The sequence below is a fragment of the Anas acuta genome, chromosome 15 (genome assembly GCF_963932015.1).
Source record: "Anas acuta chromosome 15, bAnaAcu1.1, whole genome shotgun sequence".
In the NCBI taxonomy this organism is placed as follows: domain Eukaryota; kingdom Metazoa; phylum Chordata; class Aves; order Anseriformes; family Anatidae; genus Anas; species Anas acuta.
Genome location: NC_088993.1, coordinates 13932445 through 14004533, shown reverse-complemented (window position 1 = coordinate 14004533; position 72089 = coordinate 13932445). Strand labels below are relative to the sequence as shown.

General features: G+C 38.3%; 1 protein-coding gene across 3 annotated transcripts; it reads left to right on the top strand.

Annotated features, from left to right (window-relative positions):
• Window positions 1–27050: 27050 nt before the first annotated feature.
• Window positions 27051–71803, top strand: CARD11 (caspase recruitment domain family member 11). 3 transcript variants are annotated; one of them, XM_068699215.1, is made up of 24 exons: window positions 27051–27491; window positions 48773–48985; window positions 49622–49759; window positions 50386–50711; window positions 51982–52161; window positions 53923–54075; window positions 54172–54297; window positions 54773–54970; window positions 55450–55629; window positions 56652–56706; window positions 57922–58025; window positions 59216–59319; window positions 60578–60630; window positions 61315–61447; window positions 61973–62174; window positions 63023–63149; window positions 64267–64507; window positions 64921–65017; window positions 66027–66122; window positions 66628–66760; window positions 67304–67483; window positions 68628–68752; window positions 69587–69702; window positions 70269–71803. In XM_068699215.1, the coding sequence occupies exons 1-24, from the start codon at window positions 27479–27481 to the stop codon at window positions 70471–70473; spliced, it is 3498 nt and encodes a 1165-aa protein (XP_068555316.1). In that variant the 5' UTR covers window positions 27051–27478; the 3' UTR covers window positions 70474–71803. The 3 variants fall into 3 exon arrangements, with proteins under 3 accessions (XP_068555316.1, XP_068555317.1, XP_068555315.1); XM_068699216.1 differs by lacking the exon at window positions 27051–27491 and adding an exon at window positions 39438–39584; XM_068699214.1 differs by lacking the exon at window positions 27051–27491 and adding an exon at window positions 48234–48375.
• The last annotated feature ends 286 nt before the right edge of the window (window positions 71804–72089 follow it).

Sequence of the window (72089 nt, the reverse complement as noted above, 5' to 3'; positions counted from 1 at the left end):
GCTCTCTCTTTGGCAGCCTGTCATAGAAATGCAGCCTTGGGGGGACCTGGGTTTGATGGCTCCATGTGGAATTGTCCGAGTATGAATGTGGGAACAGAGGTAAAAGTCCAGTTATCAACTCCCTGCTGTCATCTACCCTGACTCACCTCATTCTTGCCTCCTCTTTCTACTCCTGTTGGGTTAGGCAACATACAGAGTGTTAGGTCAGCTTCATCATTATGGCAAAAGAAATCAGAATTTATAGGAAAAGCAAAATCTTTTCTGTGATGTGTTTTTCCATCTCTTACTGTGTTAGCAAATTGAGAATTCTGTGGTTAAGCTGAAAAAGTATGTCTTGACAGAGGAATGTCTTCAAGCCCTTTCTTAGGAAGACAAATGTATGAGCAGCTCTTCTTCGCACAATGCCCCTCTCTTGCTTTGAGGAACAAGTTCAGTTCTGTCCTGCGCAGGTAATGCCTGGAAGGCTCCTGGAGATAAGATCTGGAGCAGAGTGGCTTCCTTGTCAGTGGGGGAGTTAGAGTTTTGAGCTTGCTTGAATATTTGGTATGAGGTGCCTTCAGGAACAGCACACTTGGATATAAGCGTGGCCTAAAATCATGTTTTTGGTGGTTTTCCATTTATATTCCCATAGTAGCATTTTCCACTGGAGTTTTGAATTTCAGCATGAAGTGACATAGCTTACCAGCTGGTAAGCTGAGCAGGCATCCATAAGCAAGTGCCTGATTAACAGTGTAAATTTAGCTGTGTATTGTGGGGTGTCTAAATACCCCCGTAAGTATGATGCTACTTTTCTTTCAGGCTCAAGCTCTCTGAAACCTCTGATCAAATGGTACCATTGCTTTACAGATCTTCAAAATAAGCAGAGTATCTAAAGTTCAAGCATTTTTCCCTACTGGGATTTAAAAATATATGGAAGGAAGAGACCTGATTTACACACACACTCACACCAAATGACAGAGCTCCAAAGTATGAAAAAGAAGGTTGCTAGATTTGAAATTTACATGTATACATTGTCACATACAGAATGTAAAATATATGTGTTAAAATGCATGGGATTTTGAATGATTTTACTGAACGTATCGGTTCAGTGAATGAAGTTCGTGTGCATCTCAGCTCATGGTAAACTGTTGGAAGCACACCGTTTGCATAGGCACTTCTTTATTGCTGTACTTGTGTCACTGATATAGTCAAGACATTTTCTCAGTAATGGCTCCTCCTAAAGTGCCATAGTTACGAATCCTGGAGATATTCAGTAATGTTACAGCTCCATAAAACCGATATAATTGTTCTGTTACTACTGTTAACGTTACTACTGTTAACATTACCACAAGATTGCTTTCTCTTTATCTACTCATGAATTTGTCAGAATCAAAAAGAGTATATAATTCATCCTGCCTAAATTAAGTATGATGGTGGAGTATATTGTGGCAAGAAGGGCACAGAAATCAGGCATGGTTGGAAGTAAAAAGAGAATTACTGTAAGTTATTTCAAAATAAATAATGTAAACAGCGTCTTGACATAAAGTTTTGTATCTGATAAATATTTAGATTAGGATTTTGCATTATCAGTTAAAGATAATGAAGAGGAAGCACTAAGTACGTATGAAAAAAAATGTTAATGTTACAGAGTATTTCCCATCCCTTGTTCACATGCTGGCATACTGAATCTTCCTTTCAAGTGATAGAAAACAGTGATTGACATTAAGCTATTCTAAGTCTCAATATAAATCCCAAACTCTTTTCCAAGTGTTCAGTTTCTTAAGTACTCAAATTAATTTCCTTAACCTATAACCCCTGCACCACATCTGTAATATGGTTACTTTTCTAAGTGATTATTAATTAGCTGTGTTTCCCAGTAAGACATGTTTTATAAAATAAATTGCATCTGTATTTTACCTTTTTTTTTTTTTGGCCTTTCTAGTATTTTTGGATTTTTATTTTTTTTAGAACTTTTTTGACAGCTAAGTTCATTAGCGTGTGTTACTCTTATATTTAATTAATAATGTAATTATATTCTCTTAGAGTTCATATCTATTACGTCTCATGTTACTCTACAAGTCATCTATGTTGTTGTGTTTGTTTTTTTCCTGATGCCTCTTAAGGCACATGTCTATCTTGGTGATAGGACTGCAGTGTTAAACAAATGATACCAGCTGCAATGCACTTTTACTTGCCTTCTGTAAGTACTTAAATAGATAAAAGAAATAACAATTTCGTTTAGCAGGGTGGATCTATTGCTGCTACTCACTACATGCTCATTTCATTTGAAATTTCAGTCATTTCATAGTTAGATTAGGAGTAAATAAAGGGAACTAGGACATGAGAGTTTTGGGGCAATTTTTAAATTTTCCAAGTATTAAGTATTTTTGCATAGCTTTAACCTCATAGTCACGTGCTTATCTAAAAATTCTCAGGTGTCTGCAAAGAATAATTTTCATCTGACCTTCAGAATTACTAGTGAAATTTAGTGGGTTGGTCGTTCAGAAAATCAATAATAAAACTTTCCTTCCATCTCAACAAATAAAGCTATGCTTTCTTTAGATTTTTGTTTGATGAATTAGTGCAAATGTATTCTTGACTCCAGGGCCATTAGGTGGCACACTTGGGCTATGGGTTTGGCAGGGCATGCCATGAAATTGTTTGTGGAACCCAAATGACAACTGATTAATTACACATCTTTTAATTCATATGGAGTGAAGCAGGGAGAATGCAATAAAATGATGTTTAGATATGAGGCAGTGTAAATATTTGGTCAACTGGAAACCAGTGAGCCTTCTGCATCTTTTGTTTTAGGGCATTAGCAAAGTGATGTCACCAGGAACCTTAAAATACTTTTACAGACTTTGTTACTACATTAGTTGAATTCACAGATGTACTCAAGTGTTCAACTTGCAGTGAAATCAATGCAAGTTACATAGCTATATACTTGTGAGGATCTCCAAATGCTTAGAAAAGTGCTGTTGGTTTTGTTGTTTAAAAATCAAGTAGACCAACAAGAACTTAATTATTTAAATCTTTGGTTATAAAGTTATATATAAACCATATAGAAACACATCCTTAGGATTAGGAAGGATTGTTACACAGGATTTAGTATTTCTATAGTGCACGCAGTTTGAGTAGGATTCTTTCTGATGTGAAGAAATTGAAATTAATACAGAATAATGCTTTACATGTGTCTGAGACCTTTGGCCAATCCACTCCTAAATGCTAATGATTTCCAGAGATCCAGCTCATGTTAAATTTCTATTTCCCGTTCTCATAAGCTTCTTTCAGTTGACTTGACAGTTTCTTTATTCTAATGGGATACAGCCAGCTTATGAAGTCATAATTATGGGTAAATTTAGTGTCATTATTTCATATTCATCTCAGGTGAAGAATGTGTGAGGAGACAGTTTCTACCTGCTAGCTCTCAGATAGCTGAGAGAAAACTAGTAGAGAACCATTCTGAACACTAGGACAGACACCTGGCATTTCACAAGGGCCCTTATTTTTGATTTTCAAAGCAATGTGGCACCAGTCTGAACAGCAGAAACATGGGAAGACATTTTCATGGTCTCTTGTATTTTCTGGGTTATGATACTTTTCCCTAGTTGGAATTTGTTCCTAGTTTTCATTAATTACAAAATTTGCTGCAGAAACAACACCTGAAGGAGCCAATATGTAGCTGACTTGGCCAGTGAGTGATTCCTAAAGCAATCAAGGAAGTGTTTGTATTTGAGGAATGTCTACTGGCGCATCCATTTTTATTGGACAGAGAATTCAAAATTATTAATAATTAATAATTTATTAGTTATTTTGTATTGTGTGGCTGTACAGTACCTAGGACAATGGGGTCACACCTAGATGTGACTCTAGTGCTACTATATAAAAATAATAAGACTGTTAATATTATGTGCATGACTATGACTTGGAGATTCCATTTCCTCTGGAGAGAGAAGCTTGAGTTACTGTTATTCCTGCATTTGGCCAGAGCTTTTCATTTAAGGTTTTTACATCTAAAATTCCTTTTGGATATGATTGCACACACACATTCTCTCCTATCTGCATTCTGATGTGAAAATTAGGTGCTCTGCTTATGTGGACTCTAGAATATTTATTTATGTTTAAAATGTCATGGTTTGTGGATGTCTGTGCATGACGAGAAATGATTTGGTGTTGCAGTTACCTGATAAAGGTATAGTACAAGATTAGTCAGGATGAAAGTTGTATTATGATTTCAAATTCTTTCTGGAAATAAGAATCAGTTTTCAGAGAATACCCTGATGGGGAATGTGAATAAACAGTAAGCATACAAGTAATATCACATTGCTTTTCATTGATAAGAGAATATTTTTAATTTGTGTTCAGTTTAAGACTATTAATTTAAAGCTCTAGATACATTTAGGACTCTTCCTTTGAAATATTAAAATACTGAAAAGAAATATACTCAGAAGGAGGTGGTTTTCCTAACTCACCATTAGTCTCATAGTCTCTCTGATGCTTTTGCCCTCGTTAGAAATAAGTAGTGTTATTGTAGCTAAGGGGGCACAGACTGAACTAAGGCAAGGATCAATAAGGACAAGAACAGTGTCCAAATGATAAAAGTTTCCATCTAGCCGCTCCACTCTTCAATTTCCTTACCACAAGTAGTCTCTCTAAGAGAAGGTAATGGTCTAGCAGTGAAGTGTACTATAAACTTGAGAAAGATGGATGATTCTTGTAATTTCTACCATAAATCTGCCATGCACAGAAACAGGATGGAATTCAAACGCTGTTTTAATGATGACCGAGAAGGAAATCGAGAGGAGTGCCACAAGTTCAGATTTTGGTGTATTGACAAAGGGCATATTGCTTGAAAAGGAGAGAAGTTACAACTGTCAGTCCCAAAATATATTGAAAAATGTAAGAGTTAAGAGGAAATACTTTGGGACTGAAAAAGGAGTGAGTGCTCTCTAGTTAGAATTAAACACATTATTAAGCACATGGGTTTACCAAAGGTGAGTAGTATTGCTTAAGATCCATTTGCAGAGTTGATGAAGCTGGGGCTTAGACAACTTTCACGTCATGATTAAGGTATTTAGGCAGAGCTCCTGAGGACAACGCATTTTCTAAAAATACTACATAAGCCATTGTGTGAAAGACATTTGAAGCTTTTTATTCTAAAAGTGAAAAATGTTACTTTTTCCAGTATTTGTATGAGAAGAGGGAGAATATTAACTAATTGGTATGCGAATAGTGATTGATCGTGACCCAGTTCTTAGCTGTCACTTGTCATCCTTCCAGACAATCGAGCCATTATTCCAGTTTACATAGCTAATATTTGCACAACCTGAGATGACAGCAGGAGGGAAGTTCACGTAATGAGCTCTTGACCTCCCCAGTCCCCTTGCATTTTAGTTAAATGCCTCTTTAAACTTCTGCACCTTTTGCTTCCAAAACTTTTCCTCTGGGCCTTTGTCCTTATATGTGACCAGCAGGAGACCTGATTTAATACGGACTCAGCAGCCCCTGTGCTAAAAAAGAAAATAAATGCTGAATGTCCTAGCCACAGAGAAGTTACTAGTGAATTATCACAAAGTAAGTTTTGTCTTCTGTTGTGTTACAGGATGGCACGGCTGAGAGCATTGGATCTAATTTCTCTCTGAATATAAGATCTCAAAGACACAGATATTAGGGAGAAGAAGACTTGTGCTGTATGAGTTTCATTCCTTGAGACTATGCTAATTACTTTGATCACCACCTGAAAATTCTATGACACTATGAGGGTACTTCAGTGCCAAAAGAAATGTGACAGCCTTTTTTCTTTGAGATCTGCCAGTGGCTGTTTTAGTGGATATTGTGGAGAAAGATGTTACATGGACAGAACCAACTCTATTTCTGATGCGAGTGCTCTTCAATCAGTGGATTGAGAGCAGGGCTTTATTTTGCCTGCTCTTTCAAAGAGGTTAAATCCCCTTCGCGTTCAATGTGTGTGCAGAGGATTGGGGCTTAGGCACCAGGGGGCCACGCAGATGAACTGCGGCACGAACACTGCAGCAGCTCTGCAACAGCGCAGGCAGCTCCTGCTCTGCCTCAGAATTGAGTTGAAAACTGCCTGGTTTGAACATGCACATTTCTGAATGTAAAATGTATGTGTGTCACGTTTATTCTTTCAGCATGGAAAGAAGTAGGTTTTATTTCAGTGATATATTTCTGTGGCATATGCTGTAGCATTGTTCCACAGATGCTATCACCACCCAGATGTTATGAAATTACTGTTCCAGAGCTCTGATTGCTCACAAGAAGGCCAGACCTATCAAAACTATTCAAAGACATTTCTAGAGGAAAACTATACTCCTGCGCTATCTTTAGAAGAAGTTAGCATTTTGCTACTCATATTCTGTGTGTTTGTTTCAACTTGTAGTAGTTTGCTGCAAAAATACCTTCTGGTGGTGTTGGTTCTGGACATAGTATTGCTGCGTTACTGAACTATTCTGCAGGTCTGCTTACTAATAGTACAGCATCATCTTGTCCTGTGTTATAACACAATAAGTCCTTCACAGGACAAGTTTGTAAAACTGCTTTCTTATTTGAGGTTTGTTCTTGTGTCTATACACACATGTGCAAACAAACACTGTGCAGTTTCTGTATGTTTTGTATTTTATGTGTTGTGCATCTTGGAGAATTATTAACTATAGCTTTTTAAAAAATAATACATGGAGATGACAATTGTATTTGCAAGAACAAATATGTGCAGCAGTTACATACATAATGCTCAAATAATGAGCAAAAATGCCTGTGGTGATATTCAATAGTGGAACAGTTGTTGCTTTTTCTGTAGCGTGTTGAAGTAGAAGAGGGGAAATGGTGTTGAAGATAAGGATAAAGACTAGTGGCTGTGTGGCATTCCTGATGCAATGCTTGAGGGCTGATAACAGGCTTGGGTTTAGAATTTGTAGAGAGGGTCTATAAATCAGACAAGTGCTTGAAAATTCTGATCTTATATGCTTGGCCTCTGGGGCTTATTTTTGTTTGGTTGGTTTTTATTGATTTACACACAGTTAATGGCTTGTTGGAATTTACTCTTAGTCTGATGTGGGATGTAGGGATATAGTATAAGGGAGATACCTCATCCTTTCAAATCCCAGGACTGTTGAAGGTTAAGACCTTGTAAAAAATGTGCAACTAAGGAGTGTTAGGAACAAATTGTCCTCTATTTTCTGATCCCAGTCACCTGATGTAGGTCGAGGTTACAAAAATTGAATGCCTCCTGTCACATGGGTAGATTATTATCCATGGACTGGAATGGTTTCTGTCTCAGTGATTTCTTTTTCCAAATTCCAATCCCTTTGCTTTTGCAAATGAAAAGTGTTTATACTAAGCACAAGCATTTCTGTGGTATAGTCCATATAGTTAAGAGAAAACTTTAGTCCCACATTTGCAATATCTTACCTTCATTCTTTCTGCCATTGCTCATGATTTGTGTTCTTAAGGAACACAAGTTTCTGGCTTCCTGTTCTTTACCCTTTGAGTCCTCTTGCAATTCAGAAGTACTTAGATATGAGATGTTTTTCTCTTCTTTTCTGCCTTCATCTATCCCTGTGTACAAGGAACAATACACACATTCAAATAAATTAAGGATGCAAGGGCAACCTCAGCTGTGTCTTTCTTGGCCTCTAAAGTGATTAGTTTTACAGCTCTGTTTTTCTTATGCTAGCTTGTGGAATGGAGCAATGTTCACTGCAATGTTGTGCATATTACAGTTCCAGAAAAAAGCCCTCAGAATTCCTGTGTATGCCATTATACACCTAAATCAACATTCATCCTGAAATTGTGCTCATTGATTGCGAAACGTCACATACAAGAATATCGGAAGTTTCCAGAAATGCTTGAAGAGAAGCAAGGAGCAGTAAAGGTCAACAGACTTGGGTATGTCTAGGGCATGGTACTGAGGAAGAAGAGTAAACAGTTTTAGTAGCATTAAGAAGCTGGTAATGGCACAGCTGGAGGCAGCGAACAAGGTTCTGGTCCTAACCAGCATGTATCCAGACTGTAGTTCTTAATCACAGGGAGCTTTCTTACACTTCAGTTGGTATAGAGGTAATAATGTTACCTCTATAACCTCTAAAATCAGTGGAGGTAATAATGTGGGACAGTAAACTTGGATGTTGTTTTTCTGATTTTTTTTTTATTTTATTTTTTTAATAAAAACAAAGGATTAGATTAGGGTGCTGCTATGATTTTTTTATTATTATTATTTTATTTTTTTAACAAGGAGTTATTAGGTTATTAGGTAGGAAGAAGCACCCAAAACTCTTTGAAGGATGTTTTATGGTGTTATTGGCTTCAACAGGAGTTGGCAAAGAGATAGGGACCAAGGAGGTGGAATCTCTTTGTAGGAGAGAGAAGGACCCTGGAACCTGCATGAATATTTTGTCTGAGATACAAAGCAGGTTTCAGGCTTGAATTACAGAGCTATAATTTGTGCTTTGGGCTCTGTTGATTACACAATCCACTGGAGCTTCTCTCCCATAGTTTATGGTGTCTTTAGAAGCCCCAGTGGAATTAAAGCCCTGTAATTCAGTGCCTCTTATTATTGTATGTACACATACACAGGCGCTTGCACATTTTTTATATTTAGTATAAAATTCTGAGTGAAATTAAGGCCCAATCTGAAACAGAATTAAATTCCTTTGGAAATAATGGGTCATATAAACAATATGTTACCAGAGTTGAATCGTTTGGTGTCTGTAGATGCAGACATGCAGTTGAGAACAGTGGTAGCTATGAACAATTTTCATGGTTTTTCATGGCTTGCAACCTAAAAAGAAACCAAAAATCCACATAAACATCCCCCTTGAAGCAAGTGCTTAGAAGTGGAATTTAGATAGGGAAGGGTGAGATGAAACCTTGTAGGTTTTGAGTGCATCACCTTGTGGCGGAACTGCCCATCCACCTGTGGACTAGAATTACCCAAACATATTAACGTGATGTGTGTCAGTCCTGGCATCTAGGTAAGTGTGGATCCAAAGAACAGATTGTGGTTGTCCAACTTATTAGTAGAGGAAACCAGTGTGAGTTTTGCAGTTCTTTCCATATAAATGATAACCAGTCACACTATCTTACATTCAGTCTACACCATAGTATTGTTTTGTACATACTTTGCAAAGCAATATATTTTAAATCTGTCAGTGGTTCAGCATTAAGTTAACCGCTACAGACATTTAAATACTGTCATCTGGTTAAGAAATTCACTATATACTGGGGGCAAAAAAAAGATTTTTTGCTGGGCATTTTTGATTAAATAAAATAGCAGCAGTGTGGAACCACGTGATGCCTTAGCAGATCGTAAGTGGTTGTTTATTGTTGTTGGTAACTAGATAATTGCAAGAATGAAGTCTACATAATAGTTTGCTTGGTCATATGATGGCAGAAGTATGAACATGTATGTGTCGATCATCAGGTGTACAAGCAAAACTGCCAGCGGTCAGCATTAACTTTGATTTTCACAGCTTCTGTCAGCTTAAGTTACATTTATAATGACGTTCTAACATGGTTTTCCAAAAGTAATAGAATCATGGAGGAGAAATGATACCCTATGTCACATAAACCTGGATGTAAGAGGTATAATACTGCAGTAATGGGGCTTCCAACCTGCCAGGGTACCTTTTGTAAATGGAAATTGATTTTTCTCAAGGATTCTTTACTGGGTGAAATAAATTAAGTATACTTTTAGTTTTTCTTGTTTAAAAATCTCTTTGTTAAAATAAGAACCAGTGATACAGACACAGATTCTAATAAATTAGAGCAAGATAAATTATATCAAGCAGTTTGCCGAATACCTCAACTTAAAAGGTTTTTTTACATCTGAAGAATGCTATAGGGGCTTCATAGCAAGACAGCCTGTGGACGTTACTGAAACACTTGGACTAGCTATAGATTATTTTAGCTTTGATTATGTAGTTATATGTCTAGGCTCTTTTTCCCTCTTTTGCGTTAGGATTTTAATTTGATAGGATTTTTCTTGTGAATATTTGAGTCAGAAAGTCAGTTTGGTTTAGGTCAACAGGCCCCAGTTTGACCTTAGACATAAGATAGTCAGCCTCAAAATGCTACACAATTTATATTCAGACACTTAAAATGTTAATAGGTTTTTAGGGCACAGATGAAGCTTTTGTACTCATTTTGCTGGCATAATTTACTACATTAATGATCAAAAAAAAGAGTGAAAAAAAACGGAGTAAAAATGTTAATTTCAAGCACCATTACAGAAATACAATACAATAAAATAAAAAATCAGATAAATGTTCATTTGCTGCAAACTGATGATTGTTAAGAGTCCATTGCCCTAAAGCAAGTTATGCTTGTAGCACTAGAAGACCTAGGTCAATATAATTTGTGAAATGCAGATTACTTAATGGGGATTTTTGTAAATGTTTTAATAGAAAAATAGTGATTTAAACAGTGTTTCTTCAATAATGAAAAGTCAGCATTGTTATGGTGATTGTGTTAATACACAGCTGCCTGTTGCTTTAGCAGCTAAGGCATTCTTGAATAAATAGACTAAAAAGTCTCAGTGTAACTCATTAGTCAGCATCTTGTGCATTCCAGCCAGGTGCTGGGTAGCTAGCTCTTCACCTCCTGTTGCTCTTGCTCATGGTCCTAGGTATGGAGATCTCACTTTCAGCCTCTAAACACTGCTGGGGCTGAGTTTAGAGTGGATGTGTAAGCCTTGGTATAACATGTGCATTGCCTCTCTCCTGGCCTCTTTGCTGGCAGGCCTGATTCTCTAGCTAAAGATGGTGAGTCATGTATTCTGCTTCCCTTGTTACTGGCTCAAACATTGTTGTCATTTAACTATCACAGTAGTCATTTAACTATCACAGTAGTGTATGTCTCCCCAAGCCTAAAATTAGATTCCAGTTTCTGACAAAGCCTATATGTATAGGAGATTTATGGTGCTCAGGTGACTGCTGTAGATCTTTGAGCTGCTGCTTCTCTCCGATGAAAATTACGTACAAAGCAGAAAGTAAGGGATACCAAATACAAGGGGCATTCAGAGTTAAAACAGAGTAACATCTATGGGGAAAATGGGTCCTTAGAGAAGTGTGAGATTTCAGGGTCTGCAGCATTTGTTGACTCAAATAAGAGATGTTTCCCTCATAAGAATTGGAAGGCACCTTAACTTTTCATATTTGTTTACAAACTCAAGTATGATAGGTTTCCTCAGTTTAAAGCTGTTGTGCCTATATATATATCAGTCTAGATCCAAGTCTTGTTAATTGTTAGGTGTGCATTACTTAAAACTATCTAAAAATCAGTATGGATTTTTTTTTTTTTTAAAAAAGCTATTGAGTGCTGAAGATATAGCAGGAGAAATGTAGTTTGGAGTAAATGTATTTTTAAAATAAAAACTTCTTTAGTGTGTTTTTGCATACCAAAAAGGCCCAATGACGCTTCTGATATACTTCATGCATTCTGACATTTTTGCATTTTCAGCCAGATAAACATGCAGTACACAGCAGAAGGGATTGTATTAGTTTCTTCGTTTCTTCACTGTCTATTGTATTAAATAATGGCTTAGAAAAATAAAATAGACCCAGGTCATACATAAAGATGATTAGAATAGAATAATAATTATGTGCATAAGTTCAGACCTTGAGTGGTGCCTTCTGGGAGAAGCCAGACTCCATGTTGAGTGAAGGCATACAAGGGAAATGGATTTCTGGCATCTGAGAGAGCTGTATCAAATCCTGTCTGCAGAGGTGGGGACATAGGCACTTCTTCTCAAGGGATTCTAGTGAGCTCAGCTTCTTTTCCACACAGACTTTCACAATGGACACTATAAAGACATTCCATCTCACCATGAATTAGGCAGATGATCTGCTTTCTCCCATCTCCATACATCTTAACTCACTAAATACTCATTGCTTCGGCTCTCCTTGTATTGAATAGCAGAAAAGCCCCTCGTGTTGTGGAGCATTTGTACTCATGTCAGCAATGAATACATTTTTCTCAAAGTCCTTTTTATCCAAGATGGAGCTCACTTTGCAGATTGTAGGTCTGTGCTTGCAAATATCCACTCTGGGTAGCAGTGCACTTAAAACTGGTAATTTGCCCAGGTATCAAGGAGCAATTTGTGCGGGGAAACATCATGCATGACAGCAAGTTGTTTTCTGAATTAGAGGGTCTGATGCCTAATTCTGCATTCCATTCATTTTAATTGGTATTTTTTCTGCAATAAAGTGGCAAGAATAAATCCATTAATTTCAACAGTGCACTTAGAATATAGGTAAGGGTATACCACTGGTTCATGAATAGCAAAACTAGCAGAAAAGTGGTCTGATTAGAGTTTACAAAACACTACAATTTCAGTGTTGTGAAAAGCAAAGGAACTGAACAGAACAATGTTAGAGTAGTGTAGAACAGAGTACAACAGATTAGAAGCTAAGCCTTAGCTTTACTACTTTTCACATCCATTTTAACTTCTGAGAATATACTTCTTCTTTTATGCCAAGAAAAAATAGCCCAGAGAAGCTCATAGAAATCTTAGGAAAGATTTAAAATATTCCATCTCTGAAGCTGTTTGCAATTAAAATATTGACACACAATCAATAAACCCAAGAAATTTTACCAAATATAACTCTGCAGTAGCTGCAAAAGTGTTGTAGGATAATTAATATTGGAATAGTATGAATTAATTTAGTCAGAAGTATTAAAAGTACATGCAGAGAGTTTGATTTTTTTTTTTTTTTTGGTGGAATAATAAGAAAAGACACTTAAGAGAGATGAGCATTATGCTTTCTCATGATTCTCACATATGTTTGTGCTTTCCAAATTTCTTGGGCATTTGTCCAGTAAAGAAACACCGATAGGCTCTTTCTGTTACAGGAGTCATTGCTGTCAGAGGCTGAGCTGTAAAGACAAACCTGGCTTTGAAGTGAAATGAATGATATTGGAATGGTCCAAGGTTATTCCAGGATTTTATTTTGCCATGGGTGCCTGTATATTCATTCTAAAACAGTTTCAATCATTGTTTTTAACCTCATTGTGATTTCATTAATTTTAAGGAACTGTTTTGCTGTTCAATATAAGAATTTGGCTATAGGTTTGCATGTGCTTCAACACAGGATATGTTTTTTGAAAATGTGATGGAGTAAGAAAGCAGTAGTTTTTTGACAGTATGACTTTATATTTCAAACAGTAGTTCTGAGACAATATGCTTATTTATCCTCTCCTATGTTTGATACCAGCTGTCTTGTGAAATATAACAGTGACACAGATAATGACAATAGCAACAGCAATAATGGAAGAATGTCTGATCACTACTATCATAACCTATAGCCCCAAAAGAAATCATCACCCAGTGAAACTGAACCTTTAAAAAGAAGCAGTGTTATTTATAATGCTCAAAACAAGCATACTGAAAGTCATAGAGCAACTAGGATAATATCAGTCTCTCAAGGTGTAGATATTAGCCATATCTGTATTTAAAATTATTTCTGGTTAGAATGTGATTCTGCATATTTTGTACCCCTGTGCAAATGCAAAATGCATAAAAGGTTCTTAAAAAGAGGCACGCAAAATAGTATACACTTGGAAAACACAGAATGTGAAACCAAGAAGCAGTTGGTTGTTAATTTTGTGTATTCTGTATGGTCTTTTATTGACCCAAAGAGATCTGTTTTTTTATGAGCCTGAAGAGAAGAGACAACCTCACTAACGTTGTGGAGACCCACTCTGTGTGGGCTGCTGGGTTTTGTGAATTAACAAATGCTCTAAACGAATGCTATAAAAATAAATCAGGGATGCTGCATTGCAAAATGGGCTTTGTTCATTTATTTCTGACACGAATGGTTTAGTTTTAATTATTTATAGTACTTCACAGTGCATTGGTAAGTGTGCTGCAAGATATTTTGTAAAAGTAATGAAGTTTTTGAAACAGCAGACCACAGTACATCTGTCACACCCATTTGGTACAGTGGGAAGTGACCACATTGGGGGGAAGAGAGCAAGAGAGGTGCTACTTGCTTTATTTTGCTTGTGGTATGGAAACAGCTGCAGTCACAGGCTTTGCGATCTGGGCTTTTTGTTCCATTCACGCTGGTTGGTAGAACTGGCACATCAAGTGTACGAGCTGAGGGCCTTGTGCTGGGGATTTATGCACGTATTTTGTTTGGGAAAGGAGAGCTGCTGCTAGCCCTTCTAGCCAACACTGTGACACTCAGTGGCTAAATAAATCGGTGACACGTGCAGATGGCAGAAAGAAGCAAGTAATACCAAGACACATGAAGCAATTCTACTGCTGGTTCTGGGGAAGACTACACAAAGAGAGCACACAGCACAAGAGACTGGGCATATATGGGAAGAACTTTGAAACTGCAAACTGTATATACCCTCTGATTTCCTCTTTTCAGGTCATTGCTTGCTCTTTGAGGTCAGCAACGGGAAACAAGGGCCTAGTTTTGGAGGTGAAGTTACCTTAAATAATCCCAAATCTCTTTCATATGATTTTTCACGAGAATTAGGGGATGGAATCACCTCCTTTCATGAAGAACAAGGAGAAAGAATGGGGTAGTTGGAGAGAAGGGGAAAAGAAAAAAAAATAAAAGAGAGAGAAAGAAAGAAATGAACAGAGTATAATCCATCTTTCAATTTATCCAGAGCCTGAAATTTCTCTTTTAGTTTTGACTGTGCTAACTTATGAGTTTGTTAACTCTAAAAACATTCCATTTAAATTTTCTGATTTTATTCTATTTTTAGCATTTACTGTTTCCTTGAAGTCATTAACTATCTGGATAAAAAGCTGATGTATGAAATGACCTGCTCTGCATCCATGTGGAGGTAATGGAAGATACTGGGGGGAGGGGATTGATAGTTTGTTTGAGGCAGTGAAAACACTTGTATAAGTGCACCATGGAAAGGACCTATTTTTACCTTTCTTGTGGGATTAAAAAAAAAAAAAGAAAAAAAAAAATGAAACAAACCAAACAAACAAAAATCCTAAACCCTCACCTTTTCTCTGCATCTGTTGTTGCATCGATAATAAACATCTTCCCCTTGATTGAATGAAATGCTGGATCTGCACAGCTATTTATAATGCATGTTCTTGCTCCTTCTTTCTCTCCTGCTTTTATCTTGCTGTTTCACACTATTGATATATTCAACATTGGAAATAACCCAGAGAATTAGCATCTTCTTTTTACCACTTTATGATGTCAGATATATCAATATAAGTATGGAGATGCAACACAAAGGCAATCAAATTTGGTCTGGATTTATATGTATGTAAACGTTTTACTTCTCAATAGTATTTGCAGCCCTTTGTAGCTGCAATCATGTTAATCTCTGATGACTGGGGAATAGCAGCAATTTTAATGAATAGACCAGCTTGTATATGCTCTAAGATCGTAGGATTCTGGGAATATACGTTGCAGGCTATTTTATTCCAATGTCTTCTTCATGAAGCCACCTTCATGGAGTAACATGGGATTTAAAATACAAATCTTGATGCTGATCTTGCAGAGACTTATTAATAACCTTAATTTTATGCGCTCATACTTCAATAGGACTGCTTACAGTATGGAAGGTTAAGAACCAACATGAGTCTGCAGAATCAAGATATAGAATACTGTATCTTGTTTTAGGCTGTTTTTCCTCAATTATAGTAGTGTGCTATTATCAGGGACAATTGCCAGCTACCTCAGCTATAGACAGCTGCAGAGCAGCAGGTTGCATTCATGCATCGATCCTATAATCTTTGACTTTACAACCCTGGTATCATCCAGCCAGTGAACTACAGACAATACGTATCCTTATTTTCCCTTGCTCTCTTTTGCACCATGACAGAATTAATTACCCTTTGCTTCTGACTGTTCTAGCGGCATAGCTGGGTGCTTCCTCCTCCCTTCCAAAGGAGTGCTGGGTATTCATTAGAAAAAAAAAGAAAAAGAGAATGGCTGACATACCCAAAGGCATCTTCTCCATCAAAAATCTCAGTGGGTTAATCTAAGTTCTGTAATCAAAAAGATGCAGTTTGCCTTTGTAGTGCCCCTTTCTCTCCTCTCAGAGTCATGCCAGAAAGAATCCTTCCTTACTGCATTATCTTCACCCCCCACAGCACACAGAGACACTCTGAACTGTTAAGCAGTATGTGTATGCCTCATCCCAGAAAAAGATATGTCTAGCGTATATACCATGTACACGCTCCACAATACATCCTGATGCTTCTCCTTGTCATCCCTCCTCTCTTCAAGGATGCAGGGTTCCTGTGAAGTCTCCTGTGATGATCACGGTTTCCTCTAGACTTGTAATAGTAGACATTGTGTCCCTGCTTCTCTGTTGTAAAATTGTCGAAATTCATACAAACAAAAGTAGCTGTCCCTGGTACACTGATTCATCCCAGCTGATGTAAAGCTAAAACGTTACAGATAAGCCTGCAGTAGTTTTGTAGGATACCATGTAATGGGCCGATAAACCACACAGTTACTGCATTCTCAGATGTCATTTACTTTCTCCAGGGCAGAGAAAGCCAATATGGGGTGAGCAGTAATGGTCTCCAGCAACTATAAAAGCAAAATGAAAAGTGACACTTTTCAACCCAGCAAAAAATAAAAGTGAGCTCCCCTTCTCCATTCCTTGGAACACTTGAGTTTTAGCTTCCAGCCAAGGCTGTCACTTTTGACTAGGCTCAGCAAAGTGAAAGCCTCTGCTGGAAGCATTATATCATCACTGTAATCTTTCTTTTCACTTTTTCTTTCTTGCTAATTCATCTTTATTGACTTTATTTACTTTACTAGTCCTTTATGTACTTACTATCATATTTGTTTTCTTTCTAATACATTGGGCACCCACAATGGTTTCCCATATTGTTTAAAGGTTGGCCACTAAAGATAGCCCATACTTCAGGTATTGTTGAATTTGACAATGGTGCCGTGTAGCTTTCATCACTCCAATGGATATCCCTGGGAATCTAAGACACAATATATTTTTATTTTTTAGTTTACTTAATGAAAATATCCTGATGAATCTTAATAATTCCCTAAAGATCTCCTCCATTTCATCATTTTTCCCTAGGGCAAGAGATCTCATACAGGTACATTTTTTGACTCTGATAGTTCAACTTACTTGTGACATCCATTTGCTGCTACCTATTCTGATCACTAATTCTACCTCGATTTTGTCTATGTCACCACTGAATGCTATTACCATATAGGTTTTTTTAGATAGAGATCTGTAAATGTTTATTTTAGTTACATAAATTAGGGCATTAAATATATCTGTAAGATATCTGTCTTGAAGATATATTGTGCAAATGAGGATTGGTATATTTCATGCGTTGAACAGAAGCCAGGCATCAGAATTCATGATTTCTGTATTGCTTTCATGGTTTCCTGTTCATGTTAGGCAAATTGCTCAGAATTCACCAAAAACAAAAACAAAAAAAAAGTTCCAGAATGCTCAAACACTTTATTTTTTTTCTGGCCTTCTGAATTCGGTTTCCTTAACTTCTGTGTCTCACTTGATCCACTTACAAAATCAGGCATTGTCTGTCTTCCAACTTCCTATGTTGTATGACGCTTAGGTATAGAGATCCTCAGATGAAGGACTCATAAAAATGCACAGTACTATTTATAGCAAATTTCTATTTCTTAGTTTTGCTGAAAGCAAAACGCTACCATTTTCATTAGAAATGTAAGCTAATGCCTTGCCTGTTTCAAGAAATCAGTACAAAATCTCCCTGATTGTGTACATATTTTCAGTTTCATCATTACCGATTCTTTTACGCCTGCTCAACAGTCCTTTACACCAATGCTTTGTGTCCAAGATTTGGTTTTGCATTCTGCCCTTTCATCATCTCAAATGCAATATTCATGAATTATTTTTTGACTTCCTGCAGATTCTGTATTCAGAGCTTTCTCTTCTTCCTTGCGGTCATATTTTCTCTTTTTTCTTCTCTATGAAGCCTTCAAATACCAGAGTATTTCTTATGCAGGTCTTAGTCCAGTGACTGCTGTAGTTTCAGCAGAATAATATTCTTTATGTATGAAATAGTTACAAGACAATTTTAATATCTTTCCTTTTGCATTACTTTATTACTATTATTTTTTTTTTTTGCTTCCTTGTCTATACAGAAGTATAGAGAGCTATAGCTTCTGGCCAGCAGATCTTCATTTGCTGGCCATTAATATCTTCTACATTTGTCTTCATAAAGATTTAAATCTTCTGAAACTTAATTTATGTACCTATCTTCATTATGTCTCTTTTTGCTCCAAATCCTGTTTTGTAAGATATTACCTAGTTTGCTTGTATTTACATACATAGACTTTGTTCAAATGTGAAGTATTTTCTTGACTTTCTATTTTAAAGAATAAATGAGATTATACCCCAGTGGAAAAGCTTCACCCTCTTTCAGATCCTACATTAGATTCCAGAAATTTGTGGTTTTCCTCTTTGTTACTGTCACATTTTGGTTAATTCTCTGTGCATGGAATATTTTATGTATGCTCACTATTTTAGAAGGATCTTATTTATCAAAATTGTACTCAATGATCCTCATGGGTCTCTTCCAACTCAGGTTACTCTGTGATTCTCTGATTCTATAATTCTGTAAAAGTTAATTTTAATTGTACCACAGCACACTTGACAGTAAAAATGCAACTTTTAAAACTGTGTAGTAGTCTTCCAGTGAGTAGCAATTTTAAATTACAAATGTTGAAGAAGTCCAGTCACACATTGAGGGAGACGATTAGAAATGGCTTGCTGGACAGAGCTAAACTCAGATGCAGCCATATACTGAGACACTGTTCTAGGGGTCCCGTGAGAGGGCATCCTGCTGATGCCTGTACGGGGTTTGTGTAGTAGTTTGTTTCAGTTTCAAAAGCTGGTCACAGTTCTGCCATCTGTCTCATTCGCATCTCTGGCAGGCAAAACTAAAGATAGCATTAATGTAATGGTTTCCAGCCTGCTAGAAATGCAAGCCTTTTTGTTTCCTTCACATTTCACTCTTCCTACTCATCTTGCCCGCACATGGTCAAAAAGCCAGGAGAGGACTTCTTGTTTTTCTGTCACATTGTGCTTCCTTAAGATGCACCCTCAGACATTTGTATTCTGCTGGACTCAAATCCCTAATCACATGCATAAAACCAGTTTAGTTTAATTGTCTCAGGCAACCACCTGTTTTTCCTTTAAATATACTTTTGAATTCTTTCCCGTATTAGTAATAATATGTGATTAAGAATGTACTGTTACTGAAATCACTTTTGATATAAAAATACAATTTCTAAAACTAAAAACCAGAGAAAGATTAGATTCTGTTTCAAGTCTTTTTTCCTACATCTTATGAGCATCTTGCATCTAACAGTTACCAGATCTGGGCTCTGTAAGAATAAAATAGGGCACAGATTTTGGAACACTTGCTAGAAACCCAATTCCCTAATATGTTAGTATAAGACTAATAGTTTTCAGAATACCTTAGGTCTCATCCTCCATGACCACCTAGCATCAATTTTTTGGTCTCTCAAGACCCAAACCATAGTATGGTTCAAACACTTGGCTTTTTCCTTGGGAAGATAACACACCTAGAAGTGGATTACTAACCATTTTTCTCAACGGTGGTTTTCGGCTTTATTTAAATGGATGAGGCTAAGTAAAACATGAATCACCTGTTAGTGATCTGTTAAATAGAGTGCATAGCAAATATACTCTCCCCACACACACATTCATTTTTCATGATACAATAACCTGCAGTATAACATGTGCATGGCTTCTATTCAGAAGGGAAAAAAAGCAACTCTCTAACAATGGGTATGTAATTAGTAAAAGACGATGGTGATATGTTCTGAGAAAGAACTGTTTCACAGTGGATAAATCTCAGGATTAGTGTGAGTAACAGTTAAATTCCTCAATTATACTGGAGTAAAGAAAGAGCTCAATAGATCAATGGTTATAACATACAGTATAGTTTGTTTCATCATGTAAGGATAAGAATTTGATGCAGCAGTTGCAAGGGGAATATATAATTCCCTGAAGCTTAATGTAAAATGGGAGCTCCCTCTTTCTGTCAATACTCTTAAGATCATTGCTGCTGCTTCTCACCAAAAGTCCAATTTTGGAGTCACTGCAGTTTTTTTTAAGTACACTGTTTTTACTGTTTTCCTAAAATACACTGTTTTTACTCACTGGCAGTTTAAGCCTAAAAATTTCTGAGCACTTCTTTATATTTCAGTGAGCTATAAAAGGATAAATGCATAAATTGATGTCTTTTCAGTAATAGACACTACAGTTTTTTTGTTTTATCCAAAACTTTTTAGACTCTTAAAGTGCGGTGCTGTAAATTTAAGACAAATGTATTTTTTCAGGTTTAATTCTTAAAGGAATGTGTTCGTCTCTGTGCTATTTCCCTCTACGTGGAAAAAGGACTGTAGGCATACTTCTCTGAGTGAATGTGGGTCAGTAAGCAAAGCAGTCTCTGTGTTTTTCATTATTGAATCAGGTAATTAGTATAATGTCTCAAAATCAGAGTTGAGTTTTGTTAAAGATCATTAGCTATTAATAAAATTAAGAAATTATTACAATCATATCTAACAAGATCTACAATTTGGATCTATAGACAAAAAGCTGGACTCAGTCTACATATGCTTAAAGCTGTTTCATTTCCATTACTTATTTTGATATGTGATATCTGCATTCTATTACATCAGATGAATCAGAAATAACTCTATGAATGACAAGTGAATTACTGTTTATTACAAAGTTTATGGCCTGTAATTTGTGTGGGTTATGAGTATTGGAATGGAGTGAAATGGAAGTCCTATATATAGATGTAAAAGTATTTAATATTCTAACACCGAGTTGTCGTGTAGTGAGAAGGCATAGCTTTCAGAAATCTATACCATTGTTTCGAAGAGAAGTATAAAAAATTCAAAACCAGGTATTCATTTATGGTTCAATAAATAGCAGTCATATAGTTTTATGGCTATGTTTAATCTCACATATGTAAAAACTTCAGTGATATATGAGTACTATTTATATGCAGTTTAAGAGCTCTTCTACAAGCATGCTTAGCCTCCTTCCCTTGGGAGCTACACAGTTAAAAGGGAGACGAACATCAGTGTTTGGAAGAACAAATACAGTCAATGATGAAAAAGTCATTTCATAAGTAACAAGTCATAGAGGGATCAGACATACTGATCAAATATAACACCAAGATTTTTATAAACTCAGGGCAGTGCTGCAAGCAGTGAAGGGCAGTTCAGTCTAACAAGGTGTTAAAAAGCACAAGTATTCTCCATTCCCTACTGCTTCTACTTTTTTTTTTTTTTTTTTTTTTTTTTTTTTTTTTTTTTTTTTCCCAAAGCTACCCTTCTCCTCTTTCAGTAGGCATCTCTTGCTTGGAGCACATTATGTCTTTACAGCCTCCCTCTGAAACCTCTGCTTTTGCAAGTCATTATTACTGTTTAGGCAGAATACTCATGCATATGTGGCTGACTACATCTTGATCTATTTTAAAGCAAACAATAAGGAGAAATAACATGGGAATATCTCATTCTGACCTCTGGTATCTGATAACTTTTATATCAAACTACTGACCCAACCCAAGCTGCTTTTGGCAAATTCCTGTTTCATAATCTCTGTGTCTCCTCCATAGTGAGCCAGCTCATGTTCCTGCAGTGGTTTCTTTGCAGGAGAGTAGGTGTGTTTCCTTAAGGATGGGTTCAACTTCCACTTTGGGGAAGACACAGTTTCTGTTTTCTGGCAGAGGTGAGTCTTTGGTAGACTCAATATAGTCATTCTTGTTTTTATAACAGTTACTTATCATATGCTCACATGGCATTCCAAGTTCTGGTTTTGGCGCATCTCATTTATATAACAGTTTCAAGTTCAAGCCTTTTCATGGTTCTCTTAACATCTGAGGAAACTGAAGCACACTTAGATTATAGGAGCCACAGAAGATGTCTATATAACACCTGTAATGAAAACTAAGAAGTCTTTAACTTTTGGGTCTGTGCTGCAATCACTGGACAGTTAAACTATGGAAAATGTTGTTACCACTCAAACTATATGGATTAATATGTAATTATTGTTTTAGACATTGTCTCACGTTATTAATTAATCCTAATATTATTTCTGTGAGGTAAATTGTCACTTTGAGCACAGCACTCAGCAGAAGTTTTCTTCCTTCTGACTTTTTATGGAAGCTGTACAGAATAAAGAGCAAAGAGGGAGAAAATGCAAAACCATTAAAACTCTGTAGTTGTTTTCAATTTGTCTCTGTTAAAAAATATGCATGATTCTTTAATTAGAATAAATGTTGACCTATAAATAAGACAAGAAACCTTCTAATTTAAAACAAACAAGCAAGAATAAGTAACTTGCTTCTCCTTACTTCTCCTAACTTTCAGGTTTGATAGATTATCCTTCAGATTCCAGATATGTTAAGTCCTTCACAGTCTAATCCTCATAATACATATTGATAATGCTGTTATTTTATAAGTGGAGAAAGATGACCTTGTGTTTTAAGCAAAAGATGAGGTATGAAAGTGATTATTTGAAAATATATTTTAAATAAAATTTGATGAACTAAAATTATTTTTCCAGCCTATTTTCCAGTGAGAATGATCTGAACTCTGTTCAGTTTCTTTCAATAATATTGAGTAGATGCCCTCCTTTTCCTCTTCATAGGAAACGTTAATTTATAAGTGCTTGCCTTGAGTTTCTAACTTTTGCCAGGTTTTATAAAATAGTCCATGAGATATTTTTTTTTAAATAAACTATGTAAAAAAAGCTCTTTTATTACTCTTAAGAGGTAGTAAATATTCTTTTATCTCCCCAAAATTTAGTTTCATCATCTATTTATTATAGATATCGATGTCTAACTCATTGGTTGCTGTGAAACTTAAGTATTTGTCTGGAAAGTTTAAAGTTTCTTGGATTTCAAGCACTATGGATATATAATTAAGAGCATAAGGAACACCATAAGGACCTGTGCTATGGCTCATACCCAGTTGTGATGAATAATGTATGTGTAATGAAAAGGAAATGGTTGGAGGAATCACAAAATTAACTCTGCCTTTTCTGGAAGAAGTGTCACAGAGCCTGGGCCTTTTCTCCATTTGGCCCCAAGAAGTGGCAGAATAGGTCTGACTTCTTTGCTTCAGCAGAGGGCAGATCTTTCAGCAAGGCACTGGCTGCTGTGCTGTGGGATGTCAACCCAACTCCTGGAATAGATTTGAACCTAACTTTGTCATAAAAAGGAGAGCGGATATGCTCACGACTTACGCAGACAGATAAATTGTCAAAGTCGACAGAGACAGAACATTTTGTGCAAAAATATGTAAGCCCCAACACTGTCAAATGAAGAGAGAATTTTATACTGTCTGTTTCCCACTGATATATGTTTGGCTGTCATCTTATTTCATAGTTCAGGCAATTGAAACACTGTTTAAATGTGTATCATAAACCTATAGATGGGAGCATTTCCCTACTGGATTTAAAACATTACCCCAAAGGTGCTGAAGAAACCCTGCTGTGTGTCACTTTTTAAGATCAAGGGGCATTTTTGATGTTAATGTCTAGAAAAGGCAGATGAACACTAACAGCTGCTTATCCACAGGCTGGTGAATTGAATAGGGAAATACTTCTGTTCTGGAAGTCAGATCTCCAGAGAGAAGTGATAAATTATGAGCATCTCTAAGTAAGAGTGATAGTCTCTAAGGACAGTTGAGCAAGGCTGATAATATAAAATATGTAAAATGTGGAAAATATTTAATACTTCTGTTTCTTTGCTCTAAAGAGTTGGAGGGGTTGTGTTAACAATATATACGGTGCTACTGAGCTAAGACATGCAGGAGAAATGCAATATATTAATTCTCAGATCACTAGTTTGTAAAATGCTTTTCTGGTACCCAGGGATTTTCAGGACTATTACGCTGATAAGGAGTCAAGGGCAGTCTCCTCATGGGCTGGGATGGCTCTCTTGGGAGACGAAAGGAATAGAAGAAGAACAGCAGATTAAGAGGTGGACAGTTTAGTATTTTTCTGCTTCCAAATGCTGATTTTTTTAAAAAATTTATTTATTTTTAGCTTTCCATTCTGCAACTACTTAAAGATATCCAGCAGCTTTCTTTCTGAGTTACGGCCTGCCCTCCTGAGTGCTGATGAATCAACTCAGTAAAAAGGCATTCTGTAGGAAGTCAAGCTGCATGCAGAGAATCTTCCCCTGGATAAACACATTTTGCACAATTCCTGTGGCACAGACAGAAGGAGAAGCTTTCCCTGCAGGCTCTGACAACAGCGTTATCATGTGAAAGTTTCTATGAGCAAAATACTTTGGAGGCTGGCAACAATGTAGAGAAACCTCTCAGATGCCAAGTCATCTTCACTGTCTGATGGCACTAATAGAAGGCATAGGATAACCTTGAAATGTTGCTGGTTTTATGCAAGGACACTAAAGTAAAAGCCTGGAGGAAGGGAAGGTACAGTATTATCAAAAAGCTTAAGATCCTCATTATTCAGGTTTACCATTAAGGGTCAGATCATGCAGAATTAGATATACCTGTATCTTAGGTGGAACATCAGCATTTTCTTGAATTTTCTAGTTGCCTAACAGACTATAATTATTTTCTGCACTTGCATTGTGTGAAATATATCACCTCAGTCTACTAGTTTTTCAAAGAACTGTAACCTCAGTCATAATATATTTATAGTTAGAGAATATTTTTTTAAAAACTGAAAACTGGAATTAAGATTTGAAATTCTTATGAGAGACGGTTCATACTCAGTTATGGGTAGTTTTATGATTGATAACTGGATCCTACTTGACTAATCTCAATTTACCAGAAAAGCCTTTATGATTAGGAGAATTTTGCATTCTTCAGATTTCAGTGATAGACTCCTTTAAGCTGCTCAGGCTTTACTGGGTAATTGCTTCATCTCTAGGGCTTCACTTTAGGCCCAGGGAAATGTGGGATCTTTAAAACAATTACTGTACCTTTTGAAAGCTGTTTGTAGTCTACAACATTAAGCAGAACAGAAGCAGGAACAGGAACAAATGGTATCTAACACTGCTTTACTCAGGAGGGCACTTTTGTAGTCTACTGTCTGATACCCAATTTGCTGAAGAAATCAAGGACAGGAGGAGAAACCTGTAACAAGACTTGGTAAGTTTTAACAAGAATTCTGTCAAGTTTTTATTTTCAGGTTAGGAACTGCATGTGGAAGACCTGTGTTTTTTAAATTGAAGTGAAGCCACAAAGCCTGCTTGTCAGCAGAGTTAATTTCTCTGGTTGTGCTGAAAATGGTTCCTCTGTTGCATGCACAAATCGGCTTCCTCTATGAAAGCAGTCGAAAGTTTGGATCAGAAGTAACTTATTAGTCTTTTGATAGAATAATGGTAGGCCACAATTTGTATAGCAGTATTTCTCCAAAGTATCTATGGCTTTCTCCTAGTTGTGCTGGTCATGTAAAAAACTACAGAACATCGTCCATGCAGTTGTCACATGGATAGATTTTGGTTGCTCAAAGCACAAAGCTTTCCTGCACCTTGTCACATGCAGCTTGCTATTTATTTAAAGGTGAATTTTGATAAAGTTGCACAAGAACATCAGTAACACATTACAGTATAGTCCTCAATGGAAAATATATATATATATATTAAGGGAGATACCATGTTCTACTGTTGCCCAGTGAGGGAGAAAAATTCCTGCCTTCCTCAGTCTTTGAGTTCTTGATTTAGAGAACTGGAATCTCTTCCAGAATCCCTTTCATCCTTATGGCTAAACTTAGGCTCCTATTGGTCTGGCTACAAACACATGAAATCAGAAGGATGATAAGGCAGAATTAGAGCAGAGCTGCCCCACGCATTTTGCTGTCTAGAATATATTTTGCTCCCTCCCAGCTTTCACAGGGCTGAGGTTTTCAGTTTGATAAGAACACTTTTGAGTGTTACTGTAATGACACTTTGAGCCATATATTGTCTCCCTTACATTTCTTCTTTTCAGTTTATCATCTCACTTCCTTCATTCTGTTTTCTTTGTCACTGCTGTATCCTTTGACGCTGTTATATCATTTGATAGTTTTTTTCCACTGTACTTTCTTTCCATTCATTGTTTTCCTTTAGTCTAACAACTACTTTTCCTTTCTCTGTCTCTCACTCCATTACTTTCCTATTGCTGACTCCAATGAGTCTTCACTTATTGCTGACTTCCAATGAGTGCATCCATCCAGTACAAAGGGCAAAGCCTAGGTAACGGCTGGGAGTAGAGCATTATTTGTGCCCTGTTTTACCCCTGGAGGTTGAATAGGCAATTGCAGAACAAGAGTCAGCAAGAGTGGCAGGCACATCATGCGAGTGATGCAGGCTAAGGATCCCTGAAGAACATAGCAGCATTGAAGGACGGTTACTTGCAGCAGTGGTGTGTCCTGGTCCCCCAGGACTAGAACAGGACTGGTTTGCTTTGTTCTTGTTGGCTTGACTGTGGAAGAAACCTCCCAGCCCATAAATGTCCTCAGTGAGACCCACCAGTTGTTAAATTTGCCCATGTGTGGCCTTGAGCCCGGAGTCCAACATTAAAGCTATTCAAGGTCCTGCAGCTTATTTATGTCAGCAGAGACTTCCTTTGGAAAATATGTTGTTTTTAAGTACCATTCAACTCTACAATATTCTAATACTTGCATGAAATTTCATTGACTACCCTTTTAGTGACAGTAGCTGTTAATTAAATAGATGTTTTCCTGAAAACCCTTTGAAACCTTGGGAAACCACTGAACTTCTGCATGGAACTGTTTTTCTTGAAACTCTCTTCTGTTCAGTCCTTCCTTTCTCTTTTTCTTTCTTGCCTGCTTTCTAGCCAGCGTGTGTACTGAGAAGCAAAAGCTGCTGCTTTGTGCTCAGAGAGGCACAGCACCAGTAAGGCTGGCATTCAGTATGTCCCCTTTTGCACGGGGAAACATGCCCTAAAAGTCCAGGAAACTAGAAGTGAGGCAGCAAAGACAATCTGCTTTTTCTATCTGAGCCAGTTGTTTGTGATTGCGCTGCTGCCTGCTCTGCCCACTGCTCTTCCTGGGGAAGGGGCAGAGTGTCTCTGTATTTGCTTACAGTGGTACTTCAGGGCTCTGCTGTCACCTGTGTGCAGACTCATTTGCAAACAGGCTGTATCACTGGGGAGCAGAAATATGTTTTTTTTAAACCCTAGGCAGATTTATAGTCTAGTTTCCTGTCAGATCTTTGCATTTTCCTCCTCCGCCCCTCCCAGCCTCTGACACACTTTTTCTCACTTTCTGTGTCGCTCTTTGCTCATTCTGACACCGGTGCACTTGCTTCCTTTATTCCTGATTCTCCATAAACTTTCGGCACATTTGGGGCCAGGGAGTGTTTTGCTCCTTGTGTTTCCTTTACTTTTTAACAGCTGCAGAGCACAAATAACCTCTCCAGGACTCCTGGAGAGACGGTGGCAATTGCATGGAGGCAACATAGGGACTCTCAGCCTGCGGCAGCTGCAGCAAGACAGCCTGGTCACTCATGAGCACCCAAGGTAAGGAAAGCAGCTGTCAGATCAGCTCCACCTCACTGCTGGCTAGGACGGCGTTTGACTCTAATCACTACAAGTTCCACTTTCACCTTTCACCTCTTTTTTGTGTTCATTTTCAAGAGCGTGTTTCTTTGAGAATGATTGCATTCGTGCCTTCCTTGCCCTCAGCAGGTCTAACTGTACTCTGCATGCACGGGTACACAGAGCTGAGGTTTCTGCGAGGTAAACAGGTGGTAGCTGGAGGTGAAAACATCTTCTTCAAGAAGGGTGCGCTGGGAAGGAGGATTGAAATGGAGGCCTAGCGGGGGGAGATGAAAGGACTGATTGTCAGCACTGGTCTCCAGGGAATTTCTGCTTCTATTTGTAGTATGTTGAGCCCTAGTTTTTTTTTTTTAAAATCCTTTCATTGGGGATTTATGCTTTCTATTAACTAATAAAATCATAAAATCTTTTTTTTTTAATTAGTTCTTCTCACTTCCTTTATTTACTCAACACTAGTGGATCTCTTACTATCTTTTTCACCATCTTCTTATGCCTGTTTTTCATCAAGCATATTTTTTGTGTGTGACAAATGTTCCCCTTGTTCCTTTCTTTCTCTTCCCTCCACGTTCTTTTTCTTGTCTGTGCAACAGACTGTACATCCTCCCCCATGTTTTCAGTCTTTCTCTCCTTCCCCTCTGTGATTTCCTTCTCTGTCTTGTGTTCCCCTTTCCTGTTGCTTCTCACATGCACTCCTCCTTCCTGCTCCATCCTCTTTCTCATGCACACATACACTGCAGCCCTGCAAAGTTGATTTTGCACACACCATGGTGTTGCTTCTCCACTGGACTGTCCTTGTACACATATGCTGCTTTTATATCTGCCCCTTTGCTCACATACATATTCACGATTTGCATATTTGCAGTTTTGGAGATGCATCCCAAAGTAGCAGACTTTTATTCTTAAGTAGCTTCCCTCCAATTCTCAGACTCATACTTAGAGATTCACAACAAATAACCACTGTCATCCTGTCTCTGTTTCCTTCTCTCTCACAACAGAATTTTCTAACGCCTATAACACACCATAGCTTCCTTTCTACTCACAAATACAGCCTTCCCTGACGTTGTTTTTTCTATCCCTGCTCTTTATATCATCCCACTCTTTTTACCCCAACCCTCCATTAGATTTCTCTATCTGTTTTAATCTCGATGTTACATTTATGATGGGAGGAGCCACTGAAGCAGATGGTCTTACTCTGCTGCCTTGGCATCTCCCCACATACTTGTAGAGGAACTGGAGGACTTTTTGCAGTTTCTCAACTCCTCTTTCCTTTACAGCATATGCAGGCTAGAGCAGAGCAAGAGCTTTGTAAAGCTCTTAGATACAGAACTCCTGATCTGACACTAAGGTAGTTTATGCCCCATTGAATCCCACAGGATTTCAAATCTCAGGGGTAGAGAGAGGTTCCTTGCTGTAATGCTGTAGTGGGAGTAACTTTGCTCCAAGGATTTCGAGACAGCTCATTTTTTAAATACCAGAAGTTGCCAGGATCAGATATGGTTAAAACTGCATCCAAGGGTAGTATCTGCTATTATTGTGTATTTAAGTTTATAAGCTTTGAACCAGATATGACAAAGCAGTAATTTTTTTGATGAAGCTTTTTAGCCTCACCTTCTTAAGCAGGGCTATTGAGACTGGAGATTTATTTCTAGGGATGTTCTGGTTTGGGCTTTTGGGGACTGAATAAGGATCACATATTAAACTCAGCTGAATTAATAAGAGAATTATTATGTGAGAGAATTCTCTTAACAATCTACCCTTCTCTCTCAAATTGTCTATCTCCTTATGAGTGAAAGAAGCTTAAACTATGTTTGCAATTATAATATATCCTTTTTGATTCAGAGCTAGCAAACTGTGGCCTTTGAGCTGTGAGCATTCTCTTCTGAATACTGAAGCAGGTACATTAAAATATCTTTGTCTTTTGGATCTGATGAGAAGTCCAAAAGCCTAGAACAATAAAATAAGAGATGTTAGTTTTATTCGTACAATTTTAATATGACTCCTTACTCTGTTACAACTTGTCTTGTGACATGAAATGTTCTGGTGTTCCTTTTAGTCATTCTGCAAAACTTGCATGATGATTTTGTGCTTTATGTTTTTGGTATCCTATGCCCCCAGTACTAATTCTTCTTGTGACGCCTTGATATCTCCCAGAAATAAATTGCCTGAGACAACATTTCGCCCCTTATCCCTTCCCTCTCACCATCGTCCCTCATCATCGTGGTTTGCTGTGGGTTGAATTTAAATGGACATTGTCAAAATTGGGTTGACAGATACAAGGGAATGTGGAGCTAGAATTCAATATTTTTTTCTAGTTTCTTTAGTCATATACCTGGCAGGAGTGAAATTTCAGCTGGAAAGAGCATGGAATCTTTCCACCCACCCAGCAAATTGCTGTATTGGGAGGGGCACCTATGGAACAGACATTCAGAATCACATGTTGGACTCCTCATTCTTACGCAAATAGTTACTTCCATTTATATTTAACTCTGAACTAAGAGTAAAGTAAAATTTCAGCATGAGTGAGAAGAGAACCATTTGAATGTAGTTTTACCTCTTAAAATTAAAAGGAACTTGAACCTTCTCTAAAAGGATGCATCCCAAATTACTGGGATATGCGAAAGAAATCTGAATGTAGTATACCAAATGATTTAGTTTTATACTGTCACTTAGTCAAATTTTTAATGAGTTATGTGGCATGATGACTCACAGAGGATGAAGCGTATAAAGAGCTTTATTTCTCCCAATATTATGTCTATATTATTGAAAGAGAACAAGCTATCCACTTATCAGGTGTCTCAATTCTCTTTGGTACTGAAGTGCATGTTTCATGAGAAACAAAAGTTTCACTTAGATGTGGTCATTAAGGTTGTGTAACAGGTGATGGAATTTGACCTGTGATAGCTTTCTTTGTAAGTAACCCCCACAGTGATCTAAACCATAAAAGAGTAAGGGTTCAGGTCTTGTGGCTTTCAGACTGGAGGGTAAAACTCTAGCCCTCACCAAGTTTAGTGGAGTTTTGCCACTGGTATCAGTGAGATATGATTTTTGCTTTGGCTGTTTATCACTGCTGTCTGTAGGATTTGCATTCTCAGAATGCTGTCCGCTTTGCTGAGAATAGAGTATCTGCAGTGAATTTGCAATTCCCTTTTCAGAACAAATGATGGGGTTTTCTCAGGTGTATGTATAATAAGATTCTCCATCTCCTCTCTTCCCCCAAACTCTCACTTAAGTGCTGCCTTCACCCTCTAGTCAGGGTCAGTTATTTAATGGCAATGAACATTTTCAGGAAGGTAACCTTTCTGCTTGTGATTTGTTCAAGGACTCTGGAATTATAATGGTTGATGTCAAAAGTATATAATTGGTCTCTGTGGCACACATCCAACAAGTAATAAAAGGCTCTTTCTCTCTACTTCTTCAGTCAGTATTCTCTCCCTATATTACCCTCTCACTTTTGCTCCTCTCAGGCAAAAGGAGAATACAGTGCTAATCTGTTTAAAGTGCGATTTGACAGAATGGCCAATCTGCCATACACCCAGACATGCTGTGTCCCAGCTGTGGGCAGCAGTGGATTGCTCTCTGCCTGAAGGTTTGCACACTGACTTTAAACATAAATGTCTTCTCTGAACTTTATTTTGGGTACCTTTCTTCCTTCATACTCTTCCGCCAAGTAGTTGGGCTCTAGTTTGCGAGTATCATGAATTCTCACATGCTCATTGATGTACAGGAGGGGTGTTTAAAAATTTACCAGTCGGTAAGGCCTTTGTGCTCTTTTATACAAAAGGCAAACACAAGGTTTTTTTCACAGCTCATGGAAATGTATTACCAACAGCACCAGAAGCTGATCATGTGTTGTACATAGTCTGCTATCACTGGTGAATGTGTAGTGAAGAGAATATTCTTGTTACATTAGTCCCACAAAACCTATTTGATCTTCAGTGCTGGATGGAGCTTTACTTTCTAATGCTGTTTACTTCAGTGAATCTGTTTAGCAACTCAACAGGAAAGAAGAATTTGTCAAATCTCACTGGAAATCTATCAGAAATGTCAAAGTAAATGCTGTAACATTCTGGTTTCGTCAAAAGGGTAAATGTATATACAGCTGTGTATGTGATATTATTGCTAGTAATTGTTGCCTTGGTGAATCTGTCTGTATAAAGTAGCACTGGTGTGGTATTAACAGATATTTTTGTTCTGGTCCCTGAGGCCAGTTTGGCCTTACACAAAGATACTTGTTGTTTGCTCAAGCCTGATAAGTCTGCCCTGTTCATTGTAGTTCAGGGGAGGAATACATCTTCATTGCAACCCGTGAAAGGATCCCCGCCAGCCCCCTCAGTGCTGGATGTCTGCTGGCAAATTTTCAGCAGGTTGTAACTGAGGCACTGAAACTTTAATGTAGGCTTTCTGTCTAAAATGAGATCCTTTTTTTTTTTTCCATATGAATGCAGACAACACTGTATGCAAGCAGGACATATATGGTTGTCAATAGCAGTTAATAGGTTGTTTCCACTTCATTTCTTATGGCTCTGTATGTGTATAAACATTTCTAAGCTACCTACTTGAAATCAGTGAGCATGCTTAATAGGTTGTTACACACATTTAATATATTTGAGCACAAAACCAAGTTCCTCCAAAGTTTTAAACACCATTAAAAGGCAAAAGATTTTTCCCTTCAGATGTTTTCCTCTATGAATTCTGAATCCTGAGAGAACTGGGAAAACACCTGAAAGTTGTTTCAATTCTTTTTCTAAAGCTAGCACTAAATACACCTAATTTCCAAACTGCAGTGCAAATGGTGATTGAGTCTTTTCTTCTTAATCATCAACTGAGAATATGACATAAGATCAGTCTGAGGCTTTTGGCTTTTAACATCTCAGTTAAACTAGCAGGGATGTTTAGAATTCACTAACCATACTGGCCTGTTGAATGAAGCCATGGCGGTTTTGCATGGATCATCTCCATGCAAAGACTGGTGCCTACAGTCTTTTACAAGAACAAGGTGTGGGGTCTATCCAGTAGCTACTGCCTGCATCTCTATTTCTTGGCTTTTTGTGAAGATAGTTGCAATTCTGTACATTTTTCGTAGTTTATAATGAAGTAGTTGGTGAGATCATTAAACTCATTTCACTAATACCTTGTACTGAAGGAAAATAGAAAATTTCATAAACTTTCTTGTCTTCTTTACTATTGCAGAGCTGATTTTCTCGGGTCGGGGGGGGGGGGGGGGGGGGGGAAGAGGAGGTTAAATAATCTCTGCTACTGCTCTGGTAGTTTCCCTTCACAGTTCCTGCCAAAACAGGACAGAATAAGTCTCAATATTGATTAGTTTAAGAATATTTTTGACATGTTGCATCCTTCCAGTATTTTCAGTTATGTATTTTTCAGGAAGATCCAAGACTAACATGTTTTATTGTAGAAGGTTTAATTTCCTTCTGTCTTTTATTCGCTCATTTTTGCAATTTAAGCCATGAAAGCTATGAATGCAGTATGAAAAAAATATATACCTAAACTTCTGTCTTAGGTCAGAAAGGAGTGTGTTTTTCTTCTGCTTTATTTTTTAGAAAAAAAGAAAAAAAAGTGAAGGAGTATTACATTTCCTGTAAGGCTGGAAACACTGAGTCAGTTTCTTTTTAATCTGAAATTCAATGGTTTGAAGGAAAAATGATACTTGGGCATTTTCTTATGGAGTGTTACAAAACAGAATGATGTTTTTGTGACTTGCCCGTATCCATAGTGAGAGCAATATCAGTCTGCTTTGCTGGAGTAAGTGCTATTGACAGTAACACCTTCACTGAATCACTGAACAACTGGGGTTGCACACCTGGGAGAGTAGTGTCTGGCTCAATAGTTACTTTAGAAGCTGTATGAGAATACAGTATCAGGACGGAATGAACTTTTTCACCTACAGAGAACAATTGGAAAATGCTAGGTGTAAGGCAGAGATGGTCAGGATTTGAATGCCACTTTTTGAAGGCTGAGAGTTTAATGACAAGCTCTGATACCTTTTAGAACTTCTACAATGTGGAAAAATGCAAACTCATTGCAATTGCATCATTATAAGATAATGGTGCATAAATCCAAAACTATTTTACCAGGATAGTATTAGAAATATTGGATGCAAACCCATTAAACAGCTAATGTGATCATCCCATATCTAAGTGCAGTCTCTGTATAAAGGGATAAGTATAGTAAAGGTCCTTTGAACATTCAAAACTTTGAAGGAAGAACATGCAAAAAGGTGGAGGGCGGTTAGTTGCTGTTATCTTGGTCTTCATTGGACATCCCAAGTCCTCTCTACCTTCAGTCTGATGCTTTTGTCTGACTTGCCTCACTTATGTTGTTTTATATGTCCTTTCCTCTTCCTCTCTGATTCTCGTTATCATCCATATACGGTAGTTTCATCAGGTGAGTGAAAACAGCTAACAAACTTCTCCCTGCACAGCACACCTCAGAGCTGAGGATATCTGTCACCTCTGGTTTGCTACTGATCCTGAAGGAAATGAAGCAATACATAAAGCATAGCAAATGAAAAAATCAAAAATCAGAGGGAAGGCATAGATGGGCTGTGGTGCTTTAATAAGTCTTCTGTACCTCACCGTGGAAGTCGTATTTTCATCTGGGGGATTCTAGTGCATTATTTTCTTTCACTCTCATGGAGAATGCTTAATGCATACAACTGTAGTGGGGGGAGGTGGTTGTGCTGTGTTTCAAACATGGTCTAATATTGGTTCTCTGTGGTCCTGCATTTAACATGTATAAAAAGCCACACGAGATCATCAGACCCTGTGGGCTGCGAAATGCCACATCCTGGCATTCTGTGTTACGTTCTGCATGTCTAGAAGTGGTTTCTTCCCACCTTCCTCCTGCCCTCACATGGAGGCAGTGAACTCAGTAGTCTCAAACCAGAAATTTGTTCTGCCCTGGGTTTGGCCTGACACAAGCCCAAGAAGACACATGCAGCTGCCTGCAGCCCACACTACCAACCTAGAGAAAATCATAGTGAATTGAGTTAGTTTTCTGTCTGGATATGGGTTATGAGCAATCAGCTGGACCATTTCTGACCTGAAAATGTATGGTAACATTTTTGGCTGAGAGCTAAAAGTTTGCATATAAAAATCTGAGAGGAGAATATGGTTATTTTAAACTTCTTTTATGCTTTAAAACATGTTTTACTAGAATTATCCATCTCAGATCCTCAAACTGTGAAGTGAGAAAGTCTAATTCTTTTTTACCTTGCTAGGGTGAATGATATAATAAATATTAGAAAGAAACGTAAAGAGTTATTCCAGAAATTTGAATTGAGATAAATGTGACTTACCGACACTTATGTCAGCACTCCAGTGGAGATACCAGTGGCTGCAAATGCCAGCTTCTGATCCCATCAAGAAAGGTTACCAACTTTCTGAGTGAGTCCTCACTGAGCTTACCTCACGTCCACCACTCACCTCATCACTGCAATTGCTAAGAAATGCCCAGTGTTTCTGAAGTCAATCCTGATGATAGCATTTTTAGGTTGTATTTGTTGGCCATTCCAAGTGAATAATTATGTGAGAACGAGAGGAAGAATTCTATTTTTAACAGATATTCTTTGTAGCTTTTTACTTTCTGAAGTCAGATTTCATCTCACTATAATTAAAGCTTTCCAGGTGTTTATTTAAAAGTTTTGCTGAATTTTATTTTCGGAAAAGTCCTTTCTGTCCTTGGTAGCTCTGTTTTCACTATTCCTGTTACACCAGTCTTCCTTCTAACAGCTTCCTCAGTTCCAAGCAGGCAGGGTTATTAGGACAGAAAGGGTTAATGCTATGGGAGAGAAGCGGTCAGGATGTCATAACAAGGTATATGCTTCTCCTCTGTGTTTTTACTTTCTGAGAGCCATAATTTTTCCTGCAATATGCAAGGAAAAAGGTGAAGACAGGATCTAGAAAATAAACAGTTCTTAAGGCAGCTTTTTACTGCTTTTCATCAGAATATAAATAGACTGTCGCTTCTGCAAGGAGACACTTTGATGAGAGATGGAGGGAGATATTTGAGGTATATCAGGGCGGCTGATCATCAGAAGTGGAGTGCACTTGGTTTTGGCAATGCAGACACATGAGTATCATCTAACCGGTCCGTCCACCAGTCTTTACAACCAGTATGAAAATACTGCTGTACTCACTGGGGGCTGCCCTAAAGGCTGAACAGTGCTTTTAAAGGGTTATGTGATTCTCAAGAGAAAATTAGTCAGAGTATCTGAGAAACCTTCATTGCCCCTGAACTGCTCTTGCCTTCCTCTATTGAATACTGCCTGATGTATAACCTCTGCTTTCCATTACTGAGAACAAGAAAGAGCTGCAGGTTTTGTCAAACTGCAAGACAGTAAGTTTTTAGGATGCTGCAACCACATTCTTGGATGTTTCCAGCTTTCAAGTCACATCAGGGAAAACAGAAGAATAAAAGAGTTGTCCACCCAGAAGCAGCCATGGCCAGCACTAGTAAAGCCCTTTTTACCCTAGGGAAGGCTGTCACTTGAGAGCAACCAAAGGGCATGCAAACACCCAGAGCTACTTCAAAAGCTTTACCAGCAACCAGGAATCATTAATGATTACTTTCTCTCAGGACAGGTCCTGCAAACACTACCTCCCACACTCATTTGCTATGAACAATTTCAGTGTGAGTATAAGGAGAAAGTACAGTTCTGTGGTTACTGCAGTTCATCAGCCTTTTCAGAGCTCTCCCACGGTACTTGCCCACTTCTCACCGAGTTCTCTCTTCCGTGATGTTCTGCATTTTGTGCTCCTTCACCAAGGTACCTCATGGAGCAGGAATAAAAGAACCCCTGGCTCTTTTTTCCTTCCCCTCAAGTAACCATCTGTGTTGCTGGGTAGGGAAATGTCACACAGGTAACCCTGTCATACAGGCAAGGATGGACAAAGACAGATCAAGAGCTCTTGTCCTCTCGTAAAATGCAGAGAGAAGATTTCAGAAGTAGCTCTCAATAGCCAGGATTTCACCCAGTAATGCCAGCAGTGCTGGTTGGTGTCTAGGACATTTCTTCTAGGAATGCTAATAATAAAAAGGCTGGACAAGTTTCATTTTTAAAGAGGCTTTTTAAATTCTCCATGGGCTTTTCTTTTTTTTTTATAAAAAAATCCTTTAATCTTTCTGATGTTTGCAGTACCCTGGAGAATAATATGAGTTCTTCTCTCAGGTGATGAGTGTATTGCTTTTATAGGATTTGAAACATTTATTGACCTGTTTATCTTATGACAAAACAGGATTTTGAATTCAGATCCAAGTTGCTCTACTTTGCTTCTGTTTCTAATCCCAATAGAACCTTGTATGATGTTATTTTATTATTTTGTTTTATGCTATATCATGCTAGAATAATTTCTGCCATAGAAGATAGAAAGGCCTTGCCATCAAAGAAGAAAACCTGTGAACAGAGCACACAGTTCTTAGAAGAGCTGAAGTCTGTGTGAAGGAAAGCAGGAGTTAAACTAGCTCCTGCATAACAATTGTTTTGGTTTACGCTTGAGGTTCCATCTCTGTGCCTGATTCCTCAGTCTCGCCTTCCACGGTGACTTCGTTAGCAATGAGATGCTAATTAAATTTCATATTTATGATTAGAAAATAAAATCATTGGACCTTTTTAAAATAGATTTTTATGAGTTTTGGCTCAGTCAGCTGAGTCAGCAGTATAGAGTCTGCAAGGCTGAACTTACCGGCTTTGGAAAAAAAATAAGATAAATAGAGCAAATAATGATAGAAGGAGAATCTAATCTAAAACCTCATACTGTTTCTACACTGTATTAATTTTTGAGCATAAGAAAAATAACTTCTTTTTTTTCCTCCTAGAAGAAATATTCATAGAAATCCATAGTCATGTAGTCATGTATTCATAGAAGTTCACAGTCATGTGGAAATGAACCTTTTTTTCTTTTATCATGTCTCAGAGGGTTCAAGGCTTCAAATTTAATCTAATTCTTAAAATCTCAATTGTAGGTGGAGATATGTTGAAAAGAGATTGATCTATCAGTACTTTTTACCACCATCTATTAACTAGCAAAATATGTATTTCATGGATTCAGAAGGATCAGAATTAGCATGAGTAAGCACTGACAACACAGTGTCAGCCCTCCTCCCCGTGGAGCATGTACTCCTGGGTGGTTTGTACAATAGTGGGGAATCAGAGTTACCTAAATACTGCTGTTGGCCAGATTTATAGGTGCTATATAGAGAGGTTTCTTATTAATGTAGAAATTAGCATTTCACAAAGATTTAAAGGCCCATTTTTCAAATACTTTAGCAGTCAAAGAATGCTGCAGTTGACAAAAGATTTTTGAAAGAGCTCAGCTTCAATCTGAGCATGTAAGAAAGCCCTGATTTTTAAAAGTGCTTAGCACTCAGCAGCTCTGTGATTCATAACACTATCTTATCCCACACTCTGAGGCAAGTCTTGCAAAGATCTGGCCATTTATTTTAATGCCTATAGTCCATCTACACTCTTTGAAAATCTGACCCTAATTACAAGTTGTGCCCTTGAGTGGGAATGAGAAATAGGGGAAATCAACCCCCAGGAATCAGAGCCATTAACTAGTGCTCATGTCGCATGTAACCTCACTTCATATGCACACACAACACTGCATTTAAAACAAATGCTTTTCTGCAGTGTTGTTAGCTTGCAATACTTCAAGCTACAAGGTACAGTTAATGCAAATAGCACGTGAAGAATTGTTATGCTTAGAGGCATAAATTAGGAGAATGGGGAGAAAAAAAAATGCTCCCACTGACTTTTAGTTGATTGTGATGCCTTACCACCCTTTGTATTGTGAAGCATCTCATAAAGATCAGGATTTGGGTGAATATAATCCTGCAAATCTTGCTTTTGTAATATTGCTCGTAAATGCTGCTTTACAGCAGCTGCCCATGCTTAAAAGACTGGGATGCTCACAGATGGAGTGTAATTCTTGCATCACTTTACAGTTTCTATTTTCGCAAATATTTATTTCCACAGTCAGCAGAGAATTCAATAAAATATGGTCCCTCATGCTGATTTTTCTTCATACTTCTTATGTTGACTCATTCTGAAGAACCACACTCAGGTGAAGAGAGAGACAGATATCTTGCTATTTTAGTACTTTGCTTCTTCAGTCTTTTCCAAAAATACAAGTTGACCATGAACAGAACTGCCCTGAGTTTCTTGATGAGAACAGAGTTTAGTGTCTTCATATGGTTAGTTAATTCTTCTGGGATAAGCTTTCCACACCAAAGCTTTATAGCATTTTATTCTATATCGTTAGAGCAATGGTCTCAGTTTTGGATAAAGCAACAGAAGATACTTAATTCCTCCTTGCAATGCTTTGGAAGTAGAAAATACTACAGAATTGCTAAGTATTTGGTATTCTGTTCCCCAAGACAGCAAGACAAGGTCGCAGAGAGGTTACCACTTACAGAAATAAAGTACAATCCTATTAAGCACGGAATCAGATTATTTTTGCTCAAAATTGCTATAGATGTGACTTAAAGGAGCCCTCCTGCAGGATGCAAAGTGGACTGTCTCTAGTTTCCAGAGGTCGCTTTCCTGCTTTTAACTGCACGCCTTGCAGTGAGGCTTTGTTGATGATGCAGAGCTGTTAGCTGCCCCCAGCTGTAGTATCTTCAGGAAACAAGGGTCTGTACGAAGTAGTGCCTCTCCTGCTCCATCCTGAGCTCACAGCTCTCTGTGGCTTTGAGAACACTTCCTCTAAGACTTTCCTCTACAATGTTGACAAATTTGAAAGTCACCCACAACCTCTGTTCAGAAGAAAAGGGAAGTCAGGCAGCCCCCAGCACCTTTCTATCTGCTATATATAGACAGTGAGTTTGAGAAAGAGGATGGTGGGCGTATGTTTCCGGAGCTACGTGACACGGTCCTGCTACACCAGTACAAGAAAGGAGAGGACACAGAGCAAGAAAAGGAGGTGACCAGGAAGCAGAACTGGGAAAAATATGATCATAAAGGAAGTACAACCATTTCCACGTGAAAGGGGAATTTTGATTTCCAGCTGTAAAATAGTGAGCTCCTTCTGATTCCTGGTGAGGTTCTGTTCTTAGGCTGGGCTGTTTGTGATCTTTTGTATACTTTTCTTGTCAAATGGCATCCAATTTTCTTCTGTGTGTCTTGTGCTGGGCTGACTGAGAAGTTCTTTAGGCATGCTTAATAGGACAGAGGATTTGGTCAATGGCAGGTGACAGAGTATCAAGAAGTATTTCAGTGGCAGTCTGTGATTAGAAGGGAAGCTTGCTTTTTCCAGGGGCTTTGAGGTGCAAAAACTACAGGTGCTTGTTATGTAGGGCATGGCGTTCCTCAAGCAGCAAACTAGCATGTGCGAGAGAGTTCTCTGTTCTTTAAAAATTGCAAGTGTTTTAAAGTAATAGTTAAAGAGGTTACAAAGTGGCTTAAATTATATATGCCTGTGTTCTATCTACATCAAGTTCTTCGTTTACATAAAATGAACAAAATGCATGTGAATGATTGCCATCATCACCTCAAGGAGACCAGACAGTGTTTGATCAAAAAGAATAGATATTAAGCAATTAAGAGCTAAACAAGATTGGATGTCTTCACAGAGCTAGGTACAGACCTATTATACCTTTGCATAGTGCATTGAGATAGTTAAGTGATTCATACTCTCATCCTGTGTGTAAGTCAAAATGTGCGCTGCTGTCATAATGCAGTATGCAGTTGGCATGGGGGTTATTTTTCATGTGTTTGGAGTAGTAGTGTTTGTTAAGGTCGATCCTTATAAAGGCTTATGACAGTTTTTTATTTGTCTGTTCTTTGAATTTTGTTTATTTTGCCTAGACCAACTTAACAGTGGGACTCCCAGTGTAGGATTCTGTTGTATTTTTCTGTTCATTCAGAACAGTGTTCTAAAGCCTGCTGAATGAAGTATTTTTTGCAAGCTTTCTTGGGCCATGGTGAATTATGGTGAGATTATCTGACAGTGTTCAAGACAGGAGCGTAACCTTTTCTGTTGTAAGAATGGCCTACACATTTACTGGCAGTTGTTGCTGAATTTGGAGACTGATAAACTAGAGTGCAGTCCTCCCATCTGATGCGCTGTGCATTAGCATTTGACTGGTTAGGGATGAGAATGCCACCTACATGGAATCATCATCTGACTGCATGGAAAATGTCCTTCTCTGAATGTTTTTTGTTATTGTTTTAACTTGTGTAATGTAGCTGTTTGTAGAAAGTGCAATCTTTTAATAAACAGAATGAGTAGCGGTTTTGGGTGGCACAGCAACACTTCTATTTTCCTGTTTTGTGTGACTCATTATATTAATAGAAGTGAAGTGTTAATAACACTGATGAGAACTAGGCTATCTGTGATAGAATTGTGTGAGTTTCAGATATATGTATCAATGATATGAATCATTGTCCTAACCAGATTGTTATGTAGTTCAGTGCATGCAAATTACCTAGGAACACCCACTCTCTGAACCAAGGAATGTACTGTTTGTTGTACAGGGAGCACACATTCGCTGGGACCTTACCTGCAATCATCAACCCTATTTGCATGTTGGGCTAACTTGAGTTTTGAATTCAAGACTCCAGATATGATGGCAGGAGCTCTCCTAATTACACTCTACTACCTACTTGCCCCACATTGTGTCTCCTCCTCCTAAGCTAATGAAAATCTCATTATCAATTGTAAAAACAGAGTGAGTTAATCTCAAAGAAAAAATTAACCTGAGACCTAATAACTAATTCTGAAGCATTTCTTAGACCAGCATTCTCATGAGCTCTTGGCAGCCTGAGGATGACAGCTTCTTCTTGAGATCTTTGCTTTTAGCACACATTAGTTGAGAGGAAATGCTCATGTCAGTAGTTAATGCTGCACTCAAGAAAGAAAGGCCAGACATATAAACATATTTGTACTACGTTAGCACAGTGATTTCTGTTGTCCTCATCATCATGCATAACAGCATGGAGAATGTGTAGATTAAAGCATTTATTAAATGTCAGGCTTTCAGCTCTCCACTGTTACTTTCCAAATCCTTTTAAATAGATGCACTAAATCCCTGTGGTAAATTATTTATTTAAATTATTGTGCCATTATCTTGATTTGCATGCTCAGAACTAGCATCAATTTCTGATGTATCAGGGTTTGTGGCAGGATCTTCCCTATTTGTCCCTTCATTTGCTTTACACCCCACATTCTTTCTTTTGGCCTTTAAAAAGGCTTTTCCTGTTCTCATCTCTATCTCACTTCTGCTCCTCACTTTCATTCTGTTGATTTCCTTTTTATGTTTCTTTTTCTTTTTTTCCTGTTCCCTTTTTGTCTCATTTTCCCATGTCCTCACTATTTTTTATCCTTAAATCTTGTCTTTCTGTCTTCTCAGATTTTTTTCATCATTTGTCATTGCTCACCTCTCTCAATTCTCATTTACTTTCACAAATATTACCACTTAATAATGCTAGTGTTAATAGTTTCTGAAATCTGAGCATCAGATTATTTAAAAATATGGAAGATCATAGTAGACCAATACCAAGACCAGCGTAGACAACGACATTTAAAGAGGCAAATCACTCTGTTGACCCTAAAGGAAATCTAATCAACAATTAGATGCAGATAGGACCAAAGTTCTAAGGTAGAAGTCTATGAGATGAAGTTCTAAACAGACAGATTTCCATTCATTAGAGAGAAACTAGATTTCTAAGTTAAACTGGATGCCTTATCCAGGTTGGTGAGATGACTCCACCCTCTGTCTCTTTTTATAAATTCATTCTTCTATCTGTGGTGCTTAGCAGGTATGCTGCTGAGGGTGCTAGAATTAGCACGCAGCATCTTCATGGTATGTAGAAAATAGTGACACAGAAAAATGACAGTGTCGTCAAAACATAATTGCTACATTTCTTTAAGCTGTTTGTAGAGGAGGATTTTTCCATTTTCGATGTTTATTATTGGTAATATATGTTCTACAACCAAATCTGATTGGATCGTGCATGTTCAGGGTAGCACAACCTGCTGTTGGTTTGCTATTGAGACAAAATTAGTCATTTCCTTCCTGTGTGATAACATGATAAGAGCTGTGAAGTTCTAAGCTGGCAAACCTGAGGAGGACATAGGCTTTAGATATTCTCACCAGCCAGAGAGCAAGGTGGTAAAGCATAGATCTGTGCTTTTTATGAAGCCCCAATGATTACAGGATCCTAATAAATACGTCGGAGTGATTAAGGACTCACAACAAGATTTCATTGGGCAAAACAGCATTCTTAGTATGCAGGTTTTTTTCCTTCAGGAAGTGATAGGTACTTTATAGCCTTTTGTGTGCAATTTCAAAAGCAGGCTAAAGCTACATGTAATAAGTGCGGAATTCAGTGCAAGGACTATTAGAGTATTAAGCTATATTATCCTGCAGTTCTGAAAAACTAGGATGTGTGTTGTATACAATGTTTTCTGGTTTAGGTGATAATAAGCAAACCATTGGTTCTACTGTATTAACAATACTAATAATTGATCCTTGCTTTATCTGTGCACATTTCTTTTTCACTGAGATAGTTTTATGTGGGTCTATTCTTAGTAGAGTAACTAAAGGCAAAGAAAGAGGTAATTAAAGAGAATTCCTATAGCATTAATTCTTCTGGTCCTCTTGTGTTAGGGGAAGAATAGTGATTAGAGACAAATCTCTGATTTATTCTATTGCTTTCATTTTTTCATAGAGCAGAGATACTGAAGGAGCAACATGATAGAATTCTTCATTTCTTTTTCTCTCATTTGGTTGTTTTTGAGATAATACTTATGAAAATGAGGGGAATTTTCTTTCCCTCTTATGTTTGTAAATGCAATATGAATATGCCTCTTGAACAAGTTAGGCAGGTTGTTTGGGTTATCTCTGTCTCTCTCCTGTTTAGAAAATGGAAGTAGTATTTATGACTGTGGCTATCATCTGGCTTCACTGAAGATCCAGGTTTACCTTGCTGAAGCTTTGCATGTCTAGTAATGGTTTGGTTTTGTTGTTTTTTTTTTTATACATTGTATGTAACAGGAAGATTGACTCAATGGACAGAAAATATTTGTGCTAAAATAATCCTACTTTGTGTTTAAAGCTTCCTGCTCTTCTTCTACTTTGGAATTCTACTTTGGTATACTTAGTCTATATTTCTCTTTTATGTTTTATTGGGTTCGTGGCGGTCTGTGGGCTGTCTGAATCTTTCATATAAAGAGGAAGTTCTGCTATATACAAAGTGGTTCTTTCCATGTCCAGCCACAGTGACCTGAAACAGAAATACAGCCCTATTTTTCAAGTGTTGTTTGCTTCAGAAAGTATTCTAAGGCTTACAAAACCTGAAGTAATAAAACTGTGCTAATAATAAAAGTTTTTCTATGGCCTTCCCATCTTAGTGGTTCCAAGTGCTTTGCAGTCACTACTGAATGAGTCCTACCTTGTCACAGAAATACTTGCTACCAGCCTCAGTTTCAGGTGTGGACACTGAGGTAGAAAGAATATAAAGTGCTGGTTCTCAAAGGCGGGTTAAGGCTTTGTCTCCTCTCATTTGCAGTCCAGATTTAGGCACCTGTATGGAAAGCAACTTGAAAGTGTAAGCAAACAAATTGTTGTCTTAATCAATGTTTAAGCTTTTCAGAAATGGTTTGCAGTACTGTAGAACATTCAGCACTGCAGCTAGCATAATTGGAAACTGCTGGTAGTGAGCATTTGAGAAAACCAGGATGTAAATAGAGCTCTCCTGTCTCCCTAAGCAAAGGAATATAACTTCCCTATCACACTTTAAACTGTGGCTTTCCTCTAAAATTAAAAATAGCACTAAATCCCTTTGTGGTTTTGTGGTTCTCTGATATACAAATCAACATCTATCCATACAAGCAGCTTTTGAGAAAATTTCCTTGTTGTTATGCTTATATCATATGAGTTGCTACACAAACTTGAGGGAGAAAGGGCATCACCCCATGAAGTCTAGAGATATGCACAGAAAAAGCTGTAATACAAATAGCCTCAAAATGTTGGGGATAATATACATAGTTTTTAAAAGCTTTTTGCATCATTGTATTTTGCTTTAGTGTGCTAATTCATATGTGATCCTTTTCTTTTTTATATGCACATATTTAGTATTTAACATGAACAAACTTATGTTTATATTAACTTTTAATTTGCACGTTTTGCGTGGTGGTTTCTTTTTAAATACTGTTAGTCTGTGAACATCTGTGACAAATGCAGAAGTCCCAAGCATAAGAACAGTTCACCCTTCCAAAACAAACTTCCTCCTGCTCCTAACCATGAGTACAATACCCTTTTTGTGTGTGTGTATTTCATGAAGGGCATATCAAGAAATCAGCAATGCTAGCTGAAGCCTTCATTTGCAGTCTGCTACATGGTGGTTTCTCAGTATCGACAGGCTGTCAAGAATTCACAGCAAGAGCGTGCAAATAATTAAGGACCTGAAGGGTTAATTTTTGCACCATCATGAAATTAAATCCCAAAAATGAAGCCTCAGGATGTGCCTTGATGAAGAGCACTTTATAGAACCCCTGGTTCTGATGCCTAGAGGCTTTATTCCCTTGATCAGTGGAGAGTGTCACTGACGTATGAAAGCGTGGAGTCTGGGTGAGAACAGAGAACAGCTTTAACTGCAAGGTGATTTGTTCAGTTGAAAAATATAACAAAAAAATAGCAAACACATAGAAAGATTCATTTGTGTGTAACAGCCAAGAGAAGAATATTCCCCGAGAGAGCAAAGGAGATGAGGGGAGTAGAGCGTTTCTTTCAGTGTAAAAAAGGGATTCTCTCTTTTATTTGTCTGCATCTATAGAGACCTTTGAAATAGATGGGACTAGCTGAGATTATTACTGGATTAAGATCTCCTGCAGTTAAAAGCTACGTTGTATACTAACTACTGAAAGGAGCAGCAGGAGAGCAATTTTTTAACTGCTGTGGCAATTCTTATTTCTTTTTGGCTACTGTTTGTTGAAGTCAGTCCAAGTCTGTGATTTCACACCTGTGATTTGTAATGGACATTGTAGTATTTCTGACATATCACAACTTCTGAATGTGTTAGGTTACAACTCAAGAGGTGCTGGAGTCAGAAACTAACTAGATAGTGATAATGAAGGTCAGATGAAATGATTACACAGTTGAAAACTTTTTAAGTCTGTCATTTTTAATTTGATAAGTAAAAACAACTTCTGTGCAATGTCATTACAGGAAGGAGGCAGGGAATAAAATCCTTTAAAAGACTGCAATATACATGTGCTGTTGAAAATCCTTTTACAATTAAAGCCACTAATGTAATACCTTTATTAGCTTCCCTCTGAGTTTCAGTTGTCACATCTGGTTTTGTACCAGCATAATAAAATTTCATCTAATCATAAGCGTTTTATTTCTTATTCAATATTACGTTATATGCTAAATCTAAATATTAAGTGGTTACTATAAAGGCTGCTCTATTAGTATCAGCTATTGGTTTCCATTGTCTCTGGAAAAGCTGCAAAACACAGTGGAGTTATGTGAAGATTATATACTCAGTCTAGCCAAGGAAACACAACAGGCAATACCCAAGCTCTGGGAAGGAGAGGAGTGCTACCCATTATGCAGTAGTAATCCCTCAAAGGGGGTGAGTAACAGCATGGAGAACTAGGAGAGTGCTTAGCTGTGCTTCTAGTAGGGTATTTCCATCTTGAAAACATGAAGAAGAAAGCAAAAGGATGATTCTCTCATTGCTACATGGCAATGACGGACTACTCCACTCAACATTGTTTCTAAGGGCTTGATCCTGACAATAGGCTGTGCTTAATAAGTCTGCTACCAGAAATGCGCTTTTAAAATTCTTAACCACTCGTACAATATATTTAATACTTTCCCATTAAATGTTATATCCTCAAAATAACAGTATAGATATGTTATGCCCGTACATGAAGGACTATTTGTTAAAGGTATTTTTAATGTAATGTAAAAAATGTATTCATGTTGAGAATTATGCTGATGAGTGAACTTTTCTTTGAATCATTTAATGAAGAAATCCCTTACTAATGTCCTAAGGGAAGTGCTGACAGAGAGTGTAATAAGTTCTGGTTCAGTGCAGCAGACTGCAAGATATTTTGCATTTTATAAAATTCAGGCAAGTGCTTCTGAGGTCCATCTGTGAGCTTACTGGAATGCTTTGAAAAAGCAAAGGGCCTGCAACATACGTTTTTTTTAGATGCAGTAGCTGTGGCTAGATGACTAAAATACTGTGACCTTCTGCTTTATTGCCTTCTCCACAGAATTCAGCTTTTTTTTTTTTTTTTTTTTTTTTATATACAATGTTTGTTAAATTCACCTTTGAAATTAAATATACATTTTTTTCCAGAACAACTGGTGGACAGTAAGGTTCATGAGAATGTATGAATATTTCAGATGAAGCTATGTTTCACCATCAGAATTCCTCCCACTGCTACCTACTTTATATAGCTTTATCTGTTGTTTTACCTTTATACTGTTAATTGCTCCAGTGTCAATTTTACCACATGCAAATGCTGGTACACAGTAAAAATTTATTCCACCTTGTAAGCAGTTCATAGTCTCAGAGAGACTTTCTCCTAATGACAGCCATGGCCCCATGATCCTAGATCCCACCAAGCAAATGTGGTCTTCCCTGCCCTCTGAGGATGGCTGTCTCTTCTGGCCCATTTAATAGCAGCCAGTGGAGTAGTAAAATGTACATGCAATCAGCAGAGCTAATGCTAAAAAATGGTTCCTGGGATATGAAATTACAAAGAAAAGAATTCTGCAAGAGCTACTGGAGTACAAGAGAGAACAGGAAAGCTTCTGGCACTTCTCCCATAACCTGTCCATGATATGAGGAACTCATTCAATTTTTTCTCATAGAGACATTGAACCCCAGCCTAGAATCCTGGACAATTTGGGAAGACATTTGAAAGAACAAGGCAAGGAACATGCATTTTTGTAGGACTATTTTGCATTTTATTATGATAGAACACTGACAAACACATTATCTAGAAGATTAGCACTTGCATTTTTAGTTTCCAAAATGAGGAGTTAATCGCCTCTGGCTATACAGAATAATAGCTGGTTCTGCCCAGTGACGTTCAGTGTAATGTATCATGCTTTGCAGTTCCTAAAGTTGGAAGCTGAGGAAATTATAACACAATGCAGAGAGCTTTTCTGGTCCAAGAAAAACACCTTGCTTTAGTTACTGATTACCACCAAAGCCTCATAAAGCACTGATCTCAACTCTTATGACCTAAGAACTGCACATTCTTCTTATACCATGGTCTCTGATAGGCTAAAATAACTCTTGAAACAGAAGCTTAACTTCCATGTGCCACCTGGACTGCAAGATCTTGAAAAAGCAAGAATGTAAAAATGAGACTTTTTTGAGATCTTGACATTTATCACAAATTTAAGAGGGAAAGATTTTTACAGTTTCCTTACTATTAACTTAGCTTTACTACAAGTTTTTTTCACCTTGTTGCCCGCCTTGTAACCTTCTCTAATGAGATGGTTACAAATTAGGAGTTGGCAGGAAATTGCTTAGCAAGCACTCAAAGATCATGTGATAGCTTTTGCATGAGCCAAGAACGTTTTCAGGCTTCAGTGATACAATGCTCATACCTATCCACTCATGCAGAGAGAGGCAAGGTCTGAACTCACGGGTACTGGCATTCGTGCCCACATGTCCATCAGTACACACACAGCTCCAGGAGGCAGGCATGCATAACTACTTGCCTATGAGTTAACTCTTCTTTAGGTATAGTTATTTTCATCATTTGGCTTGTCGCAGATATGCAGGGAAGTTGCATGTTCAAATCACTACAGCTGAGAGCAACAGGGGAGATGAGAATGAAAGCCGTAGCTTCCTGCAGTGAGTATTTGTCTTTGTTCTGAGCTTTGTATGTTCATACCCTTTCTTGCATCGCACCACGTCCTTTACTATTGCTTCTATTATGAAGAGGGATTCTCTGACTTCAGGAGACCTTCATGGAGTTAGCTGAGCTACAGATTCATCACCAGAGAGCAATACTCAATAGTTCATAGACTCAAGATAGCTCTTGTCTGAACTGTCACTTTCCAGATGAGCTGTGGACAGGCTGCACTTCAGTTCAAACAGTTTCAATATAGGGCAGAGTCAGCATTAGTCAGAAGTGATTTTAAGCTCATTCTATATGACATGGAAGCACAAAACCAAAACAAACCAAAACAAAAACAGGATAGAAACTGTCCTGTTTGATGTTCATTTGCCAATTGTTTCCCTTGTTAAGGAGGAGAGCCGGAGATGGATGACTGCCTGGAGACACTGAAAGATGAGGAGGAAGCTTTGTGGGAGAACGTGGAATGCAACCGGCACATGCTGAGCCGGTACATCAATCCTGCCAAACTGACCCCCTACCTGCGGCAGTGTAAAGTAATCGATGAGCAAGATGAAGATGAGGTGCTTAACTCGCTTATGCTGCCCTCCAAAATTAACCGAGCAGGTAATTATTTTATGAATGGCTACATCTGTATCCCTGTTTGAATGGTATTACATTGCTAAGTCTAGAGGGAGCCCGTAGCAAGTTACAGATTGTCAAATGGAAACCATATATCCCATTTATGGGAGGTTTAATGTGAAGAGGGGGAATCTGCTGCTGTTATTTTGATAACAATGACTCTTGCCAGTGTTGTGCAGACCAGAGCTTGTGGGGTACATGTTCCCATCACAGCCTTGGCAAATATTTCATTTAACACAAGCAGCAGCCCTTGCCATTCCAAGGGTAGATTTTCAGCTGTCTTGTGGTGCTTCGTGATTTGTCACCAAAGGGTCTGCCATCCTAGCATTTCAGTACTGCCTGGTAAAAGCTGCACTGAATAAGGCATCTTTTGAAATTCCTGTTGCAGCGACCAATTTGCTTGCACACCTTCAGAATAACGATCAGCACAAACATAAAGAATGTGTGGCATTACTTCATGAGTTCAGCTGAACTCAATTAATCAGCCAGATTTTCCACAGTGCATTGCTGTGTCAGAGACAAACCTTAAAGAGATTTGACTTCAGGGATACGCCGCTTGCTTATGCTACTCATAGTGCTGTTAAGTCACCTCTCAGTCTGTTCCCCGTGGGTTGTTCTCAGGGCGGCTACTGGACATTCTTCACACCAAGGGCCAAAGGGGCTATGTGGTTTTCTTGGAGAGTCTGGAGTTTTACTACCCTGAGCTCTACAAACTGGTGACGGGGAAGGAACCCACAAGGAGATTTTCCACTATTGTTGGTGAGTAAAATCAGTCCCAAAGCCTATTGAAATGAGGGCTATCTTGAAGACTGTGTTTGATCTTTTAGGCAAGAAGTGCGAGTAAAAGCTAGTGTTTTAGTAGCATTGCGCAGTTTTTCAGTCCCTTTCAATGGACAAGGAAAGAACAACAGGTGAGGTACAAAGAAAAGGAAGATCCCAGTTGTATGAATGGGGCTGTAGAGCTTCAAATGAAGTGACAGCCATTACAAAAGGTCTCAAGAGAAGAAGCACTGGAACAGCAGACTTAATTTACGTGGATGAGTGACACATGCAGAAAATCTGAAGGATTCAGATTAATTGTATTTGTACAGATCCATTTTACAATGTTTGTGCTATTTCCATAGACATGTCAGCTCAGCTGCAACAAGACAAATTTTAAGGCTTCATATTCTATCTAAGCAAAGCTGTATGCATGTATATTGTGATTCTGGTAATAGTATGCTGTGTAATACTTGTACCGTTCCCAGTTAGATATATAAATGTGTATGTATTTGTACATAGGCTACATCTCTGTACATAATTTGGGATACTTATTTCTTATTCAGTTTTGCTGATCCTACTTAAGTTACTTTAAGAGAAGTTGATAAACTGTTCAAACATTTCAGTGGAGGAGGGACATGAAGGCCTTACCCATTTCCTAATGAATGAGATCATTAAGCTTCAGCAGCAAGTAAAGGCAAAAGATGTGCAGCGCTACGAACTCTTGGCAAAATCTCGCCAGTTGGAGGATGAGAGAAAACAACTAAAGCTGAACAAGATAGAGCTGCTGACCTTTCAGGAGAGATACAACAAGATGAAGGAGGAAAGGAACAACTACAATGATGAGCTGGTCAAGGTGAAGGATGAGAACTACAATCTGGCCATGAGATATGCCCAGCTGAGTGACGAGAAGAGCATGGCTGTGATAAGAAGCCGAGACCTCCAGCTAGAGGTGAGAGAAATGCTCTGGGTACCTTTAATCAGGAATAGTAATGGAGGATGCCAGTGGCATGTGGCAAAAAGAGACCTTCCCTGACAGTAGAGAGATGTAGAGCTCTCATTCGCTTTGCTTATCCAGATGATTAGGGGCACCACTGTACAGAAATGCCTACTGCAGTGATGTGTATTAATGGCAGGTAATTTACATACTTATAATGGATTAGGAGAAAATAACATACATAAAAGCAAAATTTTAAAAACATAATTGTTTGCTAGAATAATAATTTTAGCTTTTCAAGCTCAATAATGTATTAAGGCAGTTATCCAGGTTTGCATTACAGTGTTTTACTGAAAAAGTCTCACATAGAATATTGAAATATCTTGGGGCCATTTAGAAAACAGAATTATTTCAAGTGCACTAAAATTTATTCTTGTGTGTGTGTCACAGGTGAGACAGAGTAAACAACAACCCACAGTGGATATGGATACTGAGGTTTATTTTAGAACCAAAGAGATTAGACATTTTATGCCACTTTGCTTTTTCACACAGTCATTTGTTCCCCTCCCTTGGTGCTGCTTTTTATCAGGCTCAGTGTTCCTACTCTGCATGGAGATCGCTGCTGGTGCAGGAAGCTCAGGCAGAAATTTGTGTCAGTTTCTGCTGCTTGCAGTCACCAGTTGCAGGTGTTACTGGCCAAGGATGCTGGGTTTTCAGGTTTTCCCTGGCATTCATATCCATGCATCTCTGATCTGCAGGATACTCCACCACTTCCAGGTTTTTCCTCCAGCCAAGATCATCACCTTCTTCTTTCCACACTCCGTTCCTTCTCAAGTTACTTTTTGGGAACCCCTCTACTCTATCCAGAACCCCAAGCCCCCCTTTATTCCCAATCCAAATAGTTTATGTGCAGAAGCACAATGTGTGGTCATCCTCCTAAGCAGTAGTTCTGTCTTGAATCTCTGTTTATTATAGGATCAAGGATGTGATGCTTTATTAGTCCCAAATTTATCAAAATTTACAACCAGTCCATACCAGTTACAGCGAGCAAGTAGCTGGCTTCTGCTTGAGAGTTCAAAAGTTCAATGCTGGACATTCACCACACACACATCTATACACAATTATCTGCTGCTTGTTAGCATTCGCAGTTTAAGTTATTTTTTCCACCTATGACAGTATGTTTTCACCTGAAAGTGAGAGTGTTTCCAAAACAGTCACTGCCAGAGCTAGAAATGATTTCTTTCCTTTCTTATTTCTCCTTTTCACTGCTCCCTGGCTGTTCTAGATTGACCAGCTGAAACATCGCTTGAACAAGGTGGAAGAAGAATGTAAACTGGAGAGGAACCAGTCACTGAAACTGAAAAACGATATTGAAAACCGACCCAAAAAGGAACAGGTGCTGGAGCTGGAGCGGGAAAATGAGATGATGAAGACTAAAATCCAGGAGTTACAGTCCATCATTCAGGTATAAATGCAGAGTACTACACTGAAGAAAGCTACACACTTCAACTTACCCTCCCTGCTTACCCAGATGATGGAATCAGCAGCCTTTGACCGCTCCTTGCCTCCAGGCATCCCCACACTCACCTCCCATACTGTCTCACATACTCCCTTTCTCACAGCCTGCTTCACAGTATCTAAATATCTGGAGGAGGCTGGGAGTGTAGACAGAGAAGCAGCTGGTGGTGACAGCTCCCACACAGTTTTAGTAAGGCATAGGGGGTTGAGTCCTCAGTGGGGAAACTAGAAACTATGAACACGAGAAGCTGGCATGGTCTCTGCTACAAAAAATATTGTCGTCTGATAAGTCAAGCTGTTGAGAAATTGGCTCTTTCAAGGTGCAGAGTGCAGCTGCTTAATTAATGAGCATTCAACTCAATGTTTTAATCCTGCCATGGTCCTTTTTACCAGTATGTCAGTACAAAGCTGGGCCTATTAGCCAGCCTAGAAATTTTTGACACTGTCCCTGTGTACCCTGTTCTATGCTATTGCCCCACCTGTGCCAAAAGTCCTGATGAAGCAAAGCATAATAAAGGTTTCTGAACTTGGGTGGTTACTGATTTCCAGAATGCCCCATAAAGAACTGCTGTAACTTGCACAAGGAGCTTAACCAGCCCTTTTTTGGGAAACAAAATTGGGAAAAAGGTTGATACACAGCTAATTTAGCACTGCATTACACTGTGAAGAGCATAGCCAAGTATTAGGGTATATGTGAAAGTGATCAACACTTTGCTGGGCAAGACTAGTGGCCTTTTAAAATAGCACTTTAAAAATTATCAATAGAAAACATTTCAGAACATGGCCGTAGCCTTTAGCAGTGCCTAACAGTTCTTAGTTTTAATACAAATCCAATTCAAAGGTTGAAAAAGCATGTGGTGTAGAAGGTTCTGGGAGTTCTGGTCCATGTAGACTCTCTCATATTGATTGAAATGGTCTTATAGCACCTAAAGTAATAGATGAATTATCATGAAATGTCTAAAAATAGGGTTGTAATTCTCCTAAGTGAAAGTATAAATAAACAAAAGGCAGTTTGTTTTAGAAATATTTACTTTATTAGGTAACCGAAATGTCACTGAAATCTCCAACTTAGTCTAGGTATTTTAAAAATAAATATGCATGTTACTTGCTTGCATTTTGTGCCTTTTTCATCTTGCATTCATTGTTAATTTTGGATGACAGTTTATTTGTTGGAACCTGCTCTGGTAATCTTGTTAATTTTAAATCTGAAAGAAAAAATATTGCTGGACACCATAGAAAATGAAGCTGTGGTACAAGCGAATTTGGGCGTGTTTAATATTCTCTAAGCATAGCCCTCTAAAGCCTATGCATGCTTTAAAAATTCCTCTGAATGTTTTCTTAGGCCCTGCTCTTTGGCAAAGGGTGAATTTTGTGTTCAGTGAAAGCTGATTAATAGAGAAGAATTTTAAATGCAGGGTTTGGAGTGAAGAATTGAGACTGCATCCAAAATGGATCAAATTATAGCCAGTACAATAAAACAGTAAAACTGTTCCTTCATCAGACTATTCTGACAGCAAGACAGACTTTATTCATCTTCTCTGACAGTATTTTAAAATATGAACAAATGCCCATCTCTTCTGCTGCTTTCCCATTGCAATACCATGTTCATTTTATATTCCACTTGTTTGTTACCATCTTTTTTTCTTTTTTCCCCTACGATATTCTTTTCTCTTTCCCTGGCCTGTCTCATAAAAATGTCTTTCCTCAGGCTGACAAGCGGAGTTTACCAGATTCGGACAAAGCCATTTTGGATATTCTGGAACATGACCGTAAGGAGGCACTAGAAGATCGTCATGAGTTGGTCAACAAGATCTTTAATCTCCAAGAGGAGATTCGTCATGTGGAGGACTTAAGAGATAAGGTGAGAAATGAAAGGATGGAAAGAAACAGGATATTTCAGGCTAGTACCCAAAAGATCTTTTAGAGCAGTAGTAGTTAATAGTCTGTCATTTTCCAGTATCTTGAAGAGAAAGAAGATTTGGAGTTAAAGTGTTCAACGCTAGGAAAAGACTGTGAGATGTACAAGCACCGTATGAACACTGTGATGATACAGCTAGAAGAGGTGGAAAAGGAGCGAGACCAGGTATCTAACAGTTAAAGTGGGGAAAATTAGTAGCAAAAGCCTGTATCTCTTCTGCGTCACTTTGGGGGACTGTGAGTAATTGGACCCAAAATACCATTAAAACATAAATATTTACAAGAAACTCTACTCATTGGAATTTGCATTATAATAATTATACGCAGGATGATATTGGGTTGTTACCACAGAGTAGCATCCTCTTAAGATCTTAACAACTACTGCAGGCTTCGTATTAGTGTCCATACAATTTGCACTCTGGAGTATTTTGCCACCAACCCAGAGAGAACTGGAGATGAACCACCCTCATCATCATATTTTTAAATGGTACTACTGTGGCACGTCCTGGTCTTCACTGCTGTGTTAATTGGTGGATGGTTACAATTTCTGAAGTCCCCATTGCAAATGCCTTACAAACAAAACCACCGGGAGAAAGTATCTGGTGCCCAGATACAAAACAGGTTTCTTCTCTCCACTGCAGGCATTCCGCTCACGTGATGAGGCTCAGACACAGTATTCACATTGTCTGATTGAAAAAGATAAATACAGGAAGCAGATTCGAGAGCTGGAGGAGAGAAATGATGAACTCCGAATTGAAGTGGTTCGGAAAGAAGCTTGCATTGTTAACCTAGAGTGCAAACTCCGACGGCTCTCTAAGGACAATAATTTTCATGACCAGGTAGGGTTGAGAAAGACAAACATGAGTTATTTATTTAAGACTTCACTTGTAAAACAATATAATATGGAAGGAAGAGAGGACTCCATTTATTTCCTCCATTAATTAACTAAAAAACCTACTTCTACTAAATGCCAACGCTCTGAAAATTTTTTCAGTCCAATGGGGTTCAAGTTATCCACGTCACACACATAGCTTCTCAAAGGCTGGAATTTCACTTCTTGATTTAAAATGGATGGGAAAAATTCTAGAAAGAATTAATTTCTGGACTGGGGTAGGAATTGTGAATTCTTTTGAGGAATTTGTTCCAGTAGACAAAAATCCCCACAGATGTCAATCTGAGTTACTTTTTTTGGGACTGGACCACATTCTATGTGAGCTGAAGCACTCAAGTCACATAAAATTCTATCAGATTACTCTAAAGGGAAGTCATGAGCAATTGTACCAAACTCTTCTCAGTAGTGTTTCCCTCTGATCTTTAGAGTTTGCCAAGGAATCTACCCATTACCATTATCTCCCAGACCTTTGGGACTTCTAGCCCAAAAGCCAATGGTCAGGAAGCAGATGACTCCTCCACTTCTGAAGAGTCTCCAGAAGACAACAAATTCTTCTTGCCTGATCAAGCTCGACTCAAGAGAAGAGTGAACCTAAAGGGAATCCAGGTATGTTTTAATATCAGTCTGGAATGGTACAGTGCAGGGACTGTTAGAACAAAGAGATGATACATGTTGTGGTTATGCCTGTGGAGCACTGTGCTATAAAGATAGGAACAGATTTGTATAATATTGTCAGTTTTTACCCTGTGGTGATTTGTGTCTTGAGAAGCAGATTTAATCAGGCTTCATTGACCATTTTCTGTCCCTTTTCTCCATATTCTCCTTGCTTCTGCTGTTCATTCACATTCTTGGAGCGCTGTCAATAAATTGATTCGTTGCCTCCTTAACAGTAGTGAAAAAAAATGACATAATGCCTGAAGTCTAGCACACAAGGAACTGAAGGTGGAAATTGAAGCATTGGTGGAAAAGCTCACATCAATAGGTAGAAATAATACAAAGAAATGGACACAATCTAGAGTCAAATTAACTGTCTAATTTAGAATTAAATTATGGCAATTTCCTCTCACTCAAAAGTAAGGGGTAGCATGAGTTAGGTCCATGATTTCACCAACTAGCTGCATTCACACTGCTATTATCTGATGCTATGTTCATGAATTGTAAAAAATATACAGTCTAACATTTGGGGTTTTGAGCTTCTCTTCCCTTTCATCTGCATTTGAATTCTCCCTGCCCTTCATAACCTTTCTGAGCTTTTACTGTCATTATTACTTATGGCAATAGAGCTGCATTTTTTACATTTCATGCTCCAAAAGGATGCCTGTTGTATTAACAGCTGCCTGAAACCAGTCCCAAGGCACCCACTTAGCTTTTTTTTTTCTTACTTTGTTCCCTCAGCAGATTCTGGAAATTGCAATACATTTAGGCCATATTTTGAAAGTAGTTAGGTAGATAAATCCCATTCATGGAAGTGACATTTAGATACCTAAATATCTTCAAAGTTTGAGGTCCTGTTGTTTAAATGAGGACAAATATACAGCACAACGGTGAAAAGGGGGGTGAAAATCTCTTTTTTACAGTACGTGGCAAATATCCTGCACTTGTTTTGATTTTTGTCCTCTTTCTTATAGATAAATCCAAGAGCTAAATCCCCTGTCGGCATGAAAACAACATCAGAGTTTCAAGGTCAGAAAGAGCACCTATGTCCTTATTCCTTTTCTGTTGCTTTGTCTCATTCATTCCATCTCTTTAAATTATTTTAACAAACATTCCAATTCTGGATGTTCTTAACCAAGTCCAAGCCAGTAAAACAGAGAGTGTATCTCACAGTGACTAATGTCATAATCTGAAGTAGTCAAGTGTTCTACTCAATCAACCTCTCCATCCAGAGATACCTCTACAAACACACAGTATTACATTCAGTAACTAAATTTTCAGTTTACTTAATTTTCCTTTTAGCTTATAAAAATTGTAAAGGCTGTTTTGTGATACCTGTACTAAATGTGATAATACTATTCTCTTTTGGCTGTTGGAAAAATCCTTTGAGCTGTATAGACCCCAGTCTAGTGATCATCTAATGAGTTTCCTTGTCCTTCAGCAAAAAGGAAGGACTTTTTAGAAATTATTTTTTAAATCTAAAGCATTGCAAAGGCTGGAGTGGGGGAGGGTTGACCCACCCATCAGCCAGCTGCCAAGTTGCCAAATTAGTTGCTGTATACTCCTAATTCCTCTTATTTAGCTAACACTGTTCTCAAAGCAAAGATCTTAAGCAGCACTTCCTTTATTTTTATCTGCTGCAGCATGGTAGCTGTTGTACAAAATAACAAGGTAAACGTGGTTTCCTACTGTAACACATCATGTGTATGGTTAGTATTAGGTGATGGCAAAGTTAGTTTGAATTAGAGGTGCTGGAGAAGGGAGGAAATCCACAGAGACATTCACCTGGGGCTGCTGAAGGATCTCAGACTTCCTGGTCCCAGCTGTAAATTTTTGGTTGTAAAAAAAAAAAGAAAAAAAAAATTAATTCAGTGAGTCAGCCTTAATGCAGATTGTCAGATCCAGATGATGAAGTTAAAACACAAAGGAATAAAACAATCCTTCTCTAATCTGGTATTTAGTATTCGTAGAGCTAACAAAAAAGTGCAGGAAAGAATTGAAAGGAATGGTTGGCAAGAGGCTGTTCAGCGTGGTGTGCATTTCTGTCCCAGGGCAGGAAAGGGTGCCAGTGCTGCCGAGTGCCTTCTGCAGCCTCTGTCCAGTACAGGAAGGACAAACATGATAAACTGAAATGGAAAGATAATCTTAGGTGTTGTTGCAAATCTGTGAAAGATTCTGTATTGAAAGTGATCTAACATCATTTTCTTTGCTGTCTGTATTTTTCTCTGTCATCTGTAAGCGCAGCAGTCAGAGCACAGGATGAAGATGGGGCTGATGCCAGCAATGGCCGCACAGACACTAGTTCCTCTAATTCTGTTTCCATCAGCAGCTGTGAAGTCAGCAAAATTGTAAGGAGCCTTTCGATGCCCCTTGCCTGTCTGCAACCTTCTCTCCTAACGTGGCTGAGAGCTTCTGCAACGCAGTGTTACCGCTTCACTAGCATCCCAGCTGTGATCAAATTCAAGACCTTTGTCAGAAGCTCTCTTAATCCTTTTACCAGCATTTTGTTAGAGCCATGTTATTAGCCTTTTCCAAAATTACAGAACTGCTCTATGTTTATTGACAATTATTTTAGAGGTATTTATGACCTCTCACTGTCTCCTTATACCGTTTCACATTTGCTGTTAGGAAGATGAGATTCTCTTTGAAAGCTGCTTTGTAATGTAAGAAAATTTTCAGGTTATACTTTTTTTTTTTTTTTTTTTTTTTTTGATTTCTCCAATGCTTCTTCTGTCTGTAAGTAACAGTGAGTGAGAAAAGGGGTGCAGATCACAGCTGGAAGTTTCTGCATGCCATAGCCAAACCATTTCTTCCCTGCTTGCTGTATCCCCATAATCTCTCAAGGTAGATATTCCATTATACATATGTGAGCACTGACACAGCAGGACAAGCAGACAGAGAGAGTGCTCTTGCAGAGTGTTAATAACAAAGAACAAAACATCTTTCTAGAACACCGTGAAAAATGCTGCCCCCAGGAAATTAAAATTATACCCAAGAATAGCCAGGAAAGAACTCCCTGCCACTCGTAATAAGCTTAGCTGTTTTAGGAATATTCTTTGGAATATCTGTTGGATACTTCGATGACTTACACTATCATCCCTGCAGTACAATTTAAAGTTGAGACTCCAAACCAGTGTACTAGATTAATAATTGACTCTATAGAGATCTGTATTTTTCTTCCTCGTTCCTACTATGTGTATGTCTAGAAATATATGTATATATGTGTCTACATTCTACTTCTCACCCTCTTCATCCTGTATGTCAGCTGTGCAATATTCATTCTGCATATCAAGGATAATGTTAAAATTCTTCAGTAAATCCACTCACAGAAAAAGGTATTTTGCCATCATACAATCTGAACATATAGCTATAATGCTGGAACATATGAATGTGAGTCTATAATCATTTTTTCATACTGTTGGATATGTTTCTCAGTGCAGAATACTACTGGCAAGCTAACAGGCTAATGCTTCTGTAGATTAAAAATGATACCATGTTTAATACAGACATCCTTTCTTTTGCTGATGTTTTTTAAAAGCAAACCCTGAGAAATCGCAACGACAGTATCATGTCTACCACTCCTGAGCCTCCAGGAAATGACTCGATTGTCCGACGCTGCAAAGAAGATGCCCCTCATTGCAGGTAGGTAGCTGGTAAAGTATGTCCAAAGCCTGGTGGCACAAAGAGGGAGTAAAAAGGGCCTTAAATGTCCTTTTGTGTGTCTCTAGCTGGAGAGTTTCTGTTAGGAAGTCTGGGTAACTTCCTAAATGCTTTTGGGCTTCCTAAATGCTTTTGGGATTCATCCCTAATCTTGTCTGTCTCACAGACATCTGAATGGCATTGACCCCTCCTCTGAAAGCTTTATAGCAAAGTGATACTTAGAAATAGTGTTTTGGTGTTGGTGTCAACAGCATTGGTGTTTGTATCAGAAATATCAGTACTCCGGCTTAGCAAGGTCCGAGTGTGGCGTTATTTTCTTGAGCTAGTAAGCACTAAAGTCAAGTATCTTGAGAGTATGCCCAAAATTCCACTGTAGTTTATAACTTTATAATCAGCCTGCAAAGGTTTTTTTTTAAATTTGTTTGTTAACATAATCCAAAATAATTGCTATTCGCATGCCAGGTTGTGGTTTTCACAGTTCATCTGATCTTGATTTGTGTGAAAAAGGTGAGATCATAGTTCAATATGTAAGAAATGGTATATTATTTCCTTGCTTATGCATGGTGTAAAAATAGCTGATTCTCCCCAGACTGACTGAAGAAATTCACCCTTTACCTAAAGCCAACTATGAAGAATATCAGCTCCACAGGAGACCTACAAATCATTCTGAATGGGAAAAACAACAAGCTGTTATTTAGACAGTTCTGCAACCGAAGGACACACTTTAATGAAGTCTTTCTGGTGAAGCAGACAGATCACTTGGCTGGACATCACCAATATCCCCTTAAGAGCAAAATTTTGGTGTATTTTTCCTGTTTAGTTATAAGGCTGCCCATTCCAGTCACCCTTAAAAGCAAAGGTTTTATCTAAGTAGTAGTTAGTAGTGTTAGTGGGAGCTAGGCTGGGACTAGAGCTGTGGCATGAGTTTCTTTGCAAACACTTGGTACACCTTGCCATTCTGTTACTGTAGACATCTAAGTAACCATGCGAGGTACCATTAAGCTGTTATAAAGTCCTTCAAGTACTTTAAAACAAGCAGCTAAATTGCTCTTAAACATGTCATTATTCCTTTTTTTTTTTTTTTTAAGCTGTGCTGCTGTTGCCTTATCTAACACCTCCAACATTTTTCTTTGTCACTGAAAAGTTTCCTCCTTCAGAACTTAATGAAATCTGCTGAAAATGGGAAAGTGAACGTCTTTTTCTCTCTCTTCTGTTATCTTACCTTTGTTTTTAATTCCAGCCTGGTTGAAGAAGACAATGACAGCTTTGGATTTGATGCTTTGGAGCTAGATGGTAAGAAAGAGGATATCGTATAGTTTAACTGTGAGATGTGATGAGTTTACCTGCTACTGGTACTGTCAAATTATCAATATACCAGATAAGATGGGACACATAGTCTGGAAAAAAAAAAAAAATCAAGTCAGATCATCATAAAAAGAAAGCAAACCTTAAAATAAGGAAAGCATCAGAATGAGAGGGGCAAATATAAAGACAGCACTGAGAAGTATATAACTACCCAGTGAGAGGACAAGAAGCAAGGGGTACAAACTTAAGCATAAACACTTATTAGAAAAAAAAAAAAGAAAGAAAAAGAAAAAAAAAACTTTTTTACTGCAAGATCAATCAAGCAGTGGAATGAGGTTGTCTGGAGAGGTTGAGGTGCCTCCATGACGGGAGATACGCAAACCTCAGCTGGATCAAGTCCTGAGCATTCTCCCCTGTTTAACCCTTCTATGAGGAGGGAAGTTGATTAGGCAGTCTCCAGAGATCCCTTTCAACCTGAATGGATCTGTAAGAGCGAGTGGGTAGGTCTAGTAAGAAAGACTGGAATTCCTTGCCATGGTCTATAGAGGTGAATCATGCCTCTTATCAAGAATTTCCTCATTCAATTTTGGCTAGGATCAAACTTCCATTTTCACCTTTTCCATCTTTGTCATTCTGTCTTGGACTCATTTTCATTTTTGTTACTCTTTTCAGATGACAGTCATGACAGACACTCACATGGAGCTCCTTCAGTTCACTCTTCCTCCTCTTCTCATCAGTCAGAAGGCCTGGATGCCTATGAGCTTGAGCATGTCAACTCCATATTTAGAAAATTCTCTCTGGAAAGGTATTTGAGATGCCAGTTTACCTGTCAAAAACAGAGACCGCCATTAATCTATTAGTTACTGGAGATATATATTAACAGGAATACCATGTCACAAGTTGTCACTTGACACAAAGATCTCATGGTATTGTGCTAAGTCTTTACTTCTTTATGTTGACAGCAGTATAACATTATTTTGAACCACTTTCATATCCTGTAATACATTGAAAATCATCTTAAAATTTCAAAAACTTCAAGGCAGACAACATGTTCTGGAAATTTAAATTTATCCCTGTGTTCTTGTTATCTTTCTGCCACAAGTTCCTAGGTGAGGTTGCCATTATACATCTGAGTACTTGAAGCAGTTGCTCTTCTCTAGAACTTAGGCAGTAATAAGAAGAATTTCTTTTAGAGTCCTTATATTCCAATACTTGATAACATTAAAAGCTTATTTGTATGTCTCTCATTTATCATGCATGCATTTAACTCTGGATTGGTAGTTAAAAGATGAGATAACGGTGTAACTCTTACTTCCTTTCACAAACACAGACCTTTTCGTCCCTCTGTCACATCCGTTGGTCGCATCAGAAACTCCTGCCATACCATCCAGCGCATAACACTGAATGGAGACAGTCTCAATTCAGAAATCACTCTTGTTGGAGGTAACGATAAAGGGAGCTTTATTAGCTCTGTCAAGACAGAATCACTTGCAGAGAAAGCAGGTCTTCGGGAGGGACACCAGCTCCTACTGGTAAGCATAAAATAATCAACACACAGCATTAAATGTCTGTGCACCTGCACATTACGCTCATCACAATACTTTCTTTCCTGTCTTCCTTCACCTTGTGTTAATGGCAAACCATACAATTCTTTTAGAGAAAAAAATAATCTGATATTGACTATGAAATTATGGGAGAATAGTATTTATGGTCATCCAACACAGAGCACATACTCCTTTTCACTTTACACTACTTCTGTATGGAAGAGATGAGAGTAACTGACACTTTCCTAAATGCTCTGCCCTTCTGAAAAGAGTAGAGTGGGAGTTGCTCTCAGCTTCCCAGTAGTTGCCTGAAAGGAAGTTCATGCTACTTAGCTCAGCATGATGACTCCTAAACCATTATTTAGAGTGGTCTATCCTGGCACTGGATGTGCAATGAGACAGAAATGTATACAGCTGAAATATGAACAGGAAGAAGGGCTGCACAGCTGCATAGCTGTACCCAGCATCATGTAAGCACTTCAGTGATGTTTCTGCTAAGTTGCTTATTGCTTAGAGTTTTCCCTCCATTGCCAATCATCCCAAACCTTTTTATCCCATTAAAATACCTCAAAGGGAAACAAACAAACAAACAAACAAAAAACAACTGATATTCTTGCACTACTTACTACTCGATTTATCAAAGACCTGCAGCTTGAGTCCATGACTGCTAACATTCCTAATTTGAGAGAAAAGAAACTACGTAATTGGAACATAATCTGCATCTTGATAGCAAAGTGTCTGGATTGATTAATGAGAAGATTATGCCGCTTTAAAAATGGTATAATGGACTCAGAGATTGAACCTGCACTGGATAGTAATATTTCTTTCATATCTAGTTGGAAGGCTGCATCAAAGGAGAAAATCAGAGTGTTCCCTTGGATACTTGCACAAAGGAAGAAGTTCACTGGACAATTCAGAGATGCAGTGGTCCAGTAACACTCCAGTATAAATCAAATCATGAAGGTAAGACCAAAAGTATTTCTCATCTCTAATAGCTCCAGGTCTATTGTACTAACTAGTGCGGATGAGAATAACAGAACCAAAATATCTTTTATATTGGCATCAATCTGAAGCATGTCCACCCATATTAGTTATCCTGTGTAACTGCTCCAGATTTAGCTATGAACTGAAAACAAAACAAAAAAAAAGAGCCCATGTGCTTGTCACTACAGGACTCTGAAGAATTTACATGGTGAGCCAATAACTACATGACTCACAAAACAGAAACTTATTTTTATGTACCGTTTTCTGTAATACAGTGTGGTGACCTGAATCATCTTTTATCTAGCCAAAGTCCATTTAGCATTTTACCTGATGGAGTTGCCCTGTTTATTACCTTTGTGGCTTTATCTTTTCCTTAACATCTGGAGTTTGTGTGTGATGGATAGAATTCGATTTTAGTGTTCAAGGCTTGTGATGATACTTTGGGGTTGTGAATCAAAAATTACATTCCCAAATCCATTTTTTACCGGTATATATGAATTTTCAGGTTTTATTTATTTATTCTGGTTAGAGAATTTCAGCTGAATAAATCACACAGGAAGTGATGTCTTTGCTTTTCTTTTATGTTTTCAAAGGTAGGAAAAAATATTGTAAATTTTTGAGCACTGCTTAATGGTAGATAAAGCATGTTATAGTTTGTGGGAGTGCCAATTAGGGGTAATAATAAAGGGAATAGCTTGTCATTAAAATTGGTGGGAAAACTCAAGTTATACTCACAGGACAGAGTTACAGCTATGTCTGCATCTTTGCTGAGAAGTTCTCTGTTTTACAGGTCGTGTTTGGAGCACTGAAAGTAGGGTTATCTGTTATAGGTATCATGACAATGGGAATATTCTCACAGATTCTGATACTAACAGCATGACCTGTTTCTGAACCAATGCCCTGTTGGTGTCTTTAAGGTGCAGACCCATAACCTTGCTGTAACTGGTGCAACTAGCACTCTAGAGGTACAAACCCTCTCTCAGAGGAGTCTCTGAAGTTTCTGCTGGACTTCTCTCAGAGGATGCCCCAGAATACAGCAGTGCTGAGGTTTTGACCAGTGACTGATCATGCTTTGCCCCTTTCCTTATTGCTGCAGGTTACCGAAAGCTGCTGTCAGAACTGGAAGAAGGGCTTATCACATCGGGGGACTCGTTTCATATCCGCTTGAATCTGAACATCTCCAGCCAGCTGGACTGCTGTTCCCTGTCAGTGAAATGTGATGAGATTGTTCATATTCTTGACACCATGTACCAGGGAAAGTATGAGTGGCTATGTGCCAGAGTTGATCCTTTCACGGACAGGGATCTGGAAACAGGGACCATTCCCAGCTACAGCAGGTGAGTGTAATGCAGAGTGACCATGACTGAGAGCAGTGGTTCTGTAAATAGGAAAATTAATAGCTGCTGTAGGAAAGAAGTGTATGTCTTCATTTTTAGGAAAAGACCAGGTGGTGTTAAGCTGTAATATGAGCTGTAAAATTTTAGAAAGGAGGCTGCACATCTCACCCAAAAGAATAATGTGGGTTTCTGAAAAAGAAGCATAAGAAAATACATCATGGAGATTCTCTAATCCTTAACTGCACTGCAGTCCTGCTCATTATTTTATTCCTGTATTTACTATGTCATTTATTCAGTCCTCACTGCTATTTCTATTTAATCTTTTCTGTCAGCACAGACCCATTGCAGTTCAGCCTTTTTTCTAAGGGGTTTCAAAGGTTTCTTGATCTATGAGATTTCATCCTTTCTTTCAGAGCCCAGCAACTTCTTCTGGTGAAGCTGCAGCGGTTGATGCACAGAGGAAGCAGAGATGAGACAGAAAGCTCATATAATACCCTTCGGGCACTCCGGGTAAGGACCTACAAACAAGGTCTTTTTAAAATCCATTACTCCACTGGTAGTTGTTATTCATCATGTTAATTTTATGGGAATTCCTATTTACACTCTGTGTAGGTTTTGATTGTCTCAGGTAATGGGTGACCTACGTTTGCTTGAAATAACATTGTCTCTGGCAATGTACCTACCTCCGGTGCACTATTAACCCTTCCTGCTATAAGGTAGAACACTTTAAAAGTATAGTATCTGTTCTGTGTCATAGTTAATCCCTTTCATTCTTCTCTTCCCATAAGCCTCTAACACAACATCACATCCGTATGAGGAAGAAGCTGTGTCCTCGGAGTTAATAATCGGAATTATTTCTTTCCTGCTGTGAACAATTGTCTAATCCAAAGAGCTGTTATTGTCCCACATTAGAAAAATGTTTGTCTCCCAACCTACATGCCATGGAGAGAAGTGGGATTTTCAGGTCTTCACACACAACAGCCCTGCCAGTTTCTTCTTTTCCATCAGTGAAAGAACTTTTATTTTTCTTTCTTTAACCCCAAGGATTCGATCTTTCCACAATTAAAAACTAACTTCACAATGTATTACTTAGCAGAGTTCTTTTCTAGAACTTTTAATGGAGCTTAGGAGACATACACACTTCTAACATTTGCAGAGACACTGGAGCCACATTATTTGATTTCAGTCAAGGTTGTGCTATGCATTCATCCTGTACTCCAGTCCTCACTCATCAAAGGGATGGAGAGCACCAGCAGCGATGCCAGTGAGAGCAAAAGCTTTGCATGCTATTTCTTGATACAGAAATTACCTCCATCATAAACTGTGGAGTGCAATCTCCTGTGAAGAAAGGAATGTGGAAGAGCAGTAACCAAAGTGCTATAGCTTGTTTAGAACATTGTATTTGGGGTAGATATAAATCAGTCACTATCCCTTTTACTTGGAAATACAAAATACCTGCTTCTGCTTGTTCTGTTTCTCTGATGCTATGATTAAAAAATATATATTTTTTTTTCACTAGAATACATTGCAGCCAGAGGAGCCTGCACCACCAAATGACCCAAAAGCCAGCCCTCGCCTGTCCAGAGCAAGCTTTCTTTTGGGTCAAATATTACAGGTAATAAAGTTTAAACACTCAGTGGCATGTCTAAAATAGTAGATCTGAATAACAGATATTCTTAGGCTATCCTAATCTCCCCAGAAACTCTACCTCAGGAATAGAGGTTGCATAAAGACTTCTCTGTGGTACACAGAAGGGGCAGAGCTGTGGGTATGATCTGCAATGCTGTTGTGCAGATACTCAGTGTGTGTGCGTGTTAATCTGCTGTGGATACATCAGTGCTTTGACTCATGATAGCAGCGAGCTCTGCCAAGGAAAATAAAAGCATGCCACTTAAGAGCAGAGGAGAAAATAAGAAATCCCAAAGGGCATTAACAAAGGCTGTGAATCAGATCTATGATATTTAAAGAGACTTAGAATTTAGTCTGCAGATCCATGGAGTTTTGTCTTTGATAGACACGGGTAATTCAGATCTCATAGATAACAAGCGTGGACTGATGAATGCATAGGAGAATAAAGAACATAAGAAATGAGGGTCAAATCTCTTTGTTCAACTTTTCAGTTTGTCAGCAGGTCTGAAAACAAATATAAGCGCATGAATAGCAATGAGCGAGTCCGTATCGTCACTGGCTGGCCCTCTGGTCTGGCACGGACCTCATCTGAAGCAAAGAAACCCTCACCTGATAAACTGGAAGGTATGGATATAAAATAATGATAGCTTTTACACATGGGGTGCTGGTATGAAGGCCTACTGTGTAACTAACTGCATGGCTTTTAAAAATGTTATAGGACTTCCCTATTACTAGCTTCTCTGTTCTACTCCGTGCAAAAATTAGGCAGTGTTTGTTACCAAAAGACTGATTTTACTAAAAGTACTTTGGGGAACCAAGCCTTCATGAGCAAGCTTACAACACTGAAACTTCCTGTTTTGTTGGCAGTTCTTCCCAGGTTCTCTCTTGCTCTTTGCCTAAAGCAATTAACTTATTAGCAGAAAGATTCTCCTAGCAAGTCTCCTGTTAAACCATGAAATACTCTCGTGAAAGCAAAAGGCACTTGAATTATTTAGTGTTAGACCGGACATTTTACTACTGGATATATAGTAAGGATAACCCTGGCATTAGAGAAAGGAGAACCAGCATGAATAACCATGTCATTTCTGGTTCACAAGTTTCTTCTTTTTTTTCTCCAAATACTGATGGAGAGGAAATGCCAGCATGAATGTCTTGTTTTCTACTCAGATTTGGATTCTGAAAGTGAAATCAATAAGAGGCTCAGCCTGATCCCTTATAGCTTGGTGAGACCCATCCACTGTGAGCGCAGGCGCCCCGTTCTTTTCACCCCCACCATGCTTGCCAAGACCTTGGTACAGAAGCTTCTCAACTCTGGAGGTGCCCTGGAATTCAACATATGCAAGCCAGGTAATGGGATAAAGACTGCAAACCCTTGGTGTTGGAGATACGAGCATACACGTATGTGCACATACACAAGGGCGTGCACTATTGCAAGTTGCATGAGGTTTTTAAGTCACATCAGAGTGGTGTACAACTACAAATCTTGTTTTTTGAGACTGAGATATTTGAATGTTTTTGAGACAGCCAATGCACACAGTTATGAGATTCTGTGTCTGTGAATATTATCCATGTGTATGCTGTGTGGTTGCTAGGATGCCCCTCAGAGACTGAAATGCTGTGAGTGCTCTTTCTGTTTGCATACTGTTTGCATACTGCATATCTAGGCAATGTGAAATTTTGATTAATTTGTTTCTAGTATTTGCTATTATGAGGAATATCTTCCCTAGAGCGATTTTATGTTTCTATCTCGTCCAAGGCTGTGAAGATTGTGCATTTGATCTGCTTGAAAGACTGATTTTCTTCCATTCTAAGTATTTACTATTAAAGCAATATGCAGTACTGTGATTGCTGTAGGGCAGGATTGTATACAACACAGCATTAAACACAGCTGACGTTTCATTTTTACACTAATATTGAATACCCACCACATAGTACAGTCTTATAGTTATCCAGACAGAGAAACTGAAAAGTTAAGTATCATAATAAATATCCCCTGTCTTGCAATATAAAACAAAAGCTTTGATGTAGAGCTGCAATTCTCAAGGGGACCAGTACCACACAATGCAACCTAAGCCAAAAATTTTTGAAACTTTAAACACAAATGTTGGAACACTAAATCCATGTTTTAGGATCCTGTACTGAAGCGACCTTCTTTTTTTAGCATTTTTCAGCATCCTTTAGCCCTGTAATGTTACTCTGTAACATGAGGTGCTGGAATTGTATTTACTGTTTTAATTTAATGCCTTCATAGTGTTGTGGTAATTGCCCAAGGACTCATTGGTGCAGGATATAGCTGAGGTGCTCAGCTGTGATCAGATTAAGCTTTAATTGAATTTAATGGAAGAAATGAGGCAGCTGTTAAGAAGACAATTCATTGTTCATCTTCTTTCCCTGAACCATCCTGACATCCTGGGTGAAGTACTATTGGACAGTTGTTAGGTGTACTGCTGTTGTAATCATGATTTTTGTCCTCATCCACTTCTCCTACCAGATATTGTAACAAAGGAAGAGTTCTTAAGGAAGCAAAAGATGGAGACTATCATCTTCAGCAGAGAAAAGAATCTGAACACATATGAATGCATTGTACCTGCCAATATTGAGGCTGTCACTGCCAAGGTGCTGAGAGTACTCTGTATCCATTGCATAGGCTGTCTGTGAATCTGTCAGCAGTGTGTGTTTCTTCTTGAATGAGAGATTGACCAATTTATAGTTGCATGTTCTTTTTCTTGCCCACCTTAAATCTTAGATTTGTATTTATTCTCTCACATGGCTTTTATTTGTGCTCCTGCTTTTCCTTTTCCTTTTCATCCTCAGCTATATCCTTTTATATTCTCACTCATTCCCTGTGATGACCCACATTGATGCAGCAAAATATCCTTTCATTTTCTGTGCTTCATCCCTTATTCAGTTCCTTTTTGTATTGTAAGTATATGTGAATGCGCGAGAGAGTAAGAGATACAAGAACCGAGACAAAAGAAAGGATAGCCTGAAACACAGACACAGGGGTGTACAGTACAAAGATAACGATGTCAAAGACAGAGATCTCATATCAAGTAGAGTAGATTTGATGCACAGCATGGAGAAAAGGAGAATTAAAGTGATGTTTTTTCTCGTACAAGTAGTTGCAGTAGATGTTCTCTCTGAACAAAGACCATGTGTGTGTTTGTGTATATATGTAAAACTTTGATCACACTCTTCAATTTTAGATCAATCAATTTCTATTTTAAACCTTTTCAGAAAGCTATTAAGCTTCACTTTTATTTGACTGGCTAGTTGTAAACCGGTAGGAGGAGTTGGGACTTTAAATGTATATTTGATTAAAAGGTTTTAAATCAGTACAATGGTAAATGGAGAGCTTTTCAGCTGACCCCATAAGGTATGGATACCTTTATCTCAAGATTCTACAGCAATGAATGTTCCTTTGTAACGCTGTTATGACTTTGTTTTTAGAATAAGCATTGTCTACTGGAAGCTGGAATAAGCTGCACAAAGGATTTAATCAAAGCCAAGATATATCCTATTGTTCTCTTTATCAGAGTCTCAGAGAAAAACATCAAGAGGTTCAGGTAAAATATCAAACCTTTTGCATATTTGATATTCTGTCTTATTCAGTGAGTGATTCTCGAGTCCAATAATGTTATCACTGAGAGAAATGCAGGTGCTCTTCTTTCTTCATCTGGTGTCTGTGTGTGCATTGTTTCCTACCATGTCTCCTTCCTGAAATATTGACCAGGAAAAAGAAGGAATTCCCCAAATTTTACATTCTTTCACTGTGCCTGATAGCAGTGATCATTGTGGGAGTATAAAACTGAAGAGTATGTCTTTTTCTCCATGCTTAACACTCCCACAGCATTTCTTAAGGTAACACTAGCTGTAAGAGGAAAGTTCACAAACACTTGCACTCTCCCTACATTGCACTCTCCCTCTTAAATTATTTTCCCATAGCAAGTATTTTTCCTTGGGGGCAGGATGGAGGTGAGGGGGGGGGGATAGACCTGGAGCAGCTGTATTCTCCACTGCTTTTATTGCTTGTATATAATCAGTAGAAAATAAATTCTTGATAGGGCTGCTGGGACTACAGGATTCACTTACAGTGCAAGACATTTAGTTTTGGTCTGCTCATTTGGTACAGGAAACTACTGCCAAAGCCAGAGACCGAAGATGAGTTTTTACGAATGTGCCGTCTGAAAGAGAAAGAACTGGAGGCACTGCCATGCCTTTATGCCTCTGTAGAGGCAGATGCATGGAGCAGTATTGAGGATCTTATCCGAGTAATAAAAGACAAGATCGGAGAAGAGCAGCGTAAAACCATCTGGGTAGATGAAGATCAGCTATAAAAAAATAAGTAAAATGAAGCTCTTTGGTGACAAGAGGACATATCCAGGTGGAGCAGGGGCTCACAGAATTCTCTGATTCAGTGCCCAGTGCTCTCTTCTGTTTCACCCTTGCTGGCTGGGGACTTGCTACTGGCAGAATGCGTGTATGGAATGGAACTGGAGCTGTGCTGAACAGCCAACGTCTCAGATGCTGGGGATATAGGGTGTGGATTGGACCACAGCCACCACCACAGCTTCTGACCCACCAGCATCTTTTAATGGACAGCAGCTGTTTAGCAAGTTAGAAGGACAAAGATCTTGCAAAGGAGCTTAGGGTAATTTATTATGTAAAGATACGGTTCACATTTGGCCCATCAAACACTTCTGATGAGACCAAATAAGTGAAATCTAAGAGAAATAAAGCATGAGGATTGGACTAAAGGATATGGAATTGAGACGTGTCCTGCACCCATCCCGAGGTGAGGTTCCAAAAATACTCCAATAAAGAAGCTGTATGGTAGCAAAAGAAACACTACCGCTGGTGGCCGAGGCAGCTCTGTAGCCCTGTTTTGCCGTGACCATTTCAATCAGAAGGAAAGAGAATAGCTGTAATTCCTGGCATTAATTAAAATGACAATTTTCACTTCCTCTTTAAATCCAGTCCTGTTTAACAGTTTTGTGGGTTTTCTTTTAGTCTTGGCACTTACAGAAAGAAAAAATAAAAAGACTCCACAGTCCCAGTGACACATCAGATCTTTCCAGATCTGCCAATGTTTCATTTAGTTTTTCCCTGCCTCTGTATTGTATTAATTTGTATGTCTCTCAATTTTTACCTTTTTTTTTACTTGTGGAAAATTCTATTGTGCCTTCTCTAGGCAGCAAGGTTCTCTGTTTCTCCACTGAAATCTGTATTTCTGTACAACATCATTGCCTGCCAACATGCCTGCTCTCAACAGGAGGGACTGTTCTGAGAAGAGGAAAAGGAGAATTTCATAAGCCAGTAATCGCTGTGAGCCACTCAGTCCTTGACCTCTCTGCCATGACTGACAGCAAGGAGACCAGTGAGTGTCACACTGTGCTGTGGCCAGCTAGTATAACATTTTCAAAAGTGTGTACATGACTTAGAAGACCACATCCCATTTTCAAAAGCACTCGACTCCTCAGAGAGTTTAAGTTCCACAAAAAATGAGTGGGACTAGGACTCCTAAATCTCTTAGGGATTTTACATTTTTTCCTCTATACATCAGACACTGCACTGAAACTGCCAAATTGATTCAATAAAACTGATCAGATAATTATGACTTTCACAGTTGCTGATCTGAAATGCAATAAAATCTGACCTATGGATGAAGAGGTACACATCTCATTATCCTTAGATCTTTCATCCCCTGCCATATCCCTCCTTTTTAAGATGCATTTAATAACAAACAAACTTATCTCTGCCTCTGTGTTCATCCCATGTCCCCTGTCTTGGTAGCTCAGGCCAGCATGCAGCAGCTTGCAATAAAAAGAGAGAATCCAGGCAAAACATCTGGCCTGGTTGCCCTCACTACATTAACTGCTGCACTGTCGTGGTGACAAGTTTCTGATGTTGGGGGTGTCTCCCAGGTGGGCTGGGTCAGTTCATGTTAGCTTAC

What these genes read in the sequence shown, in the direction of transcription:
- CARD11 (XM_068699214.1), top strand. Translation starts at nt 48,297, where the DNA reads ATGCAGGGAAGTTGCATGTTCAAATCACTACAGCTGAGAGCAACAGGG. An exon ending in AACAACATCAGAGTTTCAAG is followed by an intron (nt 56,707 to 57,921) that starts GTCAGAAAGAGC and finishes CTGTAAGCGCAG; the next exon opens with CAGTCAGAGCACAGGATGAA. An exon ending in TTGAGGCTGTCACTGCCAAG is followed by an intron (nt 68,753 to 69,586) that starts GTGCTGAGAGTA and finishes CTTTGTTTTTAG; the next exon opens with AATAAGCATTGTCTACTGGA.